The sequence below is a fragment of the Alosa pseudoharengus genome, unplaced genomic scaffold, assembly GCF_046254945.1.
Source record: "Alosa pseudoharengus isolate Yale_2024_CS ecotype anadromous, Long Island Sound unplaced genomic scaffold, YU_APseudo_1.1 YU_APseudo_1.1_scf_15, whole genome shotgun sequence".
Taxonomy (NCBI): Eukaryota; Metazoa; Chordata; class Actinopteri; order Clupeiformes; family Clupeidae; genus Alosa; species Alosa pseudoharengus.
In genome coordinates this window covers 18,716,770-18,777,717 of record NW_027468620.1, presented here as the reverse complement: position 1 = coordinate 18,777,717, position 60,948 = coordinate 18,716,770, and the positions used below count along the sequence as shown (strand labels likewise).

The window sequence follows — 60,948 nt, the reverse complement described above, 5'->3', positions numbered from 1 at the left end:
CTCTAGTTCATCCAAAACAAACCAGAAAAGGGACTCAAAGTGCTTAATACCGGAATTTTCCTTTAATAGTATAGTATATATACTCTTTTGATCCCGTGAGGGAAATTTGGTCTCTGCATTTATCCCAATCCGTGAATTAGTGAAACACACACAGTATACGTATGTATACATATAGTCTTAGATCATTGTTGTATCAGTGTACAATTGATAAATCCCCAGGAGATACTGTAAATATCCAGTTCAATGCCAGTTTTCACATGATGGAGCATGCATCCATTCATTCCACCAGATTTGTATGGTAAACTTGCAACTAAAGTTTTCAGTAGCAAACCATGTGTAATCCAATGTAATATTTGAGTTAACACAAGAAAAACAAAGAAAAGCCTATCTGTTCTGCATCACTGATGGAATGAACAGACATAGAAATGAACATTGAATGCCATTCATATTAACTCATTGAATGCTATTCATATTAACTCATTGATTACAAGTCAATAAGTCAAAAGGAAACACATTTGAAGTAAAATAAAAATGAACCTCTTTACAACTTGCCTCCATCATACCCTTTGGAGTCAATGATAAGGTTTTTAGGGTTGATCTAATACACAAACCATGTAATGTTTCCAGCTGCGTGTGCATTTCACTGCCATGTTAAAATGCCAGCCTTTTTCCATCTGCCAGGAGTGTGTCATAGGGGTGATTCAGCTGTTGGCATGCTATGTTTACTGGCAGTTTGTGGTAACTTTTTAACAGAAACAAGCATTTCACTTCATTCCGCTGGGTTTCACAATTAAATCATTGTCTATTGCTCTATTTAAAAAAAAAGAAGAGAAATCAACATAACTGGAGCCAAATATCAATAAACCTGAAAGCACAACACATTGTCTTGTTGTCTACTTATTGGCTTAAGTATATATTTGTGAGGTCCCAAGACACCCACCCCCCTCTCTTGTCACACTAACCTACTTTCTTCTTTAAAAACCATAAAACCTCAATATGAGGTCACCATTTGAGTTTAGAGTGAACTTTTTGATGCACAAGCTTACATTTCATCATAGCAAGTAGTGCACTCAGAGAGCCAGGCTTTGCTATGATCTGCTTGAAATGTGGTTCTCTGTGGCCTGTTTAGCAACAGGTGACAGGCGAGCCCATGCTGTTAGCTGGCCCATCCAGTGGGGAAGGTTTCCAAACAAGCTCAAAGGTGGCAAATTTAGAAAACTAGGATCCCAGTAACTGGGTCAATCAGGAGACCAGGCTATCTAATTGATCAGCAGAGGTTTTCACCACACACCCTCATATTGTAGGTGTTCCTAGTGTTACTAAATGTCATTTCTTTTTTGTGATCAGGGTTGTAGTGGCGGCTAAACGCAAGTAAACACAGTTTATCCACCTCTGATATTTTAGAAATAAAGTTTATCCACCTCTCAAAAGAGTTTATTCACCAATTGCAACTTGTAACATTCAAAAATCACATTGTATTATCCACATTGACAATATGTACACTCATCAACACTCTAGGAACCATTTAATAGCACTGGTATTGTTATAAACATTGGACAATAACCTCCACCATCATCAAACATGTTCTGAATGCCTTTTTAAAAAATCTGATATCGCATGCCGCAATTCACCTTATACCGTGATCACAGAATTAATAAATTACCCACCTCTTATTTTACCACTATACAGCCCTGTTTGTGATGCATTATAGCAAACTGCATTCCATGCAGCTTCAGGTAGACTTACACGGTAACACTTTACGGTAAGGGTACATGAATTATCATGAGTTCATGCATGATCATTCCTTTAGATTCCTTTAATTCCTTTATATCTTATGAATCATCGGGAATTGGCATGAGTACATAGTCTCTCATTCATGACCTCATGCATGAACAACACATCAACTAAAGCATTAGGTACATGGGTGCATCATTATGATTTATGATTTATTATGCATGATCATCATGATAACATAAATGTAAGGTTAATTGATCATGAGTTCATCATGTTTGTGGCCCCTTAACTAAAGTGTTAACAATGGCATGTGTTTAGAGAACTGCACAAGTTGTGCTCAAATCAGAATTTGAGTAGCGATGACCACATTTTTGGCAGAAAAAGAAATCATCATGATCGTTCTTAATAAATCATAAATCGTAATGATGTGAATTTCTGATGATTCATGAGATATTAAGAAATTAAGTAATACATAAATCATGAATTAATTAATGCATGAATTCATGATAATTCATGTACCCTTACCGTAAAGTGTTACCAGATAAACCTGGTCAACATGATAGTCTATTGGGGTTATAAGTGTAGTAGTATATTTCGTAGTTTATTAGATTTAGTTGATCATGAAGCAATCTTTAACTGAGCTGGGATGATAAACCTCCTCGAAAACATTCGTTTGACATCAATGAAACCCTTTTAAGTTAAACTAAATAGTTAAGCAAGGGGCCACGCATTCTTATTTTGAGGAGAGCAGCATTCAATCTTACAAAAATCCCAAACAAACCAAAGTTATGACAGCTTAGTCCGGCGTGTCTTTGTCCGTCTCTTCAACACTTTGGTGAATACTCTGCGTTCTGTTTCCGATGTGTCAAATGACGCACATCTCTAGAAAAATGAACTATTGTTGTAGAAGCTCATCCATACAAACTCTCAAATTAAATCTTTAGGAATGTGCTTTTTTCATTGTGAGATATACAAGCCGTTCTTAGCTGACAATACCGGCAAGTAGGAGCGCTGACAGAAATAATTTGTTCCAGGCACACATCGCTTGCCAGCAATGCGCACGTACCCAAACTCTCAGAGCTCACTTAAATCCCTTAACTCCTTCGTGTTTGTGACTCCCTGGGCACAAGTCATCTCCCGTGAAAGTCTCAATTCCCATCTTGACCGTCCAGTGGTTTACGCTGTCCACATAAATCAATATCTCACATATGAGCCCAAACGCACGGTCGTTCTCCAACTTTTACGCACCAGAATATTCAAAGAAAATGAATATATTTACACCCAATGAGATAACTTATGAGGAATATAACTTGCAATATGATGACATATAAGCATGATATTACAGAGACAACACGTTAGTGCTGTTATACATTTACACATATTTCCTCTAACACTATATCTCCGACTACAATCGTATTTCAGCTAAAAAAAATACGCCAAATTCAAATACTCGCACAATATCACAAGTACCATATACGTTCTCTATGAATAGCTCCTCCCTACATAAAGGCGCAGTTAAGCATCCTTCAGTGAAACGGGGTTCATTTTTTGGGTGGGATTAGGGTACCGTGGAAGGGAGGGTAAAGGGGAGGGGGTCTTTGAGCCGGTGCAAGTCTCCTCAAACAGGTAGACGACATGAGCCAATGACGCTATCACAACGGAATTATGTAATACGCCTTAGTAGATCCAGACATCTCATATTTAACTTGATTTACATGGTCGTCCCCAACTGCATATAAGAGGCAGAGTCATTTGCGCACCAGTCATTGTGTCTCAAGCCCTCTGTGGATATAGTGCGCCCAGTGGATTAACGCAGCGGTTTCTCTGACAGACCTTTCACACTTATGTGAAGAATATATATATTTTTTCTGTTATTTCATTTGAATCTGCGGATCAAGTATAAGTCGTTTCCTAATCTATCAGGAATTGCACTTTCTAAGAGGTAAATCTTTATCCCCGAATGACCCAAATATCGGGGTGTTTGTAATATTTTAACATATTGATAGACTATAACACTTTGGGATGAGTTTATTATTCTTATATGTTACTTTTGGAGACAGAGACAGACTACTTGGCAGAATTGTATGTGTTTAATCATTCATTTTGCTACCTTGAGCTGAAACTTTTTTCAATCTTCGTTAATAAGTAGTTATGCGTATCCTAAACAAAGTTGAATTAGTGTGTTATATTGTTATGAATCACCGAAAATTACCTGAAGCTTTTTTACATTTCATGAATACTGCTATTTCAATTGACCTATTCGAATTTGAAATAACACAGAGGTGCTTCTTGGTTTTGCTACCATGCCTGATGACTGATATCTGATGTTCTTTCAAGGAGTTATGATACTTAGAGGTCTGTGCTTACTGCCAGTGCTACTCATTTGCGCCCCAGCGCTACCTCAAGGTAAAACCACAACCAAATGTGATTGCCTCATTATCTTAACTACACCTGTCTTTAATGATACAGCAACATTTCATTCATGTTTCACATTATAGAAAAGATGCAGACAATGACAGAAGATTATAGAGTACATATTATGTTAAATTACTTTGAATATGTGCCTGTCTATACCATGCACCTCCCTGCAGCTCAATATGAAAAGCTTTTGCCTTTGCCTACATTTTATCTGGAAATGTGTTATTTTAGCGTTCATAACCCTTCATACCTTCACACTTTAACTTAATCTCTCATCTTTAGATGGGGAGCTGGATGATGAGTCCGTCTTTGACTTGTTTGCCATCAGCCACATCAACCGCAGAACTATTGGAGCAAAGCTCTTTAAGGGTCACGACTGGGATTCCCCTGCATACCGCTTCATCCGCTTCGACCAGCTGCCCGCCGTTAGCACGCCGATCCTCCGGCAGCTATTGAAGCAAATCCAGAATAATGAAGGCTTCGTATTCGCGGCCACCATGCGCCAGGACCGCGCCTCTAGGGGGACGCTGGTCGGACTGGAGAGTTCGACCGGCCGCCGGCAGTTCGAGATTGTGTCCAACGGTCGTGCCAACACGTTGGACTTAGTGTACTGGATGGACGGCTCTCAGAATGTTGTATCGTTTGAGGACGTGGACTTGTCAGATTCACAGTGGAAAAACATCACGCTGCACGTGCACGGTGAGAATGCGCACCTGTACGTTGGCTGTACCCTTATCGATAGTTTCATCCTGGATGATCCGTTCTATGAGCATCTTCAGCACGAGGGCAGCAGGATGTATGTGGCCAAAGGTTCCACCCGCGAAAATCACTTCAGGGTAAGCGCTCTGCTTCCAAGAAACTCACATAAGTCTTAGCCAGGATATACAAGTGTGTTTGTAGAGCCTAACCTCTATTTGGGAGGTCGTTTAGTAGTTGTTGTTTTTTTGCATTTAGAAACCCCTTCCCTTCAATTTTACCACTCCCTATTCCTATTGTGTGCCATTAAAAGCTATTCACTGGGAAACACTGCACATTAAAATTATGGGAATGTCTTACAATTAGTGTTTGGAGATCATTTAAACGCCTATTAAGCTTTAATGAGAGCTTACATTGTCTAATTTTGGAGGTTTTATCACCCAGTTATTTTCCACACGAATGTACTAGTAATTTGTGAATGTGTCCTTCATGTAACCAGCATTTCAAGGACCATTGTGGTTCCCTCCATCTGATTTCTTTAAACTTTGCCTTATTTGCAGGGATTGCTTCAGAATGTGAAGTTCATCTTTGACACCACCTTGGAGGATGTCCTGAGGAACAAAGGCTGTGAGATCACAAAGCCAGGTATTTCATCCTCTCAAATGCTCTAAGACAGCTGTATGTGCCTTCACTCCTAGTAATAGCTAAAGTAATTGCATCTGAAGGACACATCTGGAGACATTATTGCTATCACTATGCTCATCTACAATTAAAGTTTCCTGTGTATGTCAGCTTCATTGAGAGATGGAACGTCCATGTCCCTGCATGTCTGGATGCGTTTTTACATGAAAGGAAAGTGGGTCAAGAAATCTTCACGTTCAATGTGTGCAAATTTCTTACAGTACTGCATCAGGTTTATGGGAAACAACAGTATCAGAGCACTGAGGTGAGGTCAGCCAATGCACATCGCAAAAGAAAGGAGATACAGATGTTTACACGTATTTGCATTGGCAGGAGACTGAGACAGAGGCACTGCAATCTGTGGTGGAATGTGAACAGGGACAGGGGGACAAGACCAAGCTCTCTCGTTCACACACACACACACACACACACACACACACACACACGTACACACACACACACATACATACATACATACATACATACATGCTTACACACGCGTACACGCGCACACACACGTACACACACACACATACATACATAACTTCCATACATGCTTACACACGCGCACACACACACACACACACACACACACACACACACACACATCTATGCACACACGCACACACACATGCCCATATTACAACATATGCACATGTGCAAGCTCATACACTATAGCAGCTCACTGCACAGCAATTTAGTTCACACTGGGCGCTGTGCCCTGCAGTCCCTTGGGCCACTCTCACACAGAGAGGGAGAGAGAAGTGTGTGTGTGTGTGTGTGTGTGGGGGGGCTATCGTAGAGTTCCAGATACCCCCACTAAATCCCATTTCCTCAGGTCTGCCGCCCCCCACAGCCTGGCCAGGGGTCACACGCTCCAAGGATCCAGACCCCTTGCACGCTCACACAAGGACGCCTGTGGACCATGACAACACAAAACAAACAGTACCACTGTAGGGTGTGAATAGATATCTTTCATCCTTTCTCTCTATGGCTGGATGGTTAGAGTGAGTTATTTAGCTTTCTTTCAGCGCTCAAGTATCACGAGCTGCCACTGTCTCAGTGGCTTCCAGGCCTGGGAAATGTCTAGACACTTGTGGGAGCTAGTTGTTCTCTTTTGGCACCAGCTAGCTGTAACCCAAGCCCAAAAGTCCCTAATAAACTTATAAATGTCATAGTAATAAAGAAGAGAATAAACATGCCACGTTGGCTTTTTGTGAACATTGCCTTTGGTTGAAAGGCTGTTGAAGTGGCATTGCCCGATCTTACAACTTTCCTCTGTCTTTTTACATTTCCTTCCTACATTTAGCCCTTTGCATTTACTCATTCGTAGCTACAAAGAGAAGGAGGATGAGTATAAAATACGTATAAAGATATGCATATGATTCATGTTTAAGAGAGAGAGAGAGAAAGAAAGAGAGAGAGAGAGAGAGAAAAAAGGGAGAGTCACAAACAAAGAGAAAGAAAGAGTTGAAACAGGGAAACACACGCCCTCACACACATACATACATGTACACATAGACACACACATACGTACACATAGACACACACACACACACACACACACACACACACACACACACACACACATTTTCAAACTGATTGAAAAACTGTTTTTAATGATTCCAACAGACTCCTCAGGAGTCGAGGACTGGAGCTTCTTAAGGCAATCTTGGGCCAACAGGAGGGCTTGATTTAGAGTCCCTTGTCTCTCATCTATCCAAAGGAAAATGCTCCCAAAATAAATGCAGATTGCAGACACCTAATGATCCTTTTGGCCGAGAATCCAACATTCCAGCACTGCCTATAATTCACCATGTCAATCTTCAAATGACAGTAAAAAGATCATGCTAAGATCATACCGAAGATCATGATGTATCATGTTGTGAATTTATTATGGATTATTATGTTACAAACGGCAAATTTATTTGATGTAGTAACGGCTTTTTTCAAGGCTTTTCATGGCTTTTCTCATAGTATTCCATTGGATTTTGTTTTGTGAGAAACTGCTACACAAGGGTTTCTAACCGAGAAAGCATGGTTTGCATATTTCCATAGTGATATTTAGCCATTATTGTTATAATGAGACTCTGGTGTTTGGATTCAGCTGTGAAGATAAAAGGCATCAGATTTCACAGACAGATGTGATGTGCTGGTATTAATTTTGACTTAAAGGCCTCTAGGGTGCATAAATCAGGGGATGAAGTCTTAGACCCAGGGACTAGTCTGCATAGTGATGGGCGCATTCCATAGACATGCTCCTCAGAGCCTCCCAGACAACTGCTTAACTGATAAAGTTTGTGTGTCAGCTTCTCAACTCAGCACATCTCAGCAAGGACTTTGAGGGGTGAGGGGTGGTGGTGGTGGTGGTGGTGTGGGGTGTCGCTTCAACTTCGGCCCGATGTGAAGTTCACAAGAACCGCAACAAAAAATCAGCCTGGCTTCCTCCATGCTTTTGAGATTCACTCTGAATGGCTACAGGCATCTGACATTTATGGTGTCAGAGTGGTTTTTCCATCGGAGACAGATTTGTGTGTGTTTCCTTTGTGTGCTTCTGCTGTCCTCCGCTGACTCAAGCCATCTTGGCTTCTGCTGAGCCCAGTACAGTAGACGTTGAAGCATGGCTGGCTGTCGATACAGCGAGTATCCAATAACTTAATTCAGCCTCTTTATTCAGTGTTTTATTCCCCTCTTTCTGTTTTTTCTCTCGCTCTTTTGCTATCTCTATTTCTCATCCTCATGTCTTACGTTTCCCCCTCTCTTTCCCCGGTTTCATGTTCCCTTTCTCTCTCTCTCTCTCTCTCTCTCTCTCTCTCTCTCTCTCTGTCTCTTCACAGTCGAGGCGAACACTGTGACGGGGAGTGCCGAGATCGTGGACGTGAGTCCTGTCATCACCACCAACTTCATCGGGCAGAAGACGGAGAAGCTGAGCTCGGACCTGTGCGAGCGCTCGTGTGAGGAGCTCAGCACACTGTTCCAGGAGCTCAAGGGGCTCCGCATCATCGTGGGCAACCTCATAGATGGCCTGCAGAAAGTCGTAAGTGTCCCGCTCCTCCCCGACACATTCTGCCTCTGCCCCCCACTGTCCCCGTCTTCAGAACTATATTCCCAGGTTTGGAAGTCGTAGTTGTCACTCCTCCAACACGTTCTGTGTGTGTCTCCACTAAGCGTATTACACCAGTGACACGATACTTGAGCGCTGAAAGAAAGCTAAATAACTCACTCTAACGATCCAGCCATAGTGAGAAAAGATGAAAAATATGTATTCACACCCTACAGTGGTACTGTTTGTCACATGTGGTTGATTGATGGTGGGATTACAGGGTGAATAAAAAGGTAGCACAAAAAAGAGTATGCCTCCAGAATACTCAACAGGGGAATTACAGAGGTTTTATGCCTCTTTCTTTCATAATTGCAAATCAAGTCGCAGTCACAACATCTGTCAGACAAATCGCAAATAGATGTTTTCCTCGAATGGTTCAGTTCTAGTTCCCACTAAGCAAAGCCATCAGCACCAGAGCAGAACCCAGGACCCTGACTTGACCTAGCAGGCTGACACATCATATCACCGTACAAGGCCAGCCGCCATGTCTCCCAAAGCCCCAGGAATGACACTGTAAACTCCTGACCTGGCCCAGCCTAAGCCCCCGGGGGCTGGAGCTTCCAGGCATGGGCTCCCCTGAGCGTCCAGCAGCGGTGGTGGCGTTGGCCCCTGCCTGGAACAGAGAGAGAGAATGGAAGGGAGAGAAAGAAAGAGAGAGAGAGAGAGAGAGAGAGAGAGAGAGAGAGCTGTGAGCAGTTTTATGGACTGTTTTATCGGGGAGGATGGGAAGGGGAGTAGTCCAATGTTTGGCCCCTCGTGCAGCTCTGTTTCCTCTGGGAGACCTCTGATCCGCTGAGGCGAGCTGCTTCGCTCTGCGCTGAGGGAGGGAGGGAGGGAGGGAGGCTGGGAACAAGCCCTGGGAGAGAGTGAGAAAGAGATGGGGGGGGGGGGGTTGCTGAGCAAGCCGGGTCCCCGAGGCTCTTCCAGCACGAGTGGTGGAACATGCAGTCAGTCAGAGAGAACTCGCACACACACACACACACACACACACACACACACACACACACACACACACACACACACTAATGATCTAACTCAAGCACTGTACATACTTTCTTACTTTCTCTCTCATTGCCAATCTCTCCCCCTCTCTCTCAAACACTAACTCTCTCACATCTGTATACTTTCTCTTTCTTTTGCTCTTATCCTTGCTTCACTCTTGCTTTCTTTCTCATTCTCTCTTTCTCTCTCTCCCTCACTCTCTCATCATCTCTCCCTCACTCTCTCTCCTTCTCTCTCTCTCTCACACACACGCAAGCACGTTCTTGCTCTTTCTTATACACCCGTATTGCCCTGACCATGAGCCATGGGGACATCTGTGTAGAGGCACACTTTTACTGTACAGCCACCACCATCCAACCACCCCCACCCTTTGGCTCATGGCCTCACACACAATCTTTCTCACTCTTTTTTTTTGTATTTTACACACCCACCCACACACACACACACACAACTCTCTCTCTCACACACTCTCACACACACACACACACACACACACACACACACACACACACACTCACACACACACACACACACTCTCACAGACACACACATACTTTCACAGACACAGATTAATAACAATTTGGCAGTGTCCAAGTCTGTTGAAGCTCCAGAAGAACTCTTTATCTCCCCCATCCTGGCCAAAGGTGAAAAAGTGCAGAATATTGCACAAAGCCATCAGTGCTCATGCCCAAAATCTCACTCTACTTGACACATTTCGAGTGGACCGAGGGATTTTTTGCAAGCCTTGCAGCTTTCTGTGCAACACTGTGTGTGTGTGCGGCCGGTCCAAAGCCTCAGTCATGTTGTTTGGACCTGTGTTCTGTGAAGGGAGAGCAATGGATGGTTTGGGGTTTGAAAGCTCATGTTTTTTCTCTCTCAGCAGGATTTTAACAACACATTTATTTGGCTTTGTATGACATGCCTGTCTCTGTGTTTGCGTCTGTGTGTGTGTGTGTGTGTGTGTGTTTGTTTGTGTGTGTGTGTGTGTGTGTGTGTGTGCGTGCGTGTGTGTGCGTGTGCGTGTGTGGGTCTGTCTGTCTTCCAGACGGTGGAAAATACAGCCATGAAGGAGGTGCTGGGCAAGATGAAGAACTCCAAGGAGAAGCACATGTGCTGGCAGGACGGCCGCCTGTTCGAGGATAAAGAGGACTGGGTCGTGGACAGCTGCACCAAGTGTACCTGCCAGGTGTGGCCAAGCATACTGATGACATTAGCATGGGGGGAAGGATGTGAGGTGGGAGGGAGGCTTGCATCCTGGCCTGGCAAGGAGGTGTCTTAACCACTGTTTTCTCTTTGGCTGGGTCATCTCCTCGGACAGGAGTCCAAGATCGTGTGTCACCAGATCACGTGTCCAGCTGTGGCTTGCGCCAGCCCGACCTTCCTGGATGGAGAGTGCTGTCCTGTGTGTTTGCGTGAGTGGCTTCCTTTGTTGTGTGAGACCACAAATACAGACATGAAGGCACACGTACACACAAACACTTATTCACTTATTGACTCACTCTCTCAGTCATTCCATCTCTCTTTCTCCCTCTCTCTTTCTCTCTTGTACACACACACACACACACACACACACACTTGCTCACACACAGTCACAAAAACCCCAGCACATACCCAAACTGCACACAAATGGAATAACTCAAGATTTATTAGGTTTTAATAAGAAAGCGTTTGGTATTGTTCCGAAGCCCAGTTTGCGTTTAAAGGCCGACCACATATTTTATTAAGCCGAATTAACCACCAAAACCAAAAGCTTCCACCCTATGAAGTGGTCACTGCGGGCTCAGAAAGATGATGTCATCGCGGAGCCCAGTGCACCAAAACATGTTAGCCAGTGTCCGTTCCCTCCCTAATTCTCCGTTTCCTCAAGCATTCTAACAGCCTATCGGAATGGGAGGGAGTGGTGCGAGCAGATATTGTTGCAACATGAAGTGGTGATGCAAGGTTGTTTGGAAGGATTGAAGTCACTTGATTTTTAATGTCTTTCTTTATCTCTTGCTTCAATTTTAATGTCTTTCTCTCACCCTATTTTTCTCTTTCTCTCTCTCTCTCTCTCTCTTTCTCTCTCCCTATCTTGTCTCTCTTCTTCTCTCTCTTTGAGCAGCAAATGACAGTGAGGATGGCTGGTCTCCCTGGTCGGAGTGGACAGAGTGTACAGTGACCTGTGGCACGGGCACACAGCAGAGGGGGCGCTCGTGCGACGCCACCAGCAACCCCTGCACCGGGCCCTCCATCCAGACCCGCAAGTGCCAGCTGGCCAAGTGTGACAGTCGCGGTGAGTGGGGTGGGGGGGGGGCAGGGGACTCCACCACATCGCCAGGCACTGACCAGCCCGAGGGGGCAGCACTTGGCTATAATCCATGACACATTCTCCACACTCATCTGATGTGCCTCGAGCTGTTTGTTCAATGCGTTTGCTTGAAATGTCTCTGTAAATGGGAAACAAAGCGGCATATGCACCAGCCAATCAACAGTGTTGTGTCATGAGCAAGGAAGGGAGGGGTGCATTTGATTGGCTGTTGAACTCAAATATCGACAACCTTTTGCCAGGATCGAAGACCTTACCATTAGCAGTTATACAGCCAACTAAGGCTACTCATTTTATTACTTGCACAACATGGGGTATAACCAAGGGCAGCTGAGCTAGAATCCAAAACAGCCAGTCCGCCAACCCAAATAAAGAAGAGTTGTGTGTGCTATCTCTCTGGGCTGTATCAAATAAATATCTTTAAGGAGTACAGATGTGCTCCAGTGTATTCTCCTCCAAGTGTTAACCACAGACTAGCTAAAGGGCCATTAGCGTTGCTGAGGGCCAATGTCTTACTATAAGCTGAAGAATAGATCATTCCCTGTATTTTTGCTAATTGAATAGGCATGCTCCTATATTTTGGAGACCTTTGAGTAGAGGGGTGGGGGGTGCACTCCAGCTTCCCTATGGTCCTACGCCTGGGTGTTTGTGTTGGTGTTTCTAGGTGTGCCTGCCGAAAGGAGAGCTGCTTGGTAATTAGTGTAATGATTGCTGGCTATCATAATATGAGCAGCTGGAAAATTGACAGCAGTTAGCCTCTAAATTACGTGTATTACGTGAACACTGAAGTGCTCGAGTTGTGCTTTTGTAGGGGGGAGAGTAGAGAAAGGAAAGTGAAGGTCAAGGCCTCCATGGGAGTATGCAGTGCCCATGTCAGCTCTGAGAAAGAGGCCTCAGTCTGTACTGGTTATCCTGTTCTTTTTTTATCTTTGAGGAGGTTTTTTTTTCCCCAAAGCCTGTTGGAAATTATTAATGTGCTTGTGATAAAATGTTACTTATTCGCTCTCTGCCACGTTAAAGTGCAGTAACTCATGCATGCGTTTGGCTTCACCAAAGAAAGCAGATTGATGCCTTCTGGCCTGTTCGCTTGTGGTGGACCGAGGCAGCATGACTTTCCAAACTCTGGCAAAGGCAAGGGCCCAGAAAGTTCTATGTTTACAAATTCCTGTCTGCGCAAAGAGGATTAAGGGGGTTTATTTAGCGTTCTAAATGACATTTTGTTTTTCACATCCATAAAGCCATTTAGTTGTGTAGCCATGTGTGCCTGTAGCCATGTGTGCCTGTGTGAATGACAGATGTGTGAATCTCACAGATCTTTCTCTGTCTTGATGATTGGCAGACTTTAGACATCTGCAAGTGTGTAGGCACAAGCCTCTAGAAGCATTTGAAAATCACACCTTGATTTCTTTGTGTTTGTTTCTTGCCATATGTAGTGCGTCAAGATGGTGGCTGGAGCTTGTGGTCACCGTGGTCATCCTGCTCCGTCACCTGCGGCGAAGGCCAGATTACCCGCATCCGCCACTGCAATGCCCCTGTGCCACAGCTGGGAGGCAAAGACTGCGAGGGCAGCGGCCGTGAGACGCAGCGCTGTGAAGCCAAGCCCTGTCCCAGTGAGTGGACACTGCTGCAGGAGTGGGTCATGGACTGACCATAGACCTGTGTTAACCATGCATACCTTTTTTTGTTAGCATTTCAATTATTTACTTCAAACAACCACCCTTTTTAATTAAAAATGTCATGAATGAAGTAAACATTTTGAAGTAAAAATATTTGATTGTTAATTTTTATCATTATCTTTATCTAATATGTGAATCTAATCTAATATCTAAATTGCTAAAGGTTTACTATACCATAAAGTTAAGTTTGGCCAATTTAATGTGCCTTGTTGGAGATAACACGTGGAACCATAAGATTTGCAGAACTCCTTCGACAGAGTCTCTTACCAGAACTGCGTGTGTTGTGTTGCAGTCGATGGTGGTTGGGGCCCATGGTCTCCGTGGGCAGTCTGCTCGGCGACCTGCGGCGGTGGCACCAGGGGCCGGACACGTGTCTGCAACAGCCCCCGGCCCCAGTACGGAGGCAGGAGGTGCCAGGGCGAGCTCAAGGACAGCGAGGCCTGCAACAAACAAGACTGCCCCATCGGTAGGTCTTCATCATCATCAACATCAACATTCAACGTCATCATTATCCTTTATGCAAGCTTCCCGTAGGTGCTGATCACACTGACACACTTTTTGTAAATTGATTGTGTACATATTGTTGCTATGATACGTTATACATAGCTAAATAGCTAACTCCTTGACTTCTAAGATAGGTGACCAAGGAATGACTATTTTTAACTTTCACCTTATGTAGGATCACCTTATGTAGGATTCCTTACGTTAAGTCAGATCTCTTGGGTAACAAACTAATGGTTTGGGGTTGTGTTAAAGGACAGCAGAAGGGAGTGTGTTGAATTTGGCCATTAAGGTAAATAAATCTTGATAAACAAACAGCAAGTGTGGTGAAACACAGAGGGATGAGGCAGCTTAGGGGCATCAACATGTTTGAAGTGAGCAGACGGATCCAAGAGTTCTGGATTATTTACAACACCTGATAGAGTGCGGTTAAATAAATAAATGAAATAAATAAATGAATCAAATCACTAATGTGTGTGTGTGTGTATGTGTGTGTGTGTGTGTGTGTGTGTGTGTGTGTGTGTGTGTGTTTTAGATGGATGTCTCTCCAACCCATGCTTCGGTGGTGTGGATTGCACCAGCGCCCCCGATGGCTCTTGGGAGTGTGGCCCTTGCCCTGTTGGCTTCCGTGGCAATGGAACCTACTGTGAAGACCTCAATGAGGTATGAGATGGGCTGCACCCAGGTCAGTAAACCAAAGAGGAATGTTGGAGAGAACGTTGAAGTGAAGTCTAATAATCCTTTTTTTCCCTCTGTAGTGTGACATGGTCGCTGATGTTTGCTTCAGCGTAGGTGGAAGCCAGCGTTGCATTAACACAAACCCAGGATTCCACTGCTTGCCCTGTCCGCCAAGATACAAGGGTACTCAACCCTTTGGTATGGGAATAGAGGCCGCCAAGAATAACAAACAGGTCAGTGAGGAAAAGCTCATGATAAACAGCACATGCACAAATTCCTCACAGTAGCAGAAAGACTCTCCCTGTCTCCCTGCATTTGCCAAATACATTTTAAGCTCACTCTAAGCTCCAATTTATTTACACAACAGTTGCAAAGAGTCATGCCGCATAGACCCTGGAAGAAGCAGAGTCAAATGGGCCCTAGACGTCTAAATCTAGCAATAGAGATACATCTGTGGCCATGGAAACATGGGTGGCTTATGGAAATTACTTTTTGACTTGGGAGGTTGAACTGTATCGTGTCAACTGAAATTTATGGCAGAGGATTTCCTTAAAGGCATTTAATGTAATGCAGGAGACCCTTAACTGTGACTGTTTGCTGCTCTTCAATGTCCTGGGGCGTCGTGTGTGTGTGACGGGCTGTATATTTATGCCCGGTGAAATTAGCAGCTGCGGGTATTTAGTGTCTTTCATTCTTGCTGGTGCGTGTGTGAGACGGCGAGAGACGTGAGAGGCCAGTGGACACGTGCTTGTGGCACGCCTTGACCATGAATCATGCAGCGAGGCAGAGAGAGAGAGTGTTTGGTGGCCGCTAACGCCAAACATCTGTCTGTTGACTTCAGTCTGCCCTCCTCTCATCCCCTGTGTGTTTGTTAGTGATGGAAGCTTTCAGAAGCGTTCAGATGCTGAATTTAACTGAGAAGACATGAGAGTTGATATTAAGTGTGTTCTTAACCAGGAGTAAGCATATATCTGGACCTTGAACCAAATGTTTTGGAACTGCTCCGTATTTCAAGCTAAAAATGTTTTCAAGTCTAGTTTCCTCTGATCCCCCTGTTGGTAGGGCTGTTGAAGTGTGCTTGAGTGGAGACGTCCAAATTAGCCTGGCATTTACTCCCATTTCCCCTCCAGTCTCTATTTCTTGATCCATTGACAACCAATTTCATCCGTTTTTCCTGGAAAGTTGACTCACCGCTTCCCTTCTCTCATATGTTGCATAATCAAGCAGGGACGGAAGGCTTCATCCCTGACCCACGGTCCCACAGCACTTTAATCCAGTGCCACAGCATGGTGATCCAAATTGATTGGGGACTGGCTGGGGGGGGGGGGGTGTTTGATTGTCTCATAGCTGGCAGCGCTGTGCCCTGATCTCACTCTGCAGATGAAAGGCACCCTTGGTAACGGCTCGCTGGTGGGTTTTCAGAGGGTGAAATGGAAACACTCTGCGGAGAGAGGAGAACTGGGGTCCAACAACACTCGGCCGCTCTCGCAGCACTACAAGTATGCGCAGTTCACTGCGAGGGGGTCATGATGTAGACCTTAAGGGAGCTGTGTCCAGAAATGAGTGCGCAGAAGATGGAGGAGTGCCACTGATGTGGACACAGATAATGCTACTTGATGCCCTTGCGTCAGCGTGCAAACATTCCAAAATGTGGAGAAACAGAAAGCACAGAAACTATTACTAAGAGCTCGCTGTGTTTAGATCGATACCAGATCAAACCAGAATAGTGCCAAGAAGATGGATCTGCATCTCATTGGAAAACTGAATAAATGTGTGTGTTAACCGCTTTATCTGCATTTTACTTTTGCAACAGAAAACACGGAAACCGTGACTTCTAGCCAATATTAGAGCATAATGTCATAGTCCAAAGATGATGGGTCTGTATTTGATTGGAGGGGCACATACTGAAGACATGTCCTCCAGGAACAGTACATTTATTCACTTAGATATACATTAGTAACCACATCAGCTGTGCTATTCTTTTCCTTGGGCATCTGCTAAAGGTTCTCTATATGTTTGTTTGGTGTTCTCAGGTATGTGAGCCGGAAAACCCATGCAAAGACAGAACCCACAGCTGCCACAGGCACTCGGAGTGCATCTACCTCAGTCATTTCAGCAACCCTATGTACAAGTGCGAGTGCAAGATCGGCTTCGCCGGCGACGGTTTCATCTGCGGCGAAGACTCTGACCTGGATGGATGGCCCAATCAGAACCTTGTGTGCGGTGCCAACGCTACCTACCACTGCAAGAAGGTATGGACACCTCCCTCTTCCTTTTCACATGAAGTCCTAATGAATACTTTGCCTGCAAACCTCTGGTACTCTTCAGTCTAGGTGCCAAAGGGGATCTTCTGAGGCTGGCTTTGTCTGAAGGCCCTGAACATGACTTAGTACAGTGAAATACTCAAATCTTATCAAAATGTGTTCAGACATGTCCTAACATTTCCCTGCCTATGACAGCATATCATAAATGATGTTTTGCCTACTGCTCAGACAGCTGATGTGATTATCATCTAACATTAATAACAGTGATAGCAAGTGAATGTCAAACGTGCATTATGCTACTATATCAACACAGATGACACTTGCATGGTCATGAAACAGCAGTTTTGTTATCATTTACACATGAACATATATCATCAATAGGTATCATGCCTAGGTATCAACATAAATAGGATGATTGACAGAAGGTTTTTCCATCTACACAGGACAACTGCCCCAACCTGCCCAACTCTGGACAGGAGGACTTTGACAAAGATGGGCAGGGAGACGCCTGTGACAAGGATGATGACAACGATGGAATCCTGGATGAGATAGTGAGGATGCTGTTTTCTTAAACACACACACACACACACACACACACACACACACACACACACACACACATTGAGAGTGAGAGTGAGCAAGAAAGAGGGAGGGAGTTTCATTATACTGAAAATAAAAAGTCTTCCATACTTTCAAACATGACAGCATTACAACATGTCTCAATCCACCCTTTTCTTCTCTTTACCCACTCAGGACAACTGCCCCCTCCTGTACAACCCCAGGCAGTTTGACCATGACAAAGACGACGTTGGTGACCGCTGCGACAACTGCCCCTACGAACACAACCCGGCACAGATCGACACAGACCACAACGGGGAGGGCGATGCCTGTGCAGTGGACATCGATGGAGACGGTATTCAGCGTTGTTATTGTTGTTGTTTTATTTATTATACAGTGTGTACTTTATGTCTATTATCAGACATGGTCAGAAAGATTTATTGAACCAGTAGCAAATTCTGTCATTCCACCACTGAGTATTTCCCTTCCCTGAGTGCCAAGTCATTCCATGTTTGCCAGTGTTGTTTGTCAGTGTGGCTTTCCCAGTTTATACTGATTGGACACTAAGTCAAAATGATAAAAGGCCAGCCTGACATGTTTACTGATGAGACTGAGCTGTATTTGATTACGTGGAACAGATCAGCCATCCGTCTCTCTGCTAATGGTCGGCCTGACAGCCGCCCCTCTCCTGGATTTATAGAGCTGTCTAGGGGAAGAGGTGTGGGCCTCTCTCGCAACAGGCATGGACAAGCATCATCTCTCAGTGACCCCAATTCAGTTTCCGTCTCTGTTTTCCTCTCTTTCTCTGTTGCGGTGCTGCAGAGATCCTCAATGAGCATGACAACTGCCCGTACGTGTACAACACTGACCAGAAAGACACAGACATGGACGGCGTGGGAGACCAGTGTGACAACTGTCCCCTGCTGCACAACCCCGACCAGGTCAGAGACATTACTGGAATCCCATTGGTTGACCAGTGCCAGTAAAGATCATTGATTGAGTTGTCAATAACAACTATACAACAAGTAGATCCTTTTAAATGATTTACTGATGTCTGATTAGACAAGAGGCACAGTCCATGAGTAGAGACATTCTAACACAATCCCATTCAGACTCTTTAGTGCTAGTAATGACCTTTGACCTCAGGCCTACTGTCCAATCAATGCCATGGGGAGATCCTCTATCAACCTGCCTCTCACTTTTGTCATATTGCTTGATTGTAAAACAAAATGTTTAAAAATTGAATGTGAATATAAGTTTGTAATAGATAATTATTTGTATGGTGCCCTACAATGTTTGAATGGAATTTTGGAACATATTTGGCTGATTTATGAATTCTTCATGTTTAGTTCTATTGCACTGGCTTTGAACACACTTAGTGGCAGATGGTTAACCAGAGTTTGTCTTTGTGGTACAGATTGATACAGATAATGATCTGGTTGGAGATTCGTGTGACAATAACCAGGACATTGATGAGGATGGTCATCAGAACAACCTGGACAACTGTCCCTATGTAGCCAACGCCAACCAGGCTGACCACGACAAGGATGGCAAAGGAGATGCCTGCGACTTCGATGACGACAACGACGGCATTCCTGATGAAAAGGACAACTGCAGGCTGGTACCCAACAAAGACCAGCTGGATTCTGATGGTAAAACACAAACACATACACAGTCCTCACACACACACACACACACACACACACACACACACACACACACACACACACACACACACACACACACACACACACACACACACACACACACACACACACACACACACACACACACACACACACACACACACACACACACACACACACACACACACACACACACACACACACTACCAGTCAGAGTAGTGTTAAACTGAGGACTAAAAAGTCACAGTGTCCTGATGTCATGAACGTGAGCTCACAACTCGACAGCTGGTCCTTCCCCTGCACCACAAGCCTTTATTTCCTAGGGCCATATGCACGTGTGTGTGAGTGTGTGTGTGTGTGTGTGTGTCATGATTACTCCAGTTTTCACCAGGGTTACCTGAAGTTTTTGTGGTTGGGCCCGTAAATGGAAACAGGTTGCAACACCCCCCCCCCCCCCCCAACCCCCACCACCCACCAGCACCATCACACACACACACACACCTACCTCCACCCATCTGCACCCCACAGACCAGATGCGCCTGTACTTTTCACACCTCATCACAAAGTGTTTATTTGATAGAATCAAGCCAGTACCCCTGCGCAATAATAAAGTGCACAGGGGAAACGCTACTTCTTCCTCTTTTGAGCAAACTACACTACAGGCTGCCCTCTCTGAGCGGACGCCTGCTTTGTCCTGCCTCCCCACTCACTCTCTCCACATCGGCCATAGGTCTGTTTTTAATAGACCTCACATTCTGAGACTGTTACATGTATCAGAGGAAGTTGTCACGCCATGAAAAGAGGGCTGAGATTACTTGTTGCACTTGGCCAGCACTGAGTATTAAACTTGGGTCGCTTAGTGGAATATTTTCGCTCAGTAGGTTAAATATGTCTCAAGAAAAAAAAGTTATCCTTGTGCTGCGCATGAGAAAAATCACTCTGTTCGAAGGAAAATAGAGAGGTATGGGAGCTAAAGTCATACAGGGCAGGCAAACAAATGAGACAAAAGATGGATAAAGATGGATAAAATGGATAAAAGTCAGATGGATAAAAGTGTCTGCTGAATACCAGTCAACTTTAACTTTAACTGTTTGACCTTGAATTTAAGACTAAAATTTAACTTTTACATTTTGACCTTGAATGTGAGATCTTGTGTGGAGTACACTGATGCATAAATGGCACATGGGATCTATTGTGTCTGACCAGCAATGGTTTGTCCCCAAACAGGAGATGGAAGAGGTGACGCATGCAAAGATGACTTTGACAATGACAGCATCCCCGACATCTTCGACGCGTGTCCAGAGAACGACGGCATCAGCAGCACAGACTTCAGGAAGTTCCAGATGGTGCATCTGGATCCCAAAGGAACCACGCAAATTGACCCCAACTGGGTTGTGCGGCACCAAGGCAAAGAACTGGTGCAAACTGCCAATTCTGACCCTGGTATTGCTGTCGGTGAGTCCTCTCCACATCTGCTCTGGGGTGGTGGTGGTCCAGTTATTAAGGATCTGGGCTTCCAAGTGGAAATACCTGCAGGTTTGATCCAGAGCTCTGGATTAAACAATGTTGTGGTGTAGAAAACAATTGTACCTCCGCGCTACTGCGGGTCACATCTAGCGCATCGACGGGAGAGGACCGAATCCAGTAAGAGAGAGAGAGTTTACCTGAGCGACAAAGATGTGGAATTTAAGTATTTTTTATTATTTAAGGTGTCAACATAAGGACTAACGTTTCGACGTGTGCCACGTCTTCATCAGAGTCAAGTTGTGTTGTGGTGTCAATGTTGTGGTGTAATTTGGGTTGCACATCAAAACTTCTCAGACTGGTGGAAAACAAATTGAATTCGATATTAAAAATCACATCTCCACTCTTCTCAGGCTTTGATGAGTTCAACGCAGTGGACTTCAGCGGCACGTTCTACGTCAACACTGACAGGGATGACGACTACGCAGGGTTCGTGTTTGGCTACCAGTCCAGCGGGCGCTTCTACGTGGTCATGTGGAAGCAGATCACACAGACTTACTGGGAGGACAAGCCCTCCAAGGCTTTCGGCATCTCAGGAGTCTCCCTCAAAGTGGTGAACTCCACCACAGGCACCGGCGAACACCTGAGAAACGCCCTGTGGCACACGGGAGACACAGCTGGACAGGTGAGAAGAATCATTAGATAACATAATAACATAATGTGTCAAGACGTTACACAAGCTCAATTTTGAAAGTGTTTCAGTTTGACATATTTATGCTTCCTATGTTGATTATCTTAACATAAAAAGAGCATAAACATGATTTATTTGCATTAAGGGCGACTTTGCAAAGGTTGTGAATTTTATTTAACACAGCTAGCAGGTTCTGTGTGCTCAGACCTCTGCATTCTGCTTGCCTTAGGTGCGTACGCTATGGCACGACCCAAAGAACATTGGCTGGAAAGACTACACCGCCTACAGATGGCATCTCATCCACAGACCAAAGACTGGCTTCATCAGGTAGATCTCCATCAAACATCACTCATACTTGACCCCCCCAACTGAAATGAGTTTTTTGCTTTATTATGATTCTCCTTTTCCTTCCAGGGTGGTGGTTTATGAAGGCAAACAGATCATGGCTGACTCAGGACCTGTCTATGACAGGACATTTGCAGGCGGCCGGTTAGGTCTGTTTGTCTTCTCCCAAGAGCTGGTCTTCTTCTCCGATCTGAAATATGAGTGCCGAGGTGAGTTTTAGTTGTACATTTTCCATTGCACAATGCCATTCCAATGCTTCTCAGGGTTGAAGAAGACAGCGGGGGGAAATGATGGGATGATTGTAAATGTGTAAACCTTCTCCCCATATTGCAGATAACCCAGACTTGCCCTCAGTGTTCTTCAGGTAAAAAACACAAAGGGTTTTGAATGTGTTCTGCTGAACCATAACCCACCCATAACTCACGCTTGGTTTTTGTGTGTCACCATGCCTCATCACCACGTGGTCTGAATGATGTCTTTGTTTGGTGAAAACGCCACCCACGTCACTAACAATGTTGGGTGACAGTGTGAATGCCATAATGCGATCACTGCCTGCAGTCTGTCATGTCGAGCACAGTGCACAATGTCTTGCTGTCCGTGTATGGGTTTCCCTGTCCCAGTAAAGTGATTGGTCCAGATTATTAATTGGTGCTTTTTGTTCTCCTTCTGTTCCACAGATAACTGAATCAACATGGAAACTACAAAGGACCATCACCTTGTCACTATCCACCAACCAGGCTGAACTTCAATGTGTATCTTCAGAGTCTGTATCTTTTGAGCATCGAGCATCATGATGAATCTCTACCTAAGAGCTTGCGGTGTGTGCTGTTGAACACCTAAGGCCTGTGACGTGAAGACAAATACGATCTGACATTAACATCATATTCAAAGAACCACTTTAGTGCATTGTATCACTATTTTGTACACAAGCATAACAGTACGTATACCAGGCCTCTGCGTAAATGTTTGAGTTATTGTTTTATTTTTTTTAATACAGTCTACTTTCTTTACCAAGGATAGGAGAGCTCTGAGTATGATGCCATGATGATGTTATGGTGATGATGACGTTATGTTTGGTCTGAACGTTTTCCATCCAATGACACAGAGCTGCTTAAGTTTAGAATAGCAGCCATCAACTTACCAGACTTCAGGATTTAGCAAAAGCCAAATTGCAAAACTTGCACAATTTTGATATTTGTTTTGAATTGTGGCTATGGTATTTTTTGGCATCCTCAATGCATTTTTGCCAGTTGAGGTTCAGTTTTTTCCACTTCAATTTGACTTAGTTCTTTAAAGGTCTTAATACATCCCTATATTTTAAGAGGGATCTTTTCATAGACTTTCGAGCGTTGTAGGTACCTTTTGGGGGAAAGATGTTTATATTTAGATTGTATTATAATTTCTTTTTGTAAATTATTTATGTGACTCCTGCCTTTGAATGGGGTTATGTCTTGTTTCTTGGTTTGCTTTTATTTTCCCTAGAGGTTGTAAATAATTATTTATTTGTTTACACTGACAAATTTCACTATTGTCGTGCAACAGAAAAATACAGACCTATTCCATTGTTTCTGCAAACACAAAGCCAAAGTTGTCAAGCATACATTGTTTATTGATGTGTCAAGCAAAATAAAAAGAAAATATAAGCAATATAAATAAGTTTCACCCAGAAATCAAATGCAGTTGGGCATTTTGGTTTATTTTTGTCAAGTGTAGAATCTGAAATGTATTTTCTACAAATTTTTTGTTGTGTTGTTTGTGCAATGATTAGCAAGCATATTGTTTTTGTGGTACTTTTGTAAAATGCACAGATATAAAAGCCGTTTTTAAACTTGATTGTTAGATTCACCTTTCCCACCTAAATGTGTGTAAGAAACTATGCAGTTGTCACATTTGAAAGTATTTTTTGTCATAAATAAATTTTTCATACACCATTTTCTCTGTCATGTTAGTCATTACAATGGAACCTGCTATTCTGAGAGAGCTTAAAGGAAAATTCTGGTATTTAGCACTTTGAGTCCCTTTTCTGGTTTGTTTTGGATGAACTAGAGTGGTGGACACCGAAATTTTGACGATTGGTCCTGTCTATACTTTTCTGACTCGTTTTGAATCGCCTCTGACTAGTCAGAGTGGCTGCCAACAGGCATGCTCAAACATGTCCTAAAACACGTTTGTTTTCAAAACTGTGCAACTCACCGAGTGGTTAGTGGTGTTCGTTGATTATTAAAATCAAATATATCGGCGCAATGTATGATTTCCAGCCATCTTATTTGCTATTGTGGAACTATTTTTTCAGACACCTCACAACCGCATATAAACTTCCGCTCAATATTTGAGCCTGAAGCATAGACGGTGGCGCAGTAATTATCAACGTGCAATGAGTCTTCCAACAGAAATCAATGGTATTTTACAAAATGGCAAATAAAACACGACAGAAACTGTATTTCGCTACGCTACTTGTTTTGGAACATCAACGAACACCACTAACCACTCGGGGAGTTGCACAGTTTTGAAAACAAACGTTAAGGGTTGATTTAGGACATGTTTGAGCATGCCTGTAGGCAGCCACTCTGACTAGTCAAAGGCGATTCAAAATGAGTCAGAAAAGTCGAGACAGGACCAATCGTCAAAATTTCGGTGTCCACCACTCTAGTTAATCCAAAACAAACCAGAAAAGGGACTCAAAGTGCTAAATACCGGAATTTTCCTTTAACACCCCCTCTTGACCCCAGTAATTGGTCCCAAGTTGATGCAGCTATCACCAATAGCTTATTGAACTGTGGTTAGAAAATTGTTAAACACAAATGCAAACACACTCATGTGCCCACATATCAAAGCACAAGCACACACACACACACACACACACATACGCAGAGACAAATTAGTGTCAGCTGTCACACTGATTAAAAACAACATTGCCATACACAAACCAAACGATGAGGAAGTGAACGTGGATTTGAGATGGCAAATCGTTTCCATCATGGGCCGCTGGTGATGGGATTCAGATGGCCTGTCTGGTCCTTCGCTTCGCATCAATGGGAGGAAAACAGATGAGTCATTCCTTCAGCCCCCTGCTGCATCCCCGTCCTCATTCAAAGAATAAAGCCCCTGTGACATGCTAGCAATCAAAAGACGCTTAAGTGCCACAGTAAATTGTGGGACAGCAGTGACATGAAAGCTTGGTGGTTTTGGCCACCATGGATGAACAGTTTGGCCTAAGTTCTTGTTATACTTCTTGTTACACCATGCTCACACCAATCTCCATCAGCTAATGCAAAAGCTGTGGAGCACAACGCTTAGGGTCAAAGGTGAAATGGTGCTTTTTTTGACCAATGGTGCTTTTTTGAAGTTAATCTTATAACGTCATGGTTAATGAACAAACAATCTAAATATATCTACCGTCATTAACAAAGCTACATTTGTGGATGCTACATTCTCTAACTTCAAGAACTTTTCACACTGCACTACTTCCAGCACTAACCCCTGCACTTTAATGCATAGTTTTAATACACTGAATGGTAAGTCATCTTGTATAGTAGTATCTATTATCTAGCATGAATGGAAATGCACTCTGAGCATTAAGAGGTTAAGGGCAAGTCAGAAGAAGGCCCAAGAAGAGCAATGACAAGCAGGAATGGCAGGCATCTCCCCCACCCCAAGCCAGGAGGGTGGCACTCGGAATGTAACCACAGCAGACACCCACAGGGGACATGCAGAGGCTGTGGCCACCAGGGAGCCTGGGAGGCATTTGTGGGCTGAGGGCCGTCGCGTGCAAAGCAAGCTTCCAGTCATCTACCCCAACCACCCCCCCCCCCCCCAAACACACACACATACAAAACACACACACACACACACACACACATTATCCCATGCATTCTATCTCTGGGGAGGGAAACCACCAGGGCTGACATTTTAACGTTAACGACTCACAAGGAGCAGCAGGATTCCTGTGGTAAGGAGCAGAGAGAGGAGGATGCTGAAGTGTGGGCTTTTGCAGTGGCCGCAGCAAGTGGTCACTCAGCGAAAGCTGCGGTATTGGGGGTATCTCCTCTCCACTCCGCTGGCTTCCTGCCCAGATCGCGTGCCAGGCCCCTGTAGACGGAGGCCTCAGCAGAAACGACACGGAGGCATCTGATGTGGACCAGTCGTCAGGCACTTTACACGTGGAGAGACTGTGTCAAACCAGATCCCCCTTAAAGAATATGAAATGTACATATGTTGGTGGTTAAGAGATATATACCTGAAGTCAACACAAGTTGAATTGTGGTTTGGGCCGTATTTTAACAGCTGGTCCTCATTTGGGGCTATTTACATACACACGCGAGCACTTGCAGGCACACACATCTGCACAGGCCTTTCAGCACGGAGAATGTATTTTTTTTTTTTTTTTTTAAAGTCTGATATTTGTCAAAGAACCTTAGCAACCGTTTGTGCGGATAAGCCGCAATATCAAACAAAATCCGGAACAAAATGCCGGAAAGCAATTGCGGAGAAACGACAAGTCGCTCCACATCACTCATCGTAGACAGTTGGAAGTGGTACGCAGGCTAGATAAAGATGATGTCAACATCACGCGGCATTGGAGAACTTGAGGGTTGGCCATGGACCCTGGGCCCGCACTCCTCTCTCCCAAACAGTGGGAGGACGAGACAGACAGACAGGCTGCCGGCGGGCTGGGGAGAGCTCTACTCGTGGGATGAGCCTCGACATCTTATCCAAACACCAGCTTGAAAGCATCTCGCCGCCTGGTGTGAGGTTCACCCAGCAGCCAGGGGAGTGTGAAATGCCTCCTCCTCGTCGCAAGCTGGGAGTCCCACCACTACCTCCCTCTCCATTGGTCCTCCACTCATCCTCTCCTCCGCTCTCATCTCCTTGCTATGCTATGCTGGCCCATCTGTCTGTCTATTCTCCCTGTCTCGTTCCCCCTCATTCCTTCCTTCCGACTGCCTCTCTCCTCTCTTTGTTAAACTCATTCACTTCACCTCTTCCAACAGTTCTGAACGTGATTTGTCTTTAAGAGCATGTTGTTGAATCTGCGGAGGCTGTACTCCTGATGAATTTATATTACTGAAACCTCACTATCTTCGTTGATGTTTTCCAAGTGCTGTATCAACCAAAAGACTAAACTACAGTTAAATGTGCACACATAGGCGCCACCTCTATGGGTTGAGGGGTTTGAGCACTCGAGGATTTCAGAACTCAGCCTAAAATAAGGAAAAGTAGACCAAAAAGCTTATTTTTTTCAAAGAAATGTTAAGAAAAAAAATGCATGTCAGTTGTATAGATCCTACAACACTTAATTAAACACATGCATTGAATTGTCTATATGTCATTAAGGCTTAAAGACAGCTGGGCAGCAGGGGTTCTCTCCTTCATTCAACCAATCAGATTTGAGATAACATCTGCACATACATTTTTCACCCAGAAAACATCTGGTATGTTTGCCGAGCATCATGCCGGGTACTTCATAATACTGTGCATACTGTTAAACTGGCTAAGGTACCGTTTATATCTTTTAACAGACTACCCCCTTTTGGCATTTGGCAAAATCGTCTGGATCTGAGGTGATGGTTGACTTTGACTGGAAAATATGATGCCAATGAATAAGATATTTGTTGTATGGAGTCCTCACATGAGTGTGTGTGGGTGTGTGTGTGTGCTTTTGTGTGTGTGTGTTTATTTTGTGTGTTCATATCAGGCAGTCAACCCCAAATCCCAATGTTGTTTTCAAATTCAGGATGTTATGTAGGCATGGTGACCTTTTCCAGTCCTCAGACTTGGCCTTTCTCTTTTCCTCTTGGAAAGCCTCTTCACAGGACGACCGTCTGCACTCCTGGGAAGGTACATAGAATAGGAATTAGATACACTTCAATTAAAAGGGTGTTCCTTGGGCTCATGCAAAGGCCGCTGCACTATAGTCGTTGTTTTCACAAATGAAACAAATATACAAAAACGATGGTAGCCTGTCCTTTGTTCTTCCCTCTGGATGCATTGCCAATATGACACAGAAGCCAGCTGAAACTCTCTCTCTCTCTCTCTCTAACACACACACACATGCACAGACACACACACACTCTCTCTCTCTCTCTCTCTCTCTCTCTCACACACACACACACACACACACACACACACAGTAAACACAGACACTAAACACTAATCCAGTATGCCTTTCCCATCTGCCAAGGGTTCTGGTTTTGATACTAGAATTCATGTCCCTTGACGTCGTCCCTGACACAGAATGCTTCCAGCTTGTTCCTCTCACACAAAAAGCTCACGGTGCCAGATCCACTGGCCCGACTCCACCTGTCCCCCGGCTTCAGTCAGTCAGGGTTCCGCATCATGGCCGCTCATATTCTTAGCGACCTTTAATCACTGGAAGTGGAACCTTATTGATGGCGCGAGTGCTGGCCATTGGGCCGTTTCAGCTCAGAGCAGCAGCGGCAGCACGTTGGGTTTCCTGCCAGCGCTGGACTCATACTAAGCCACAGCACTGATCGGCAGCACCGCCACTAGCATCTAGGACTAGCGTGCTAAAGAGTCAACAGAATTGCCTTATAAACACTCAAATGTAGGACAAACCAGTTGAGAGAAACTGGGACACACAGATCTCTGTAATGGCAAGATCCCATCCCCTCCCACCACACCACACTGCGATTGCAGGAACACACAGATTCAGAAAGAGACAACAGGTTTTCTGCACAGGCATGACGCACACCATGATGGTGGACAGATACAGTAACATGAGAGGGGCTAAAATAACATCCACTCACGCTAACACTAGACACAAATAGAGGCACAATTACCTTATGCTACAACCACAATCGCAACACCAGTAACTCATGAAGCATAATTGTGTGATCTGTATTCACTTGAACACACAGAAGCAATCTTTTCAATCTTCTTTTTATGTATATCTTCTAACATCTTTTAAACTATGTTTGTCTTTTTTTTTAACTTTGAAGCACTTTGGAAGGAAATGTGCTATACAAATTCATTTTACTTACTTACAATGCCTTGCACTCACAATATGTTTGACAAAGTTATACAACCTTGTGAATCCTAGCTAACTGATTTATTTTGTATGAGCTGCTCTTATGTTTTTGTGGGTTTTCAGCCCTGGAAAAGAAAAGTGGAGAGTGAAAAACTGGATAGCTAGTGAGAACGGCATGTGTGCTTACCTCCTCTCCATGATCCACACATGGATACAGAATTACTGGAAATAATGGTTATGGATTGTCAGGTACATTTTCCCATAACAGAAAGATTCTGCTATAAGGTTGTGTATTAAACTTGCTGTGCTCTTTGTTACACATGGAAGCCAGTGTATCTCTCTCTAAATGCTTTGGGGAATTGAATTGAGTGGGGTAGTATTGACCAATAGCTACTAATAAGTCCAATGTGAGCCAGTCAGCAAAAGAAAATGTAAACCAGAGTTGCCAAGGGAACCTCAATAACACTGGACACAATAAACACAGCTAAATGCCTGATCCCAGTTCAAAACCCTTAACCCGCTCTACAAATCATTCACAAAAATGTTCTGTATCAATCGGAAGAATTACACATAATCAAAGAGACATGCAAATATTGAAAGTTCTTCCTATTTACTGGAATCTAATACTATAACTGTTTCTCTTGAGGTTATAATATGACAGTTAAAGAAGAGCAATGAAGAGAAAAGATACATTTGTGTAGAGCAAAAGTGTCTTTCTGATGATTCTTCCTAAATCACTACCCTTACATTCATCCTTCACCTGTGTGTCCTAACATTTGGGGATGTTTTCTCTTCACATAAATAAAGCATTCATCTGAACTGTCAAATTCTGAGTGCTCACTGACATTGTTTCAGAACGACTGACAATGAACCATGCCAGCAATGTGGATGAATCGCATATGTGTGTCCGTGACAGAATTCAAATGATCAACAAGAGAGTAACATGCCCATTAAGGCCTGCCTTCAGACTGGGTCCCCACCAAAGGGATGACTCAGATGAAGTTAGTGGGCCTCCCGGCTTGTTCAGCTCTCTCTCTCTCCCCCGAAAGCACCACTGTATCCAAAAACAGTCTGCATGGATACAGGGCTTTTGTTGATGCCGCGTCTGAGGTCTGTCCAAAGACAGAAGCCATGCCCAGATAAATGAGTCTGTGATTGGTTTTGAAAAAAAGGAGATTAAATGAAATAAAACAAATAAAAAAACAGCATAAAAAGACTGCTGCCACTGGCATTTCCACCACACAAACAAATTTTGAAAAACGATTTTTATGTGTGGCATGTGAGTCTTCCGTGACATTTGGTTGGACTCGTCTGGTGAGAAACTGGAAGCAGACACTCTCTGGCACTTCGCTCTCACGCTCATCAGAAAGCTAGAAGGCCTGACCCATTATCAACCTCTCACAAAAAAAGGACACAGGACTGAACACAGGACTGATCGGAGATCAGCTGCCAACATCATTTCTCCTCCCAGAAAGCAAAGAATGTAGGTCAGTTCCAAATATAGCCATGAGGTCCAAATGTTTTTGAGGATGATAAATTGCCGTGTGAGGCTTTTATTCTGCCCCCATTCCACCCCATCTCTATATTGTTGGTTTCTGTCCTCCATAAATCTGTGTGATATTAACAGAAATATGCAAAAGGCTCACATGAGGGTTCACAAGAGGCCTGGATGACATTACGTGCATCCCTCGGAGACCGTTTGTAGTTAGTCTTATCATCAAAACACATTCCAGATTATTTCACTGTTTCTCTGCGATAGTATCGTCACTGACTTTAAAGAATGTTACTGCTGTTCGTAGACGTGGCATGCAGTGCTGTTACCTTTTAAATTCCTAACTGACCTGTGAGGCACTTTCAATAGTGAGCCTGTGAATAGATGTGTGGAAAAAAGCCAGTGGAAATGTCAAGTTGTCACTGATGACTTCATTTTGTCTTTGGGGCTCAGGCTGTTAGTTCAGGATGCCTGTAGGCCTACAAGGCTATACTGCTATACAGAGTTAATGTAGTCTTGAGTACACATTGTATAATAAATTGACATTTTATCAGATTCAAATTGACCAGATTTAAAAATTCTGCCACCAAAAGATGTGCCAGCACAAATAATGAAATTCCACAGTTATGTCTGTGTCTATAGGCCTTATGTCTATACCATGTCTCTGAATAGTGTATTAGTGTGTGCCATGTATACTGAAGTGTTAATGTGAAGCAGCAGGTCAAATCAACTAAGTGGGAAAACCTGAAGGTCCGTGTTGTTCAGCTCACACCTGAAACAACAGTATAGGACATTAGTAGGCTGATGCACACACGCTGCAGCGGTGACATAATGCACCCGCGACACATGGGGCTGAGTGCGCAAAGCAGGTGCAGAAAGCAGTTTCGACGCTAACAAGCGGCCATGGCTGCCTGGCGTGAGGTCATGCACTTAACCCCATGCTACGCTACGTCTGATGTGGTCTGCAGCCATTAAGATGTTAACGCTGGTGCTGTCATAATGGCTGATGGGGATAATTGGCTGTTTGGAGCACTTTGGCTAAAGGCCACAGTGTAATGACTGAATGGCCTGCACACAGTGCCTGTCTTACATTTGTTGGAGATGTTCTAAGATAATAAAGTCCTCTGTGGGGGAGTCCAATTAAATTAGATCTTTTGGGGGGGAAAAAACATGTGAGTCACTCCTGTAACTTCTTCCAGCAGCAAACAAACTCTCTTTAAGGTATGACATGGGTTTTACTGGCTATGGCTGGTTGATATAGCAGATAAGTGAGTTTACTTTGGTTGAGGGTTTTTAGCTGTTAGCGGAACAGGCATATGAGATGGACCACATTTGGGCATCCTTCATGAGAAGAAGCGACAAATACATAAACTGATGACTGGTTCATTGTAATTATGCAAATACAATAAATCTGTTAAGAGCTTTCTCAGACAACATTCCAGAACCACTGGACTTGTCTTCGACTCTGATTTGTAAAACCAAGAGCCGCAGAGATGGGATTTAAGGTGGGGATGCAAAATATCATATTGCAACATTTCAATGGTGTATATCTGTGGCATCTCACAGGCAAAAGCCGTGGGCAAAAATAAATCACATTGATAGAGGCCAGAGTTGCTTTAGTTACTTCAGTTTGTGTAAAGAGAGCTCTTGAGTACTGGTAGTGCATCAGGGAGAATGAGGTTTGCTGGACATGCAACTGGACGTGGATGTTTGATACGTTTAAGCTTTCAGGAGGAATGTGCTTAAAAGCTGGGGACATACCAGATGTCACATGATAAATCTAATCACCAGATGTGCTGCCCTTAAACAAACATGTTGTTTTCGTTTACTGTCTTTAATGGTGACATGTTTTTACATTAGCCAAACAAACTGGATTTCATAATCTTAACAAATGGGATTGCGTTATGCACAAGGAAATTAAATTTAATGAAGGAAGTTGGAGTCACTGTTGACACAGAGGTCTATTCTCTCAAACAAATGACACAACTCAAAAAACTTGCAGCCTCTGCTCTCATTTGCAATTCACCTCGGCCAAGCTTGGGAAAGAGACACACCTGAGTTTAAGGGTTAAGTTAATCTCTCACATCGCATCAGTAACATCTTAAAACTGTCCAGAAAAGGCCCTTCTTTTCCCTGATTTTTAAAATCCTTTTTAGACACAGACATCAAACATTTACCACATGTTGCCCTGATTGTCAAAGTGCTGTACTTGGAGTCATCGGAATCTAAGCTGATCTTGCATGGCCACAACCCAGTAACTCCAGTGAGGGTTCTCAACCACAACAGATTCGGGACAAACTCAAACACAACTCAACAACTCAACAATAATCAAACATGCTAATTAAGTTTTCAGAAACATTTTGGTCTCTAAGCCCTTCTCTCTGATGCCCGTTGATGGTTGCCCACCCTCCAGGCTTTGATATCCGGTGACTGGTAGCACCACCCTTTATGAAGACTAAGAACTCTGATGGTTAAGAGCCCAGTTCAAAATGTTGTATAACCAGTGGAGAATGTGAGGGGAAACTCAACCATTGTGGTTGTGTTGTGTATAAAAAAGTCTTGAATACTCTGTCTGCAGGACTATCAAATGTAATCAATTTTAAAACAATTTTAATTGGACCGTTGGGAGGTAGTGATGTGTTGCAAAAGACTTGGGTTGCATTTACTAAGACTTGCTGACATCAAGCGATGTGCAATAAATAGGCCTATATCTTTTCCAACAGCTCAATTTTTTTACTGTGAGAAAAGAGAAACTATGTGTGTTTTTAATTATTTTATTGGTTAGCATCATCAATGTAAAGCATTGCAACTTGAAAAACGTGACACTGAATACATCCTGCTCTGCTGAGTATAGCTGATTCATGGATATTAAAATGATGTACTTGTGTCTCCCATGGATACGTCCTCACCACAACACAAAGTCAAACTGCCAGAGCGAAAACAGCGGCGTAAACAAAGTTGAAACAATTTGGCTTGTAGCTTTATAGCTTATAGCTTACAGCTTATACAGCTTTACAGCCAATATAGCTTGTCAGTTGTAGTTTCCCTGTGCATGGATTTTATATAATCGTAATGTTACAGATGTCTGCTTGAGTCTTTGGCCTGTCACAATGTTTCAAGGGCACTGATAGACACTTTGACCTGTATGAACAATCTTTAATTTAAGTGAACTGGGTTTAAAAAAAAAAGAACAAAAAAAAAGTTCAACGCACATTAAGCCAGGGAATCTGAATCTGAATCTGAAACGCCGATTTTATTACTCAAAATGTACCTCTTTTTCCTCAACTTGCTACATTTTTCCGTTCCAAAGCTTAATTATGTTTGCCAAAAGAAGTTAATTCTGACCTAAAAATGTCAAGTAGGTGCTAGGTTTTTATGTGTAACAAATGAATGCTCCAAGATATTTATCAAAGGAAGGAAGCAATCATCAACTTGTATTCATACAGTAGATCATTTTCCTCCCACAAAATGGTATAAAATTGACTTGGGCTGGATTGTTTCACAGTGTTATGAGATTACTTGCTGTGATCTGGTGGTAAGTTGCCTGATAAAGCATCTGCAGCTTTGGCACTGGCCAATCCTCTCTCTCTCTCTCTCTCTCTCTCTCTCTCTCTCTCTCTCTCTCTCTCTCTCTCTCTCTCTCTCTTTGACTTGATCAATTAAACTTTTAGACATTTACAGGAGGATGACACGTGCCTGTGGTGAACACCGTCCATCATATCTCAATCATCTTGAGAATAAAACCCAGCAGCCATTCTGACCAGCAATCTGATTCTGATCATGTCAGATAACATGAAGGCAAGGCAACTCAGATTCGGATGTTAGGAACCCCATATTCAGATAAAAGTGAATATAGAATGAATAGAGTGACATGCCAATCATGTATATGTCTTTGGACAGTTCAATCTACGGAGAATTAATGGCAGATCAACAATTTCATTAAATCAGTGTGTGTTCCCTCCAGTTCACCACTACAGCAGGATTCCACTTTTGGCCTTGATCTGACAAATGACTTATAGGGCTGATGATCACGATATTACTGAAGAAATAAATCTCAAAAGCTTCTATTTTGTCCTTATCCCTCGTGTTATCCTTGGGGCCCATTAGGCCTACCGCCGTCACTTAATATTCACTTAACCAATTAAATGGCGGATTTCTAAGGAAACGCAAGCACCCAGCCCATTTGGGTATCTTACTATATTTGTACCAAAAATAACATTGTAGCCTACCGTGATTTGAAGAGCAGTAGCCTAAACAGTGTTGTAAGGCTGCATGTAGGCTACAAAACCACTTATTTACAGATCAGCTGGCTGACGCTGCTTTTGCCAGCTGTCCGTTACGCCAGGTCAAATGTTGTATCATTTTATTCAGACGAGAAAGATACGTTTAGATTCCCATGTGAACAGTTTAGGAAAAAAGTACCTATTTTGAAATTTGCTTTGCCATCTTTTCTACTGTCCCAGAGTTGTCCCAGACATCATTCTATTGTGTCCCGGAAGCATTTTTTATGGTCCCCGGGACGTCGGGACATCGTTAATTTCGAGCCCTGGGTGTGGGGGGTGGGATTGTTTTGTAGGGCTTTTGATGGTGGTTATTACTCTCTTGTTAAGTACCTGACACAAAAAAAACTGGGTAACAATATTAATTATAATCATTTTCTGAGGGTTTATTTAGCTGGGGTCAAATTGACCCCAAGGATAAAGATTTGAGGATAACACAAGGGTTATATTGACTTATTGTTGTTTTTCCTCTTCTCTTCTCTTTTCTTCACTTCTCTTGTCTGCTCTGCTCTTCTCTTTTTTTCAGCCCTTTGCCTCTGTATGTGTGTGTGTTCCTATATGCTTTTAGATGGTGTAAACGCAACATGGTTTGTAACAAGCCCATGTGTGTGAGTGCTTGCTAATGGTAGTCCATCTGATGTCATTGGGGGCCTGTGTTGCTGTTCCGTGTTGTTCTACTCCTTCCTGCAGTCTTGTATGTATGGGAATCATTAGGAGCAGATGTGGGGAAAATACTGTATGTATAATTGCATCATTAAGTCATGTGTCCTTAATAGAATACATTGCTTCTGGCATTTCTCATCAGTGTCACTATTTTGGCTGTCGTCAGCAGAAACGTGGATGTCCACAGATGTAAACATCTCCATAGTTACCATGGGCCTCAGTGGAATGAATCTCGCATGACACCATGAGGAAGCACTGACAGAGTTATGTAACCTCTGTGTGTATGTATGTATGTGTGTGTGTGTGTGTGTGTGTGTGTGTGTGTGTGTGTGTGTGTGTGTGTGTGTGTGTGTGTGTGTGTGTGTGTGTGTGTGTGTGTGTGTGTGTGTGTGTGTGTGTGTGTGTGTGTGTGTGTGTGTGTGTGTGTGTGTGTGTGTGTGTGTGTGTGTGTGTGTGTGTGTGTGTGTGTGTGTGTGTGTGTGTGTGTGTGTGTGTGTGTGTGTGTGTGTGTGTGTGTGTTTGTGTGTGTCTGTGTCTGTGTGTGTGTGTTTGTAACTGTGTGTGTGCACCAAAAGAGAAAATGTTCACCTTGACAGAGATTCCTTTAAAAGTTTGTTCATTCTAGCTGTGGTTTTAGAACTTTACACTGTGGCATGCATGATAAAATTGTTGCTTTATTTTAGATTGTTGTGGGCTGTGGTGGCTAAGAGGAGCCGTCCAGTGACTGGGAGTTGCAGTTGCTGGTTTGAGCCCGACCCCTCCTGACCCTTTTGAAGTGTCCTTGAGCAAGACCCTGAACCGCACACTGCTCCCTATGTGCATGATGGCGCCTTGCATGGCAGCCCATCTGTGTATGTGTGCAGGGGAATGTGAGGCATTACTCTGTAAAGTACTTTGAGTGCTCGGAGGAGTAGGAAATCGCTATATAAATGCAGTCCATTTGCCATTTATGGAAATACAAAATCTCCCCAGTATAACATGTGCTCATTGATTATCTTTCTCGGTGGTCCGTGTGTTAGACTTTGCTTGTCTAACTTCAGTTTGCTGTGAGAAATAGCTTCCCGTCTGGGTATGGGCGGCTGTAAGTCACGCAGTCCCACAGACAGGAGAGATATAGGACTTTCCTCTGTTTCGCTGCTGCTCACACTGGCGTGTGAGGTCGTAAAGAACGCATCCAGTTGGGCGGACATTTGAAACATCCAAGGTAAACTCAGCCGCACATGACCTCATCATCATGATCATTATCTACCCCAGCCTAACTGACAGCCATTGAAATGACTGACAGCCATTGAAACATCTATTGTCTTAACAACTTTTGACAATAGATGTTTGTCTAACCCAGGCTACACATTTAAAATGGTCATGAGTAATGGTTTCATCTACGAAATGAACATCTGTGTTTGTGTGTTTATGTGTCCTCATGTTTGTTTTAAAATCATGGACAACTAGCCTCACACTGATGAATATAAGTCCATATCCGTCTGTTGCTTTGAGCTAAAAAAAAAATCAAGATGGGAAGTGGCTGGGATTATTTTCAGAATATCTAGACAGCCAAGTGCTCCCGAATCTGTTTACTGTCAGCAGGGCTATCTCAGCATTCTCACCATTACCTTATCAGGTTCACTATCAGTGCAGCCCAATCCCATACAAATAGAAAGGGGGACTGTGAATCAGAGAATGGCTATGCAGACATTTCTTTCCCTCTTCTTTTTTTTTGCCCTACAGAGTGGAAAGTGAAATTGCAGAGTGACAGGGATATGCATAAATGAATCCTGAGAAGTTCAAGGCCAAATCCCCAGTACAATTTTTTTCCAGGCACACAGCCCCCTGACTTGTGGACTCACACACAGCGTATGGGGCTGTGTGCATTTCTAATAGATGCCCCCCTCCTGGATACAGAGCCCTCAGCACTGCTCATTATCTGCAGATGGCCAGGGCTGGTTCCTGTGAGTTATAGCCTGAGGCGTCCTCAAGGACACAGAATGGCAAGACGGGAGACAAAAAAGAGATGTTGGATGACAACGAACAAAAAGTTCCTCTCTAATGAGGAGCGAGTGATTGAGTTTAAGACGTACCGCTGTGTAGATGGGGTGAAGCTAAGCCAAGGCACAACAGTTCATTTTCTGATACATCATATGTAAACACTGACAGAAATGATGTGCCAGAAAAGAACAAAATTTCCCCAAGTTGTGTTTTTGATATTTTCTTCTTCATCACTCAGAGAAGAAAGATACTTATATACATGGAAACCTACAAAGCAAAATTCAGTTTTGCTGTTACTGTCTACACTTAAATAACTTTGACAGTGACACATTATTTTACCACTATACGACCATGCATCAGCTGCACAGGCCTATATATTTTGCTGTTTTGTTGTGGTTGTCACAAGCATTTGTGCAGAACATTGTTGCTTTAAATTGTTTCACAAAGGCTGACACCAAGCAGTGCAATTGTGTTTTCTTGGACAAATAAATAATTCCCATGCAGACTGATTCACAGTGAAGAGAGCAAATGGTGGGGCTGGTGGCAGTGCATTCACACTTTAAGTGTACAAAGTGGAAAAGCAAACCACATCTGAGTAAGAAATCATTCCAAAGGCTTTTAGGAGTCCATTCTTTCTATTTGTGGGTCTTAATTTATAGTAATAAATAGTCATACCTTTTTGTCATAGCCCCCCCCCCCCCCTCTACTCTTAGGTCATTTTTTCCAGTGCTCTTCCATTTACCTGCACTTTCCACCATGAGGGAAAAACAATCTGTCTGTTGTGAATGGATTGTGCTGTAGGGGTTGGTGGGGGAGGACCCAGAATGGTTTTGTGGAAGAGAGGAGAGGCCTCCAATTTATTAATTATATGGCAGACACTGTTTTTGTAAAGTTTGACTGGCATTGCATTGTTTGATTAGCATTACATAGGGCAGTACTACTGCTTTTTGACCAACTTAAACTAGTATCAATGCAGTAGGGACAAAGAGATAATGGAATGTTTTTGTTGAGTTTTGAGTGTTGAGTGCAAAACTATTCATTGATTTTGTATATTTTCCTATTCCCTATGAAGAGTCGCCCTCTAGTGGCGAAATGCATTTACTAAAATTCTTGTTTTGTTTTTTTTTACTTCCCAGGAGAGCCAACTTTCTGCAGGAGGAATCATGTAATTCCTCAACACAAGTCTGGTAGGAAAACTTGCATTTCACCAAATGACTTCCAGAAAGCTTCTGTTTTTATGTTCAAAACAAAGGCAAATTCAAAGGCCTGTATTGGACTGTAGTGACTGATCTCCAATAAAATGTTGTTCCGTGGCTGGGTCTTCCCTAAAACCAGGGATATATTTATTATCCCAATTCAAGATGTTCTCTTCTCCGAAAGGAAACAAATAAAGAACAGTGCTTGCATTCCTGTTTTCAAATGAGATGTCCGGACACTCACAGATCGGCAGGCCCCATTACGTGGAGTCAACACGACAGCACTGATCATTCCTGCCACTTAGAAACCTTTAACATCCTCAAGAGGCAATTTGTGTGACAGGCAGCACAGACATATTACAACACATTAGTAAACAACACAAACACATCCAAGCCATCTGCAGCAATGTTACTCACGGCACAACGATTTAAGTCAAATAGAATAAATAGTAAAAGTGAGTATGTTGCACCTAACCTTTCACATAATAACTAGAGGTACCGCTATGTGATCACTAAAATATGTCCACCACTCAGTGCTGCACATTCTCTCCGCAAAAATAAATCACACATGTCAATTTGTCTCCATCTCCTACTCCAGCTCCTACTCTTGCAACTTTTGCATATGTAAATGAGTGTGTGCATAGTGTGTGTTTGTTTTTGTGTATGTGTGCTTTTGTGTGTGTGTGTGCGTCTATTTGCTTGTGAGTGTGTACGTGGGGGTAATGGGGTGTGCGTGTGTGTGTGTATGTGTGTTTATGTGTCTGTGTGTGGGAGGGGGGACCGCTGTGTGTGTGTGTGTGTGCTACTGTGTGAGTGTGTGTGTGTGTGTGTGTGTGTGTGTGTGTGTGTGTGTGTGTGTGAAGGGGGGTTGAGTCTGTGTGTGTGTGGGGGGGGGGGGGTGTATGGTGTATGTGTGTGTGTGTGTGGTACTGTGTGAGTGTATTTCTGTATTTCTGATATGTTGCTGATTGGATCATAAACGGCCACAGCAACAAAGGGGAATGACTGACTCTTCTCTATAATTATGACCGCTGCGCAACGAAGCGGACCACCTTTTTTTTGTATGTTGATCTTAAGGGGCCATGTCAACCCATTCCATAACCACTTATTTCATGTATAGCGCCACCTAGTTAAAAACGAAAAAGTAAAAATGAGGAGTTGTAATCGCAGGTATCTGTGACCTAACATGGTCAGAACTGCATGAAATTGAAAGTGTAGGATCAGTATGACACCCTCTGAATGCACGCCAAGTTTCGTGGAATTCCGTTCATGGGGGGCCATACAATAAATTAATTTATGTTACTGTACACCAACTGGCCTGTAGGTGGCCGGACACAGTTTTCTGTGAATATCTCGAGAACCGTAGGGCCTAGGAGGACCACTTTTTTTTGTATGTTGGTCTTAAGGGGCCATGTCAACCCATCCCATTACCACTCAATTCATGTATAGCGCCACCTAGTTAAAAATTAAAAAGCAAAAAATTAGGTGTTGTAATCACAATATCTCTGGCTGACATGGTCAAAACTGCACGAAAGTGTAGGATCATTATGACACCCTCTGAATGCATGCCAAGTTTCGTGGACTTTCGTTCATGTGGCGGCCATACAATAAATTAATTTATGTGTACTTTTAGTGACACACACACACACACACACACACACACACACACACACACACACACACAAACACGTACACGCACATGCACACAATTCAAGAATTTCTCAGAATTATGAACAGGCAAGATGGGGGTGGGGTTGTATAAAATGTTTTTTACATGTGAAATCTATGAACTAATCATGTTTTGGTTAGTACTTGGAAAAGAAACCTCCTTGGAAGAGTAAGTTCCTGCTGGATGTGGTGTTGGTGGCTGGCCAGTAGGTGGCACTCTTCCCTGTGGCCAAAAGCCACCAAACAAATATCAATCCCAATGTCATATTGCAGTGAAAGGGACACTGTACTGCAGATGTTTTCCTTTGCATGAATGTTAAATTGAGGTCCTGACTCACCATGGTTGTTAAAGATCCCATGGCACTTATTGCAAAGAGTAGTTCCCTGATTTGCTTTATTTATGTACACATACATAAAGACACACACACACAAAAACACACACACACACACAAAGACACGTAAACACACACACACTACACATGCACACACACATCACGCACAAACACGCACATAAACACACATACACATGCACCCATACAAACACACCTACATACACAAACACAAGCACACACACACACACACACACACACACACACACGATCATCATTGCCCTTGGACATTTTCATCTGGTTTGGAAATTGGACTAATTTTAACATAACTTTTTCCTCTTTTAAAATATATTTTCTTTTTTTTATTTGTTTATTTGTTTTGTTGTCTGTCTTGTATGTCTTGGTGTCACGGGTACGCTGGCGACTACGCCGCTCCATCCGGCATTTTTTGTATTTGTTATTTTTTATTTTTTAAATGTATTTGTCTTGTCTTGATGTCATGGGTTTGCTGGCGACTACACCGCTCCATCCGGCATCTTTTGTCTTGTGAGTGCTTTGGATTGCACTATGTGCATGTTAAATGCGCTTTATAAATAAATCTGACTTGACTTGACACACACACACACAGAAAAAAAACACACACAAAACACATATACACAAAAACAACCACACTCTGCACACACTCAATTACAAACACACAAAAAAGGAACAAAGTAGGAAATGAACACAATTTGACAAGCGTGACTTATTTTATGTGGAAAAAATGTGCTGGACTGGGCGGCGGTACATCTAGTTGTGTTACATGTTATTTTCTATATTTCTGATATGTTGCTGATTGGATCATAAATGGCCACAGCAATGAAGAAAAGTGAAAGTGATTGATAATGACTGACTGTTATTGTGTTACATGCTCCAAATGTAAAGTACTTTGAGCTGCATTCTGTATGAAAGGTGCTATAAAAAATAAAGCTTATTATTATTATTATTATTATTATTATTATTATAGTGTGTGATTCTGTGTGTGTGGGGGGGGATGTTATGGTGTGTGTGTGTGTATGGGCGGGGGGGGGGTATTAGATTAGATTAGATGCAACTTTATTGTAATTGTGCAGAGTACAAGTACAAAGACAATGAAATGCAGTTTGCGTCTAACCACAAAAGTGCAAAAAAGTGCAAAAAAGTGCAATGTGATATTGCAAAGTCCACAATGATCTCTTTGTCTTCTTGGTGTTGAGAGCCAGGTTGTTGTCAGTGCACCACAATGTTAGGTGCTGGACCTACTCTGTCGTCTGCAAACTTCACAATGGTGTTATAGCCATGTACAGGTGTGCAGTCGTAAGTGAAGAGAGAGTAAAGGAGAGGGCTCAGCACACATCCCTGTGGTACGCCGGTGTTCAGGGTGATGGTTGAGGAAGTGTGGTTATCTAACCTGACAAACTGAGGTCTGTTGGTCAGGAAGTCCAGAATCCAGTTACAGAGGGAAGTATTGATGCCCAGTTCACTGAGTTTGGAGGGGATGATGGTGCTGAATGCTGAGCTGAAGTCAATGAACAGCATTCTCACATAGGTGTTGCTATTGTCAAGGCGGGACATGCAGGGGTGCCACCAAGGGGCCACCGCATCATAAACTCTGGCCACCCCTGTGGCCACTCCTGGCTATGTGGCCGACGGACAAAAATGTGTCCAAATTCACACCCATTCTCTGTTGAATTACTCACGGAGTACTTATCACACATACATTAAATTACACAGATATCATGTGAGAGCAGTGATATGATGATATTAGCGGTGTTGTGATAAATGGTTCGAACACCTTGGTCAAAACATAGCAAGTTACCTCAAAATAAAAAGCAGACCTTACCAAACACAAGGATATGAAGCATTCCTCTGTACAGTAAGCGGATCCTGAATAATCTGTTTTTGTAATTGCAGTAAGATTCTACATGATATCTAACTTTGGGCTGAAATTCTAATATATTCTAATAGCAGCCCAAAATAATGAACTTGCTTTCCACAAAAGTTGGTCATGACATGCACAGATCAACTGTGCTTTTGAATAGATATTTCTACCAGCATGCTTCAGGTGGCATGGATGCAGCACAAAGTATTTTTCCCTAATAGGTTTTCCCCCTCTTTTTTCTAGTAGGCCTAATGTTAATTAATTAAAAGATATGAACTCTTATCTTATGACATAAGATATATGCAAACATGATCACATCATACTTTCCCAGATATGGGTAGGCTAGACTGTCTTGAAAACCATATAGCCTTTATAGAAAACCACAAAGGCATTCTCACCCAATGTATCTCTTCAACACAATTGTGTTACAGACAGTGACGGACTGGAATTAAAAAACGGCCCTGGCATTTTCACCAACCAGCGGCCTACACGGGGACGCGCATGCACGCGCGTGCATGTGCTCGCAACACACAGATATAACTTCACATGCACGGACATAACACGTTTGTAGCCCCATTGGTGATGAACTCTAACTTTAATATGCATAAAGACTGAACCAAGAACATGGATATATCAATGCACAACTCCAAAAAAATGAATGCAATATGAAATATGAAAATGAAAAAAGAATAGCCTAGAATACATGGATTTCTATGTAACGTCACGAAAACATGCGTGCGCAAGAGGCAGAAAGCACCATAGAACAGCATAGAGCAGTGCTCGCCATGAAAAGAACAAAATTAGTTTTTGTGCGGAAAACTGCACCAATTCGAAATCACAATGGTTAGAGAATGTTCAATATGTTCAATATCCCTAAAGGAATGCATGTCTTCGCCAAAAATGACAAAATACGATGTTAATGCAAATGAACGTCAAACTCTGAAATATAGCCTGAAATGAGATGTTATCATTGAGACAACAGGGGACCAGGGGTATATAAAAAATTATGATTGTAGCTTACAGCAGCCGACTATTTATGTCAAGTTTATAACGTTGTGGCACCAAGCGTCTTCTGCCCCACGGCTGCGCGCGAATGTAGTTTTGTTGATAAACTGGAAACCCATCAGAGCAGCCGCTCCACAAACGTGTCTTAATTAACGTCATGCAGTTAACAAGGTGCGAAGGAGCTTGCTCTTCTCCGCAACCCTGTCTATCACGTTATCAGCATCCAAGTTCATTATAGGACTTCTTTCTCTGTCGCCATCAGCATAAAGGCCTCCAAATTATCCTGTGACAATCGTGTCCTTAGATTCTTGATGAATTTAAAGGGGTGATAGAATGATGATATAGGGTATTTTGTGCTGGTCCTTAAGGTCTCTGAATAGGGTGTGTAACATTGGTTGGGCTGAAAATGGCATATGTGCTGTTCTATGCGCCCTAATGCAAGCCTGGTTAAAAGCCCTAGAATGAAACGAGAGGTTTTCTTCCTTTTATGGTATGCTCATGAATATTTAGATGACCTGCGTGCTGATTGGTTGGTTTACAACGAGCGAAGCTCCGGAGCAAAGACGCAAACATGGCCGACAACACTCACTGAAACAGCCAAGGTGGAAATACTATGGAGACATAGGTGTTGAACAGCATATTTGAGCCTGAATCAGAGGAAGAATCTGAAATAGAGGAGCAACCAGTCGCCCATATATTGGAAATGACTACTTCAGAGTGGTAAGTTTTGTCATTTACTTGAGTTTGCCACACGTAGCCCAGTTAGCCAGCTGTACTCGCACGTTAGTGTCGTAGACTAAGCTAAACATTGTATTAGGTTCGTTTTTAGCATTGTAAGCAACAGAAGTTATTAATTTCCACACAAACAAATGTTTTACAACTTGTACTCTTGTGCATTTTTTGTCAAGATGTCCAGTTAGAAGCTAGCTGAAAAGTTCGTAGCCAGTCGTGGGCAGTTCAGGCTAATGCCAGACCGTCCAGTCCGTCACTGGTTACATATACGAACCATATCGGAGTAATCCAGAGTGGATATGAAGAGCTTGGAGATGACGGAGGCTGGGCATTTGGACCACCTCCTGATGGACTTGGAGGAGGGAAGCTGGAGGAGAGCGACAGGAGGTTGGAGGAGCTGCTCCAGATGACAGAGGCACAGGAGAGGCAGGCCGCAGAGTGGAGAGAGCAGGAGGAGAGGGGGAAAGCCGTGCAGGAGAGAGTGAGGAGGAGGTTGAGGACACTCAGGGAAGCGTATCATCTCTTGCTGACCATGGGTCACGACCCCGTGTCCTATGAGGAGGTACTACTGACAGAGTATACGTTAGCAGGGCACTTTACTGTTTGATACTCTTAATGTATATCAAACTTTACCAGTCATCATTTGGGACTTTGAAAAAATCCTAGGAATAGGCTGGGTTCAAATACAGTTGACCTGGGTTCAAATACAGTTGACCTTATAGGGTTCAAATACAGTTGACCTGGGTTCAAATACAGTTGACCTTATAGGGTTTCAAACGAGGTTTGTAAGGATGTTCAGGAGGGACACATGTACAGTAGTAGCTTAAAAAGCAGCATTGTTTTCACAGGAGTACACAATATGTGAATTTGTGTTGACTTAATGTGAAAATTCAGAAATTATATGAGGCGCTTATCTTTTCAGGCATGCTGCACTGTAACACTGTACACACTGGGACCAGGGTCCAGCAACTGGATGCTCTGTGGAGGATGGACCAGGAATGATGGAGGAAACTGTTACTGGACAGAGAGCGAAAGGAGCGCTGCATGAGGATGTATGGATGGTCGGACGAAGAATGGAGACACCTGCAACATCAAAGAGGACGTGTCCCGGAGAGCTCAAGCCTACCTGATAATCTCGAAGCTCAGCTCCATGCCCAGGAGATTCGGCTGCAGGAGGTGCAGAGAGTGAGGGAGGAATTGGTCAGGAGGGAGAGGGAGCAGTCAAGCCTAGTTGATAACCTTGAAGCTCAGCTCAGTGCCCAGGAGAGAGTGAGGCTGCAGGTGGTGCAAAGAGTGAAGGAGGAATTGGTCAGGATTCCACAATGCGTGAGTCTAGTGTCGGTCAATATGAGTGTATGTCAGCTAATTTCAGAGATATGGAGAGAAGGACATTTGCAGCTTGAGGCTACATGTCTTGGAGCGACTATGGCGGGGTAAGTAACGCGCGATATATATATATATATATATATATATATATATATATATATATATATATATATATATATATAGTATACTAGGATATATACTATGAAGGACAGCAAACCAATGGTCGCCTACACAGCTTCACCACTGGGCCCCCAATAAATGGTGGCCTGTTACTACAGCATTGGCCAACGTTATTATAATATTAGGAGATATGACATTATTGCATTTTAATTGTTGCACTTGAAACCAACAGAGGGAGCTATAATTGCGGAAGATGGTTTAGGAAGGAGCACGCGATCGAGCTAATAAGCTTGCCCATTTCCAAGTTTCTTTGGCGGGTACTAGCCTAGAAATCTAGACTCGCATTTACATTTGCTGCCAGGGCTAGTCTAGCAACTCTCCGTTGGCTTGTGAGCTCCAGAAATCGAAACTCAGTCAGGCCAATTAAATCATGTATAGGTTAGGTGGGCTTAACATAATGATTGATGGCAGAGTTGCAACGGTTTGGCTTGAATTCCCTGCTACTTGAAAACAAATAAGATGGATGTTGCTGTTGGCGAACAGTGTGACACGAGTTAAGCTTTTATTAAGTTGGCAAACGTTTGAACTAGCCAACTAGCTCCGCTGGTGGGAAACGCATGGGACTCATAGCGCTGCCGCTGTCCTATTGCGTGCAGAGGGAATTTGAAAGACAACTGATTATCCCGCCCCTCGGACTGAGCACTGTGAACGGTGAGTGCCTATACTATGGCGCGGGAATCGTGCCTAAAACCTTCCGACCGTCCATCTGATCAACCAACCGAACGTCAAACCACCCGCCTTACTTACATGTATCAGAATAATTGCCTTTTTTATAAGCAGCCTACCTACATATACCTACATGAACCTACACGTATCCAACATGTGCCCAGAATTGGTGCAACATGTACTTATTCTGTTGGAACATGATGGATACATGTAGGCTTGTGTTGGAACATGAATAGGCCTACATGTAGGAAAACAGTAGGAAACTTCATTAAATGAACATTCATTAGTCTATTTGTGTCGTTATTAGTGACAAGCTATTGCTATTGTTGCTTAAACTAGTATGCGTAATAACCATCTGCAAAACAGGACTACCAATTATCTGCGAGATATGAGAAATGCATAGGCATTTTCTCTTTCATAAATACGTTATGGAAGCATATGAGCTGTTAACAGTGACCTCATACGTCATATGTACGTTGTGCGTAATGATTTGTATAAACACTGGTGCACAAATAAAGTCTTTCTCTTTTCCGGCCTAAAAACCGATGTGAGCAGTGATTGCCTCCGTACATGATATAACCAGTTTACTACACACAACGAATATGGCTGCGCCAACAGGTTATGGGCTCAGGCGTGATGTAGGAAGCCGGTGGTATAGATTGTGCTTTGACGGATATGAGAAAAAATATGAGTTATGGGAGACAAAGTTCTTAGGTCACTTGAGTCTGCTGGGGCTGAAAGACACTGAACGAGCCCGATTCTGACAACGAGGAGGAGGATTATGTTGAGAACGACAGAAAGAAAAATGGGGAGGTATATGCCGAATTGATTCAGTTTTTGGATGACAAAAGCCTTTCCCTTGTCATGAGAGATGCAACGGACAATGGGAGAAAAGCTCTCCAGATATTGCGGAACTATTACGCAGGTAAAGGAAAACCCAGAGTGATTAGCTTGTACACAGAGTTAACGTCCTTGCAAAAGACTGCAAATGAGACTGTTACGGACTACATTATTCGGGCAGAATCAGCCATTACAGCACTGCGAAATGCTGAAGAGAGGCTGAGTGATGGACTTTTGATTGCCATGATTCTGAAGGGATTACCAGAGTAATTTAAGCCATTCGTTATCCACGTTACACAGGGCGATGAACATTTAGCTTTTGCAGAGTTTAAGACCAAGCTAAGACGTTTTGAGGACACTGAGAAGTTTCGTGCTAGCTCTGATGACAACGTGATGAAAGTGAGTGCCTCGACCCCTGAATGGAGAGGGAGAGAGAAGACGGTAGGCCCTGATGTTGTATGCTTCAACTGCGTTGTGAAGGGACACAAGGCCCGGGCATGTCCGAACGAACGGCAGAAAAGGCAAGCACAATGGTGCGGGTACTGCAGGCGTAAAAGAAGAGACAACGTAAAACAAGTAGCTGATGAAGAAAGTAATGAACACGAATATGCTTTCAAGGCAAGCAACATCCAGCTAAACGGATTGAAACAGAAAGGACTGAGGGTCGACACGGGAGCAACGTCGCACATAATCACGGACATCGGAAAGTTTAAGACGTTTGACGACAAGTTCCAGCCAGAGAAGCACTTCATCGAGTTGGCCGACGGCACCAGAGAAAGCGGCGTGGCGCTCAAGAGGGGTGACGCGGAGGTGAGCCTGGTGAACCGCGAAGGAAAAAGAGTGAAGGCCAAGCTGATGAATGCGCTGTACATCCCGTTTTATCCACAGGACATTTTTTCAGTAAAAGCAGCGACAGCCAACGGAGCTTCAATCAAGTTCCAACAAGGCCATGATGAACTCATCCACAAGAGCGGTACCAAGTTTGATATTAAAGAACATAATAGACTTTATTACTTGAATACTGTAAGTGATGAAGGTGATGATAATGGGGATTTTTGTAACGGCTGTTATGATATCCAAACTTGGCACGAAATACTTGGGCATTGTAACTATGATGACGTTTCCAGATTGCAGAATGTCGTAGAGGGAATGCAGATTAAGGGTAAAATTGATAAATCTAAACTAAATTGTGAGATATGTACACAAGGTAAATTTGTTCAGAGCAGGAACAGAGAACCAGATACAAGAGCAAAAGCAGCACTTGAACTTGTACACACAGATTTGGCCGGTCCTATAGACCCCATGGCAAAAGATGGATTCAGATATACTCTAGCTTTTACAGATGACTACTCAGGTACAGTATTTGTGTATTTCCTGAAAGCTAAGAGTGATACAGTGAAGGCTACAGAGAGATTTCTAGCAGATGTAGCGCCCTATGGGGATGTGAAGTGCATTAGGTCTGACAATGGCACTGAGTTCACAGGACAAGAGTTTCAGACCTTGCTTAACAGGAATAGCATAAGACATGAGTCCTCAGCACCATACTCGCCACATCAAAATGGCACGGCTGAGAGGAATTGGCGCACACTATTTGATATGGCGAGATGCATGTTGATTGAGAGTAACTTACCAAAAGAGTTGTGGACGTATGCTGTAATGACAGCTGCAGTGATACGCAACCGATGCTTTAATGGCAGAACAAAGCAAACTCCATGCTGACGGGCAAGAAGCCTAACCTAGCTAGAATGAGAGTTTTTGGATCTGTGTGCTATATATACAAACATGACAGGAAGAAGTTGGACTCACGATGTGATAAGGGAGTTTTTGTAGGATATGATAAAAATAGCCCTGCATATCTAGTGTACTACCCTGACACAAAGAAAGTTATGAAACACAGACTTGTAAAGTTTCTCACAAAGAACATAGTTGAGAGAGAAACTCAGACAGACCCAATGATATTGGATGATGATTTTCTTGGGAAGAGATATGTGGACCCCAGATCAAGTGCAGATGTAACCAATGAGAGTCAAGGGCAGACAGAGGTATATCAGGAAACTTCTGATAGCCATGATACTACTCAGATTGAGGGAAATGAGCCTCGCTACCCGTGAAGAGATAGGAGAATCCCACAGTACCTCTCTGAGTACATTACTGAAGTAAAGTCAAAAGATCAGGTGTCAATTACTATTGACTATTGTTACAGATTGTGTGATGTACCACAAACTTTCAAGGAAGCTATGAGCTCAACCAAGGCAGATATTTGGGCTAATGCTATGAAAGAGGAAATTGATTCTCTTAGAGAGAATAATACATTTACACTGACTACACTACCAGAAGGTAAACATGAAGTAGGAGGTAGATGGGTTTATGCAGTAAAAACTAATGCAGATCAGTCAGAAACTTACAAGGCTAGATATTTTGCTAAAGGTTACAATCAAGTGATGGGCATAGATTACAAGGAGACTTTCTATCCAACTGCAAATCTGACATCAATACGTGCACTTATGCAGATGGCCGCACAGTATGATCTAGACCTGCATCAGTTGGATGTCAAGACAGCATATCTGCATGATCCTATTGATTGTGAAGTGTATATAGAGCAACCAGAAGGATTTGAAGTGCAATCCAAGACAGGAGAAGAATTAGTCTGTAGACTAAATAGATCACTGTATGGTCTGAAGCAGTCCGGTAGAAACTGGAACAAAATACTGAGTGATTATTTGATGGAGAGCGATTTTGTGCAAAACTCTGCAGATCATGTGTCTACAGTAAACAAATCGGAAAAGAAAGAGCAATAGTGGTAATATGGGTTGATGATTTAATTATTGCTGCTAGTAATGATGATTTGTTGAATGATGTGAAGAAGACATTCATTCATTCATTTAAAATGATAGATCTTGGAAAGCTGAAACACTTCCTAGGCATTGATTTTGATCAGAAAGAAGTTGTAAAGATTAGTCAAAAGAAGTACATATCCAAGGTACTAGAAAGATTTGGCATGTCTGATTGTAATCCAAGGTCAACCCCATGTGAACAGAAGCTAGAATACAACAGTGATGCTGACCCTGTTGATCCCAGAACATACAGGGAGGTTGTAGGAAGCTTGATTTACATAATGATCTGTACTAGGCCTGATTTAAGCTTTGTTGTGAGTAAGCTATCACAGCATTTGTCAGAACCAAATGAACAACACTGGTTAACAGCTAAGCATGTGATGAGGTACCTGAAAGGCACAATTGACCATGAGTTATGCTACAGGAAAAGTGAGACAGATCTAAAACTTGTGGCATATAGTGATTCAGATTGGGGAGCCGATTTGACTGACAGACGAAGCATTACAGGGTATTGTTTTAGTTTAACTAATGATGGTCCACTAATTTCTTGGAAATCTAAGAAACAGGCCACAGTTGCTTTATCAACATGTGAAGCTGAATATATGGCGCTGGCTGCGACCACCCAAGAGTTTGTATCTTGTACAGTTGATTAATGGAATAGAAAATGATTGTCAATATGCACCAGTGAAGATTTTTGAGGATAATCAAGGTACAATAGCCTTGTCAAAAGATCCAGTGTGCCGCCAGAGGTGCAAGCACATTGATATAAGGTATCATTTTGTTCGTTCTGCAGTTAATGATGGCAAAGTGATAATTGAACATTGTCCTACAGTTGATATGGTGGCTGATGTTATGACTAAGCCAATGACAAAGTTCAAGATGGAGAGATTTGTGAAATGTATGTGTGGTATGTAAGCTCTAAACTCCATCAAGATATGAGATTGTCTTTGTTAAAATTGCTTATATGTTAGGTTATTGTATATATATGGTCAGTGACGGACTGGACGGTCTGGCATATGGGCAGATGCCAGAAGGGCCGCGGCCCCTCGTGGGCCGTTTGGGCCGGCCATTCACGAAGCGGCATGTTTGTCGGGTTTGCGCGGCCCATTTATCGTAAAGACGATTTTACTCCGTCTTTTCTGTTTTATCTCTCGGCCCACTATCAAGCATTAATAGTGTTCCATGGCTTCGAATAAGCCAATTAACTCTAACTCCCTTTATCTCCTTCAGAGTTGGAAACTGATCCGTATTTATACCAGACATGAGTCTCTACACTACAGTCATGGTGACCCTCAATATTTACATCAGTCTACATTCTTTTGTAACCTTATTCAATCAAATGATTTAAAAGTGCATTGTTTGAAATTGGAATACAATAAATATGCTGCCTGTATATCTTTTATTTTATTATTGGTTTACAAAAGTTAAGGTACATGAAGCAAGGACTTCTGGGAATTTCAAAACCGAATGCGTCTACTACCTTCAGCACGGGGAATTGCCGAGCATGCCTTGATCCTCGGAATTTTCCCCTTATAAAAGCTAATAAACTGCCCCCAAATGCACTTCGAAACATAAGAGAATGTCTGCTTAAATTTAGTGAAGGTGCTACCGTTGAAAATCTACAGTCGGAATTGACACATCTCGCCATGCACTGGGACAGCCTGAAAAAGTCTCCTCTAAACGAGTAGGCCTATACAGTCAAAGCGTCGGACTTTGATGATGCCGCGGAGATATAGGAAGATACAGAAATAAACCTGGTGAGCAAGAAATGTGCTACCTGCAAGAATTGTGCAATCTGTTGCTATTTACTTCTCCAGCAGTTAAACCTCTTTACCTGTGCCTACAACTATATATGGTTAGCAAATGAATTACTAACACTCATGTAGCCTACTCAAGTGCCATGCAAACGGAGTTTTTCCACTGTTAAATTAATCAAGAATCGCCTAAGGACACGATTGTCACAGGATAATTTGGAGGCCTTTATGCTGATGGCGACAGAGAAAGAAGTCCTATAATGAACTTGGATGCTGATAACGTGATAGACAGGGTTGCGGAGAAGAGCAAGCTCCTTCGCACCTTGTTAACTGCATGACGTTAATTAAGACACGTTTGTGGAGCGGCTGCTCTGATGGGTTTCCCGTTTATCAACAAAACTACATTCGCGCGCAGCCATGGGGTAGAAGACGCTTGGTGCCACAACGTTATAAACTTGACTTAAATAGTCGGCTGCTGTAAGCTACAATCGTAATTTTTTACATACCCCTGGTCCCCTGTTGTCTCAATAATAGCATCTCATTTCAGGCTATATTTCAGAGTTTGCCATTCATTTGCATTAACATCGTATTTTTACATGCATTCCTTTAGGGATATTGAACATATTGAACATTCTCTAACCATCGTGATTTCGAATCGGTGTAATTTTCAGCACAAAAACTTATTTTGTTCTTTTCATGGAGAGCACTGTTCTATGCTGCTTTCTGCCTCTTGCGCACGCATGTTTTCGTGACGTTACATAGAAATCCATGTATTCTAGGCTATTATTTTTTCATTTTCATATTGCATTCATTTTTTTTGGAGGTTTGCATTGATATATCCATGTTCTTGGTTCAGTCTTTATGCATATTAAAGTTCGAGTTCATCACCAATGGGGCTACAAACGTGTTATGTCCGTGCATGTGAAGTTATATCTGTGTGTTTCGAGCACATGCATGCGCGTGCATGCGCGTCCTCGTGTGGGCCGCTGGTTGGTGAAAATGCCAGGGCCGTTTTTTAATCCCAGTCCGTCACTGTATATGTGTTATGGGGGTGGGGGTGTTAACAGTGACCTCATACGTCATACGTTGTTTGTACGTTGTGCGTAATGATTTGTATAAATACTGGTGCACAAATAAAGTCTTTCTCTTTTCCGGCCTAAAAACCGATGTGAGCAGTGATTGCCTCCGTACATGATATAACCAGTTTACTACACACAACGAATATGGCTGCGCCAACATGAGCCCACTTCAAATCATCTCCAAATATGTGATTATGTATCCTAGCCTATAGGCTAAGTTTAACAACGTTTTATGGACAATATCCCTCGGACTGCAATTTGAATAGATTTTGCTGTGCTGTAGACCTACTGTAAAAGTAGGCCTACGGCCATTTCTTAGAGTGGCAAGATTAACATAGCCGAAATCAGGGGTCTCAAACACCCGGCCTGCGGGCCAAATCCGGCCCGCGTCCGGCCCAATTCCGGCCCGCGACGTATGTCAAAATAATAATGTAATCCGGCCCTTGAGACCATTTTTAATTGCGACAAACAACGATACTGATTAAAATAGACGATAGTTCCAAGTACGGTGACAAATCTCATTTGTACTCTGCTCCACTATGTGCTAGACATCCAGAGCTTCATTCAAACCCCAAATCGCTGCGCAAAGTTTTCAGGAAGGCTACACGCGAGAAACACAAAGACGTGCATTTGTAATGACGCGGAAGCGATGCAGGCCATAGTGTTGCATAAATTGAAGCAGAAATTAAGCGGAAATAGGCCTACACCAAATGTTGAAAAACGTTTACGTGTGATGAAGTCTTAGGTAGGCTATGTTATTCACCTATTCTAAATCTGAAGGAGAATATCCTTTTGGAGATTATGATCCATCGTCTATTGAATGGAGGTGCGTCTGCGTGTAGCCTATACGACGGTGTCCACTAAGCATACCATGCTTATTTCGACCCTCTGTGGACGTGATACAGACAGCAGGGCTAGTAGAAATGGGGCTCTAAACTACAAAGTCACCCGCAATATGATGCGAACTTCTGGGTACTCAGATTACCCGCGATAGGAACTGATTTGACCAGAATACTTTATTGTAGGCCTTGTTGTTTAGAAACCATATACATCTTAGCTGTTGGTATACATCTTAGGTGTTTTCCTGTTAATTTGTTATGTGGGCAATATGAAAAAAGTAAACCTGCTCAAATATGTTCATCCAGTATTTACTGAAAGGTGCATAATTTGAGGTGCTTGCCATCCAGTGGCAAATTAGATGGGTAAATTTACCCCCTTCATAATCTTTTGTTTTACTCAAAGATTTTTACATTTACAGTAGGACTTTATCTCTGACCACTTTCAAGCCATGGCCTTTTGAAATTTTGATATAAAAATCCAATGGTGTTGCTTTCTTATAGTTTGCCAGGTTTAAAAACTTTATGAGAGGAAAATATTTTTATTTGGTGTGAAACACACACATACCTGTTTTTATGCTTTTCATTTGTTTTATAATTTGTATTAATATTTATTTTATCATTATTTTATTTATAAGCTAAGGTTGCTAGCACAGGTGTCTAAAACTAGATAAAAACACTTGCACTTTCTGTTTGCAGTTTTGTGTGGTATTTGAAAAAAAGAACATTGCATTTTCAGAAATAGCCGGCCCTCCAATCAGATGACGTTGGCAGAATTGGCCCCCAGCTCATTTGAGTTTGAGACCCCTGGCCTAAATACTGTAATGTTGACCATAGGCGTGCATAAAGACACTAGGTGGTGCTAAAGCACTAGGATGTTTGCCCTTTATCAACAAAAATGACCTTTTGAAACTTTTTTTAGCAGGCATGGTCGCTGACAGGCTGCTTCTCCTGTGCCCCATCAGCCAGGTAACATACAGATCAAGCAAAATCTTACAGTTTGCCCTCTAAGCCCAACATGTAATAACTTTGTTGTGCAGTAAAATGTCTCATTCAGCACCAAACAAGCATTTTTGCCGACTGGTCACCTGATAAACTTAGATATAGCTAGATAAAGTTTTACGCTGTAGCCCAAATCAATGACAGATAACGTGACGACCACATACAAATAATTTCGGTAGATTTTGAAAATGTATGTGTTAAGAAGAACGTTTTCTGTTGTATATGTTTTGTTAGGCAACATGTATTAACACATTCATTTGTGACAGAAGAAATGGGAAGTTCCCCATTATCTGTAAAAATTGCCCATCGGCATCTGCATTCATGTAATGACAACAAAGCCAAAAGCCTACTCCTACTCGTAGGCTACTGTTTGGTCTCTTTATTGTCTTACAGATAAAGTAAAATCGTACAGTTTGCCCTCTAAGCCCAACGTAGCCTAATCATTTTGTTGTGCAGTAAAATGTCTCTTAGGCTACAGCATCAAACAACTAAGCATTTTTAGCCGACTGGTCACCTGATAAAGTTTTACGCTGTAGCCCAAGTCAATGACAGCGTGAGGACGACCACATAGGCTACAAATAATTTCGGTAGAGTTAGCAATTGCAAATCTATGTGTTAAGACGAACATTTTCTGTTGTATAGGTTTTGTTAGGCAACATAAATTAACACATTTTGGTCTCTTTATTGTCTTAATTGTATATTGATTTACTAATTGCAGCACAAGTAAAATTTCATTCAACATGTGCGTGTACCTGCCCCCCAAAATGTCTGTGCACGCCACTGATGTTGACACTAATAAAGATACGTTTATTAAGTAGGCTAACAAAGGAAAAGTGTTTTCAGCTGAAATGGCATGAAGGCTATGGACCGCCTGGACCTTTGAGCAAAACATCAGCAGAAAGAGAAGCCCTCAGTGTAGCAATGCAAACTGCTCGGGGGACCTGTCGAACTGACAGGCTTATCATAAATTCGCATTTATTTCAATTTGGCTATATGCTACGATTAAAGTTCCTATGGTTCACAACTACTCGCAATATGCTATCGACACTAGTTAACCACAATTTGTAGCCCTATTGGTCATGTTAAGCGTTACTTGCAATGTGAAACTAAAATCTAAGACGGTAGAAAATTATGTTTAAAGACAATTATGTTTAAAGACAAGTCTGTCTTAGATTTTAAACAAACAGACAAAATGCACCAAAAACAAAACCTCCGGAGAGGTAGCTATTTTGCATGATAAAGCAATGAACGTGCTGGTAGGCGTTTGACATGACGTTTGATGGATCCACCAGTTGGTAGGAAGGGAGGTTTTTGGCATCATTCCCGCGCTATAGTGCCCAGACTCTACATTTTAATGTGGGTCTGGCTCGTCAGGCTAGGCTAGGCGGGTACCCCATACGTACAAGACATTTCCCAACGTGGAACAACACTGTTGATTAAACTCCTCACATTAGGCTATCATTTATCACGGTCGCAGTGACACAGGGTGTGGTCTCGAAGGTTCGCTACGAAAAATGTTGAGATGATTCATGGTGCTTTGCTGACCACCGACAGCTTTTTTGATTATTGGCTGTGTGGGTCCCTTTCTCGAACCGTGGAGTTGTCACGGCTGTGCTCCTAACTTGGTAAGTTTGTATCGGAGGGTTTTTTCTCCGAGGTTACAGACATGCTAATTACTTTTGTAGTAGACAGACGCAGACCAGACCACACAATATGGCAATATGTGGCTGCATACAATAGTTTTAGTCTAGATTTTCTTTTTTAAATGATTGTTTTAGTGTTTTGTCATTGCCTTCAACAGTTGTTTTATACATTTTCCTGTATGTTCGTTGAATGCAAAAAGTAGCCTTAACGTTGAATTAGTCAAATTAAAACTTCTTTGGCGTATGCGTGACGTTGCTGACTGGTGTTTGTGAGGTTGAGCATTTTGGCAAATGTTTTATGTGTGGGCTATTTTAAAATTGAGTGTTTATGTTTTGAAAACCATCTCTCTAACGTGTGAAACACCCACTTTTCCAGTTTCTTCTATTGACTCGTGTCTTCCGGAGGGGAATAAGCAGACCACTCTAACCGCAAACACTTCGCATCATTTTTTCTTGTCTCATTTTGCACAGATGTCATTTTAAAAGTTTGCTTCCTGTCATGCATACTCAGGTATTTTGTCAAGGGGCAACGGGTGTGCCTATACGACACACAAAGCGTTGGCTATGGTCTTACACCTAGGCTACTAAGTTTTTAGACCCTGTCCCTGACATAATTTGTGAAATGTAGCCTACAGTAGCCTACTATATTAAAACATCGAATTGTCAGGCCACATTATAGGCTACTTTTATCAGGCCAGATATAGGCTACTTTTCAGGCCAAATACATTATAGTCTACTATGGTTGCCTAATAGTGCAACCATATAGCAATACTGATATGATCCCCGTTCAAGGCTATTTCATCACTCCAACATGATAATGTTCTTGAAGTTCTGAGCCTTGTCTAGGCTACTAGGTGCTGATTGGCTAATAGCTTTTTTTTCTGGCAACCTGACTGCAGCCCATTTTGGGTATAGTAGCCTAGTGGCTCATTGTGGATCTGGAAACAGTCACACTATACTTTCTTGCAGTGAAACCTGTATTTCAGCTGAAGCAGCTTGAGGGTTGGTTTGTCTTTACTAATTTGCCTGGCAGTTGAGGCTGAAGTCTTTGTTGCTTTACCTGGCTGTACAATTACCATTAAAACCATTAATTCCCCACTTCTTTATCAGACCTTGAACACTACTGAATGGCATTTTCATGTGTTTGGATATATTTCTATTAATCAGTACAGTTCAACTATCCAATCTTTTGATATTTTTGTTTGGCTCAGTAACCAGCAAATTCAGTGCAGCCTTGTGTGAAATGTGCAGAGGCACTAATTACAATCAAGCATGTCAGAGATATGGAAACCTTCCCAATAGCCAGTTAAACCTGGGTGTGTCAACTTGTGAGGCTAAACATTTAAGGCTATGTAAACGTTTGATCAAGGCCATTGCGAGATTTCAGTTATTATTATTATTATATTAAAAATAGCAGATATAATTATGTGATAATTGCTTTACCTGACCCCTATCCATAAATAAAATAAATATTATCAGCCATATTTTCCAAAAACGGGCCAATATTTCACAAAACCTCTGTCAACACTACGAGCCACCATTGATTGACCCATTGTGATTGTGTGCTATTAGTTATGTAGAAAATATGTAGACGTGTCTCGTTGACAAGGCCAGCCATGCCCATGTAATCACACTCTGGCTCTGGCTCTGAGTAATATGCAAATGAAATTACACTTGTTAAACTCACCTCAACAAGTCTTTTGCAATCATTTAACCCACCATGAGCAATGCTAAAGTCACTGTTACAAACAGTGCAGTGTGCAAGACTATCATTATGTTTTAGTCTTATGAGACAATTGGGTAAACTTTTGTGTAGTCTGATGTGAAATGGGTCTTAAATGTTCCTTTTTGAGTGGCACTGACTGCCATGACGCTCCTGTTCCTAGATACACTGACTGAACTGATTAATTAAGTTCGGGAGAAAAGAGATATAAGCCCACCTACACTGAAAACTGATTGGTTGATTTAGCAAAACAGACCAGGATGCTCTCTGTCTTGGATGCGCTTCAGGCACACACGCACCACTCCTCTCTCTCTCCCTCTCCGTTGTGTGCGCGTTAAACTCAGATGCACACGCAATTTGAAGTCCGGTCTGGCTTGCGTGCTATTGTTCGCTCTAGGTTCCGGGAGATTTTATGTAATTTGTGGGCGTCAGGAAGCCGCTATCAATATGTGGGAGACTCCCAAAACTTGGGATGTCTAGCTAGACAGCACTTTGTCGCCAGCACAGAATGCACAATGTACCTTAATGTAATGTTTAGCTGACACAAACTCAAAATAATGACTGTATAGATAAAATGTGCATCTCTCTCCTCCCTCCATTGTTGTTTACGTTTGAGTCGTCCTTTTATTATATCTATATGTCTGTATGTTTGGCTCTGTACTTCTTGTTTTGGTTTGATTTGGAGGTATCAGTTGTTGGTGTTGGAAACTCTGTCTTTATTTAAACTGTGAGGCACTTTAGAAGGAAATGTGCTGTATAAATTAAAATGACTTACTTACTTACTAAATTGCCAAGCTTCTGATTGATTCTGAAAGGACCACTACACCAATTGTAAGAGCCTTTCTGTCCGAAGGACAATTATGAAACATTGAGGTTTGTCCAGTGTTTTTTTTTTTTTTGTTGAGGGTGAGTCATCAATCACTCTGTGTTAATCAGTACCTGATGATAACTGGGCACAATTTAACCTTTTTAATCTGTTGTATACTCAAGGCGTACTCTGTCTTTTGTTAACTTTTGCTTTGTGGTTTATTTGTGTGTGCAAAAGACAAGCCCTAAACAATAACTTGCACTGAAAGTGAAGACTGTCTCACCTTCCCAGGATCTACAGTAGACCTGTCACATCGGGGAGGGTGGATCAGCATTCCAAGCATGGGGCTGCTGCAGCTGCTGAAGTCCCAGTTCCTCTGTCACCTCCTCATCTGCTATGTGTTCCTGGTCAGCGGCCTGCTGGTCAACCTGCTGCAATTCTGCACGCTGCCCCTCTGGGCCTTCAACAGGCAGCTGGCCCGCAAGATCAACTGCAGACTGGGCTACTGCATCTCCAGCCGTGAGTGACCAGCTCCACTAGCGCCAAGTGTAGCCTGATTTGTTTGGTTAGACAAGCCTGGTGCTGTCATAGCCTAATGCAGCTCCCTGTTTGATACAGTATGTGGTCTGGAAATACCAGGCTAAGAGTGTCTCTTGTGGGATGTTGGTTATTCTAACTGGTTCATCATCACATCTTATTCATTAATTCAATGGGCTCTCACAACATGTGAGAACATGTGAGTTCTGTTATTTTAGTGGAGTGTGTCACTATGACCACTCTGGAATGCAGCCTTTAATCCAAATATATCATGTTGTGTGGTCAGTGGTTCCCATCAGCATCATGGTCAGTTTGTTTTAGACACAACTGAGATAGATTAGTGCCTACTGGTGCCGACCTTAAAAGAGAGAAATTATACTGGCCTGTTTTTGGAAAATATGACTGATCATGTATTTCTTTTATTTAGGGATAGGGGTCAGGTGAAGCCACTTATTATCACACAATTACCGGTATATCTGCCCTTTTTAATAATTATATTTCCAGTTCAGTTTAGCTCAGCTCAGAAAGAAAATGCATTGTGTGTTTCTTTGAACAACTTAACAACTGTAATAAAGTTGTGGTAATGGCATAGACATGCCGCCAAGTTTTGAATTCCCTCCCAGTTTTATTCCTGTTATTATGAAAGATAGCAACACCATTCTTGATTCATGTCCAGATGCTTGGTACTTAATTAACCCATTTGCGCTGGATGCTGCATGACGCAACTTTGACCCTCCTGCTGGATGCTGTGTAGTGCAACATTGACCCTCCCGCTGGATGCTGCGTAGCGCAGCATGCTTTTTATTTCATGTTTCTAGGTGCTACAGAGGCTTAGATATAAAATTTTGGTAGACGTTGACAATTTTTAGTATGTTTTCAGAAAACCCTCAGGAAATAAGGTTATTTAGTCTAGAATGCCATAGGATTCTATAGGCGTTTTTAGCAGGCATTTTAGGAGTAAATGGGTTAAATGGGTATCATTTTCAAGATCTAATTGTTCTGGGCGGATGTGTGTTTCTCTTGCCTTTGACAGAGATGGTAGCAGTGCTGGACTGGTGGTCTGGTACTGAATGTACGCTCTACACGGACCCAGACAGCTACGCACTGTATGGCAAAGAGAACGCCATCGTCATCCTCAACCACGGCTTTGAGATTGACTTCTTGTGCGGTTGGACCTTCTGTGAGAGATTTGGCGTCCTTGGGGTAAACCTCTGTGTTGAAACTCGGATTGCACCAGTACTCCTAAACTAGACTAAATGTGGAAGTTGTGTTATTTAACAGGGAGGTAGGTTATATTTGGTGTGGCCACAAACATACTGATGTGGGTGAAAATGTCACAAGATGCAAGTAAAGTAAACCTGGTGGGGATTCTTTAATCATTGTTTAGGTTAAAGGTTATAAACATTCAACCGGTGTACTGACTTATATCAGGAAATTGTTGCTATTTGGATTTTATTTAGTTATTTAGAAATTACTTACATACAATATCAGAATGTGAATACATTTTGACATAATGTCAAAAAGCCTATGCTCTGTGTTACCCATATATACACTGAAGTCAGCACGTAAACCAGCTAGCATTGGCCCAGTTCTCTTGTAAATGTGTAAATACAATGGAAGTCAATGGAGTGCTGTGTGGCTGCATTTAAGACAACTCAAAACCTACACAACTCCTCGTAACAAATCGGAATCATTTTTTTAGCTGAGCCACACTGGTATCAT

The 60,948-nt window shown here is 42.7% G+C and overlaps 2 protein-coding genes across 6 annotated transcripts in view; both read left to right on the top strand.

Annotated features, from left to right (window-relative positions):
• The first annotated feature begins 3,315 nt into the window (after positions 1-3,315).
• Positions 3,316-23,695, top strand: thbs2a (thrombospondin 2a). Of its 4 annotated transcripts, none has more exons than XM_076285787.1 (23): positions 3,316-3,665; positions 4,071-4,140; positions 4,435-4,988; positions 5,409-5,493; positions 8,367-8,566; positions 10,680-10,820; positions 10,953-11,046; positions 11,736-11,906; positions 13,373-13,549; positions 13,908-14,081; positions 14,652-14,779; positions 14,875-15,027; positions 16,828-17,046; positions 17,502-17,609; positions 17,812-17,971; positions 18,439-18,557; positions 19,034-19,268; positions 20,490-20,717; positions 21,140-21,411; positions 21,647-21,744; positions 21,832-21,971; positions 22,096-22,126; positions 22,440-23,695. In XM_076285787.1, the coding sequence occupies exons 2-23, from the start codon at positions 4,077-4,079 to the stop codon at positions 22,441-22,443; spliced, it is 3,555 nt and encodes a 1,184-aa protein (XP_076141902.1). In that variant the 5' UTR covers positions 3,316-3,665; positions 4,071-4,076; the 3' UTR covers positions 22,444-23,695. The 4 variants fall into 4 exon arrangements, with proteins under 4 accessions (XP_076141902.1, XP_076141903.1, XP_076141901.1 ...); XM_076285788.1 differs by having other exon boundaries at positions 3,316-3,676; positions 4,072-4,140; XM_076285786.1 differs by lacking the exon at positions 3,316-3,665 and having other exon boundaries at positions 3,713-4,140.
• A 32,143-nt stretch (positions 23,696-55,838) lies between these two features.
• The window catches only part of agpat4 (1-acylglycerol-3-phosphate O-acyltransferase 4 (lysophosphatidic acid acyltransferase, delta)), a 15,143-nt gene continuing 10,033 nt past the window's right edge, over positions 55,839-60,948 (top strand). Inside the window, exons 1-3 of one of the 2 annotated variants that reach the window (XM_076285783.1) lie at positions 55,839-56,140; positions 58,981-59,208; positions 60,260-60,429. In XM_076285783.1, coding sequence (XP_076141898.1) covers positions 59,031-59,208; positions 60,260-60,429 — 348 coding nt within the window. In that variant the 5' untranslated portion in view covers positions 55,839-56,140; positions 58,981-59,030. Of the gene's footprint in view, positions 56,141-58,980; positions 59,209-60,259; positions 60,430-60,948 lie in introns of those variants that run through there. The other variant, XM_076285785.1, reaches the window with a different exon arrangement.

What these genes read in the sequence shown, in the direction of transcription:
- thbs2a (XM_076285786.1), top strand. Translation starts at nt 4,059, where the DNA reads ATGTTCTTTCAAGGAGTTATGATACTTAGAGGTCTGTGCTTACTGCCA. An exon ending in CTACCTACCACTGCAAGAAG is followed by an intron (nt 17,047 to 17,501) that starts GTATGGACACCT and finishes CCATCTACACAG; the next exon opens with GACAACTGCCCCAACCTGCC. An exon ending in CCAAAGACTGGCTTCATCAG is followed by an intron (nt 21,745 to 21,831) that starts GTAGATCTCCAT and finishes TTTTCCTTCCAG; the next exon opens with GGTGGTGGTTTATGAAGGCA.